The sequence below is a fragment of the Wolffia australiana genome, chromosome 5, assembly GCF_029677425.1.
Source record: "Wolffia australiana isolate 7733 chromosome 5, ASM2967742v1".
Taxonomy (NCBI): Eukaryota; Viridiplantae; Streptophyta; class Magnoliopsida; order Alismatales; family Araceae; genus Wolffia; species Wolffia australiana.
In genome coordinates this window covers 12,587,682-12,659,770 of record NC_135839.1, presented here as the reverse complement: position 1 = coordinate 12,659,770, position 72,089 = coordinate 12,587,682, and the positions used below count along the sequence as shown (strand labels likewise).

Genomic DNA, 72,089 nt, shown 5'->3' with positions numbered 1-72,089 from the left:
TAAAATAAAGCTGGGCGACGTGTGAAGCATCAAAAGTTTTACAACACGGAATGAAATGAGCCATTTTTGAAAAGCGATCTACGACGACCATGACATAATCAGGACGAATGAGAGTTCTCAGAAGTCCTAAAACAAAGTCGATGCTCACATCATCCCAAGGCTTATTAGGGACCGGTAAAGGAGTGTAGAGGCTTGTGTTTTGTTTAACCTGTTTAACGAGAGCAGATACGCGACATTGGAAAACAATATTAGCTACATCTCGCTTCAGGGATGGCCAAAAGAACTTATGCTCTACTGTGGTGATGGTCTTATCTCTCCCAAAATGACCACTAAGGCCTCCCAGATGCATTTCCCATACTAGGAAATCCCTGATGGAAGACTGTGGAATGCATAGGGGGCGGTCATAAAATAAAAATCCATTTTCTAGGATATAGTCCTAGGTTTTAGGATTTGGGTAATTGCCTATGGTCTGGATAATGGGTGCAAAGTCCGGGCAGTCGGGATAAAGGTCCTTCATCTTATCAAAACCAATAACTTCTATCTTCATTACGTTCAAGAGGTGGACACATCTACTAAGGGCATCGGCCACTCGGTTCTCTACCCCTCTCTTATGTTTAAGGTTGAAAGTATAAGACTGGATGAATTCAAACCATTTAACATACCTATGGTTCAACTTCTGCTGAGAGTGGAGATACTTCAATGCTACGTGATCGGAGTAGAGGATGAATTCTTTAGCTAGTAAGTAATGACGCCAATGACATCAGGACTGGACGATAGAATAGAACTCTTTGTCATAGGTGGAATATTTGAGTTTGGGGTCGTTCAACTTTTCACTAAAGAATGCTATGGGATGATTCTCTTGACTCAGTACTCCGCCAGTTCCTAATCCCAATGCATCATAGGAGACCTCAAATACTTTATCGAAATCAGGTAAATGCAGGATGGGGGCTTTTGTCTTCTTATGTTTAATATCATCAAAAGATTTCTGCGCTATGCATTCCATTTGAAGTGGTTCCCCTTTCAACACTCAGTCATGGGTGCCATTATAGTACTAAAATTAGAGATGAATCGCCTATAAAAAGTGGCTAGACCGTGGAAGCTACATACATGGACGTTCCTAAGGGTCGGCCATTGGGTTATGGCATCTATTTTGGCCGGATCGACAGAAACTCATTGTGCTGACAAGATAAAACCTAGGAAATTGACATAATCAACAATAAACGAACATTTTTTGGGATGTGCATATAATTGTTCAGTCTTCACGACCTCACACACTAGACGTGGATGTTGGACATGGTCGTGCTTGGAGTTGCTATATAATGTAATACGAGGGAAGTGTCGGGATCGGATGGCTCGTATTACGTCACAGGGGCAATGATGAGTGAATTCGTAGCTAATTATATGAAATGAATGTCCGTTTAGAAACCATTGATGAGCAATAGGAGACGACTACGATGAGGAGTGATGATCGATTTTGTCCACCAAGAAAGATATTGATTGGGTTAGACTCCCAATGACCCTTTCTAAGACCAACTGAGACGTCTACGAGTGAGGGCGTTCGACGGCCCTGGGTTGTTCTACGTCTAAGGATTAACGAGTAATCGTCTCCACGAGAAATCCTATCTCTCGACACAGTGGTTATTGATAACTTGCAAATTAACATGATTAATTAATGAATTTTACATTATATTTATGTGTTTTAATGACTATATTTCCATGTTGTCATATTAAAATAAAGATAAATCACTTACACTTTCATTTTATTATTATTTCTGATTTTTTATCATTTATCACATGGAATTTAACCTCATTTTAGTGAAGAAATATTTTTTGTGGGACCTTAAATATTTGGCTAAAGGTTGGTAAGGGTTTTTCTAATTTTTCTGGAATTGTCCCATATTTTTATATAATTTTTTGGCCATTATATAGCCAATAAATGATTTTTATATATTTAAATAATACATATTTTTATTTGGCATTTTATAATATATTTATATATATATTAAGGGCATCCAAGTCATTCGCCCAAAATTCGGGCGAATGAATGGATAATTATTATTAAATAATAAGAGAGAGAGAGTGATTCTATTAAAAATAATAATAAAACAAGTTGTTAGCGTGTGCATTTAATGCACGCGCTAACCAACATTTCTTTTAGGAATCGACATTTTACGGTGTCGATTTTCCGCGTACACGCGGAAATCGACGCCGTAAAACAATTAAAAATATTAAAACGGTAAGCTCACCGCTTTTTTTTAATGTAAGACAGGTCAAACATTGCGGCTCAATGAGAAATATATATATATATATATATATATGTATTCCTTTACTTTTTTTTAGACAGGGCAACGTGGCATTCTCTCAACCATCCAAAAAGGGGCATTATGCACCAATGATTGTGCGCTGATGACGCGGACAATCACATGTCAGGACGCGATCCGAGTCAGCGAAAAACGAGAAAGAATAATGCCGGCCAATCAGAAAATGCTGATTTTTTAGATATTTTGAAGAGAGATAAAAGATCTAACGGTCCAAATTTATCCTCACTAAAACCTTGATATCTTGAGATCTAGACGTCCGATTGGGCTGAAATTTTGAGGGTAGGTTCGTTTTTTCCGCCTCTACAACACAGACGGTTGGATCTTTAAATAGAGGTCTGGAAATGGGCAAAAATTACTTTTGGAGGCTCTCTCCAAGCATTTGGCTAGGAAGGACATAGGAGGGATTCTTGAAGTCAACAGATCTTGCTTCTACACTCAAATTTGTAAGTTTCTGATTTGTATTTAAATCATCTTCTTGAACGATTCTAAAACGCCAAGGCATGTGCGAAATGTACATGCCCTAGAAGTTTGTTTTGAATGAAATTAGCACTTCATTTTTCTTCTGATTCAAGATCTGATTTTTTATCCTTAATTCTACATCAATTTAGAACATTTCTGCGTCATTAGATTTTAATTTAGGTTTGGATTTCATCTTTTCCCCAAATTCTTTACTTTCTCTCGCCAGGTTAATTTGTCTAGTTTCTCTGTCTAGATTTTGATTTTTATTGTTTAGGAATTTAATTGAATATATAAAAAACAAAAATAAAATTTGATTTGAAAATTCATCTATCTTGAAGTCCAATTTAAAAATCCCTTTCTTGATTATTTAAATTCCCAATATTAATTCATAAAAAATATTTTAAAATTTTATAATAATTTGGAAATTAATAATATTAATTAATCTGATCTTAAAATTAAAATTATCCTATCTTGAGCGTGTTAACCGAAAATATTTAAAATCCAAATTAAGTTTTTACTTAATTTTGATTGATTAAAACACAATTAAATATAATTAAGGTTTATAATTTGCAAAATTAATTCATCTTTAAATTAATTCATGAAAATTGGATAAAAATTCTTATTTGTTGCCTCCCTATGGTTTGGCCCTTTGCTTGCTCTATATTCTCTATATTTAGAGATTAAGGGAAATTATATATTTTATTGTATAAGTAGAAACGTCAAACCAACGACAAAATTACGTCCGTTTTTAGGCTTATCAATTGGCGCCCTTGTCAGGGAGGCACGGTTTGAATTTTAAAAATTCTAGTTTGTAGTGATCATCAATTTTTACAAATTTTTGAATTGAATTGAATTTTGCAATTGTTTTACACGCATATTTGAAATTACACAAATTATCATTTCTCTCTATCTTTTATTTGATTTTTCTTGTTCGTTTAAGCTGATTGTCTTGCTAATCGTGTGTTTGACATTGCATGAACGGTAGGAGGTCCTTAAAACCCTATCTAGTGAACCTTGAGACAATCAGTAGAAGTCATAGTCTTGATTATATTTTTGAGAGCTCTGAAGGGGAAAATTAACAATTTGTGAGAGAATGGAGGATAACCAAAATTGTATAGCTGAACAAGGAATTAGAAGAATGAGATTGAGAGAGTTTTCTGATCGTGTAGAGAGTGAAACCTACACTAAAATTTTTGCTCCTTTACCTGAAAATGTTAACTTTAGAATCGACCCGAATATGATCAATCAATTACCTACGTTTTATGGACGATTTAATGAGGAGCCTTATGAGTTTTTAGAAGAGTATAAACAGATATGTTCTGCTTATAGTTTTTGTACAATAACCGAAATGCAGGTCCAAAGCGTGGAGGAATCATTGATGTTAAAACAGTTGAGCCGGAGATCAGAATGGATAAGCTGGAAAGAAACATGAGCAAGATTGGTAAAAAAATAGAAGATACGAGCAATAATTTTAAATTTTTTTTGCAGGAAACTAAAGGAAAGGTGAATACATATGAGGGCAACAATTCCACTAACACCCCTTGTTTTTGTTCTAGTGAAGAACATTCTGATGAGTCTTGTCCTATGGTTGAACAGGTTAACGCATTTGGAAGACAAGATGCACAACATACCCAATGGAATGAAAGACCTAATCAGGGGTGGAGCAAAGGAGGAAACAACAACTTTGCATCAAAGAAATTTACTCCGCAGCCATATCCGCAAAATTTTCAAATTTTTTCTAAGCCTTTTTACTCTCATCCTAACAACAATAACGATAGCACTAATTCAACTTTAATGGATTTTATCGGGGAAATGCAGGAAGAGAGAACGAGCATGCATTAAGAAAGGAAGATGTTGATGCAGACCTTAGAAGAAGACAAAAAAGAAATTGAAATGCTCAAGCGAGGTCAAGGCGTTCAAGCATAACAACCTACTCTCAGAATCAAAGGTAAATCAGAAGAAATCCTTCTAAGAAGGACATCCAGGTCAACTCCCTACCCAACTTAATATTAATCCCAAGAATATCATGTTGTGTGTAGATAGGAATTTAGAATCATCATGTTTTGTATCTTTTGAAAATACGAATGAATCTTGCATTATAGAAAATAATAATGTTGCATCATGCACTGGTTTTTCAAATAATTTTTTACTTAGTTGTCAAGAAGATACGAATGATGAGCAAGTGCATGCAATTTCAAAACTTAGGAGTGGAAATATTTTGTTGGATCCTCATGAAAAGGGTGTAGGATTGCATAAAGCTAAAGATAAAGAAAATGGAGAGATTGAAAATGATCAACGAGATAAGGGTTGCCAAGATGAGGAAAGGAATCCAAGAATGGCAGACCCAAATCCAGTTGATTATAGACCACCTATTCCATTTCGTAGTGCATTAAATATAACCAAGCAAAAACCAGAAAATTCTCATTTGCTTGAAATATTTTAAAAAATGTAACCATAACGACTCCCCTTACTAAAGCAATACAAAATATTCCTTCCTGTGCAAAATATGTGAAGGAATTGTGCACCCCTTCTAGGAAGCAGAAAAGGGTACAACCAACTTTCTGAAAATATTAGTTCAACTTTATTGAATGATATTCCTAGAAAAAGAAGAGATCCAGGGGCTCCTCTCATTAAATGTGAAATAGGAGGAATGGTTTTTAGCAAATCACTTCTTGATTCAGGTGCCAGTGGTAACATAATGCCTAGAGCTTTGTATGATAAATTTAAATTTGGTGAACTTTAACCTAGTTTTCTTGAATTACAATTAGCCGATGGATCAATTAGGCAACCTTATGGAAAATTAGAAGATGTTATTGTGAAAGTAGAGAACTGTAAATTTTCTGTTGATTTCATAAATGCAGATATGAAAATAACAGGAAATTTGAGCCATGCTCCTTGATAACACCCTGATTTTGGTCTTTATTTGATGTTATTAGCATGATTTCATGCATTTAAAGAGCTTAAAATTGGGCTGTTATCATATATTTGCATGAAAATAATGTTTGCAATTAATTTCTGATTTTTCCCTAATTTTCTGTTAATTATATGAATTTTTAAGGATTTATTGAAGCTCGAAATAATTATTTTTGAATTAAAATGACATATTTAATATTTTTTTTCGATATTTATCAGCATGGGAATGAATCAGGGAATTTTCTAGAATTTTCTAGAATTATTTACGAATTTTTAGGAATTTTCTGGGATTTATTTCAAGACGAAATGCATTTATTCTATTAAAAAGGGGCATATTTATAAGAGAAAAAAAATGTATTTATGCAATTTCTAGACTTTTCGGGGCCTTTTTGCAACGTTTCGTTGCAAAAAGACCCTGAAAACAGCTCTCGGTCGCCACGGCAGGCGTAAAGATCCTATTTAAAATCATTCAGGGTTTTATTACAATTCCATTTTTAATTGTTTTAATATTTTAGAGAAAATTGGAGGAGAGAGAAGGCGAAAATGATATATGTATAAATACATTTAAGCGGCGTTTATTTGCAAAAGAATGATTTGTAAGGGGTTTCGCGCAAAAAAAGTCGGAAAGAAGCTTGGCAAGGGCGACGTGGCGCATCGGTGGCTGTCGGATGCGGATCGAATGGATTTTGAAGAAAGAGAGGGTGCGGACGGTAAGATCACCATCCGTGCAGCGCATGCGAAGCGTTCGCATGGGGGGTGACATGGCGACTTCTCAGTGGGTCTTCCTGCAACCAGACGCACGCAAAGGCGCACAGCAATACGTATGCATTTTTCGCACTTTCGATTTTTCTTATGTTTTCTTTTTTTTCGTAGGGGGTACGTGGCGCCACGAGAGAGCATCCGCCAAAAAAAGATTTAAAATGTCGCAGCCAATGGGCTGTCGACACGTCATGGCGTGTATTATTAAATAAATCATTCAGATCTAGCCTACATTGATAGATAAAAATTAATTACTAAATGGGGGTAAAATGGTGATTTTCACCATGTGACCTAGGTATAAAAGCTGAATTCCGAGAGGAGGGGCTCATTCTGGAGGGTGCTTCATCACACCTGCAAGACAGAGAGGAGTCCCAGCCTGGATCAAGAGTTTTGGTATTTTTTTTCTTTCATTGTATTCAAACTTTTGTGCATTTTGAATGAAATAGGTTAAGTTGTTTGTTTCTTAATCTCCATTCTAGTCTGAACTTCTAAATCGCTTGGCTTGAGCGGCATGTACAAGCCCGGTTTAGGATTGAGAGGAGAAATTGAGAAATTTTACCTGGGCATTCAATTGCATTACAAATTAAAATTATAAAAAAATTTAGTTTTAATTCGTAGAATTCTCAATTTCCCCATTTTAGTTCTGAATTATCAATCTGCAAAAATCAACCCAACTCATTTTAAGAACCCTCTTTCAACCTCTCTAAATGATTTCTTGGATTCTTTAATTAGGATCAAAGAAGGAAATTTAGAGCCCTTAATTCTTCTAGTCTTCTCATCTCTTCTATCCCCCTCTCTAAATTCTCACCTAATTAGGGTCACTTGATCCTCATTGAAGATCAAATTCACTCTACTTAGGATCTAAAACACCAAAAATAGAATCAAATTGAAATTCCTACTTGCCTCCCTTGGACGACACTCATACTTATCACTATACATATTAAGTAGAGTTTTATAAATTTTATTGCATAAGCCAAAAAGTCACAACGACAAGGGCTAAAAATTTTGCGTAATTTTCATCCCTATTTTCGGCTTATCACTCCTATTGTTTTAGGTAGAACATTCCTAGCTATGGCAAAAGCCACTATGGATTGGGATAAGGGTACTGTGGAACTCAAGATAGGAGATGAATAAATTGAACTATCTATCTCAAAATTAATGAAATACCCAAAAGACACAAGCGAGGATGTTTGTTTTCTAGGGTTGGTAGAAGAAGATGATTTTGATTTTGATCCATGCTCTTATGATTTATTTTCTTGTGAGTCTAATGAATGTTTAAATGAAAAATCTTCTATGCCAGCAAATATTTCATTATATTCTGAGATTGAACTTAAACCTTTACCTTCGCCATTGAAGTATGCTTATTTAGGACCATGCAATTCGTTTCCCCTAATTATATCATCATTGTTATCATCTGAACAAGAATTAGAGCTTTTAGATGTTTTATCTACTTACAAATCTGCTATAGGATGGACAATTGATGACATTAAGGGCATTAGTCCAAGCATTTGTGAGCATAGAATTTTCTTAGAAGAAAATTCTAAAGCAACAAGACAACCTCAAAGGCGACTCAATCCGCACATGTTGGAGGTTGTTAAGAAAGAAATAATGAAATGGCTAAAAGCTGATTTCATATATGCCATTTCAGATAGCCCATTGGTAAGTCCTATACATGTAGTGCCTAAGAAAACAGGAATAATAGTGACAAAGGATGAGAATTGAAATGAAGTTCAAACTAGAGTGGCTTCTAGTTGGAGAGTATGCATAGATTATAGGAAGCTTAACTCCGTGACAAAGAAAGATCATTATCCATTACCATTCATTGATCAGATTCTTGAAAGACTTTCAGGTCAAAACTTTTATTGTTTTCTAGATGGATATTCATGATATAACCAAATTGAAATTAACAAAAGTGATCAAGAGAAAACAACATTTACATGTCCAGTAGGTACTTTTGCATTTAAAAGGATGCCTTTTGGGTTATGCAATGCACCAGCTACTTTTCAAAGATGTATGACTGCTATGTTTTCTGATTTAGTAGGGGATTGTTTATAAATTTTTATGGATGATTTTTCAGTGTTTTGTTCATCATTTGATAGTTTTCTATCTAATTTAACCAAGGTGTTGTAGATATGTGTACAGAACAATGTGGTGCTATGTTGGGAGAAGTCCCACTTCATGGTGGAGGGAATTGTCTTAGGGCACCATATCAGCAAGGATGGGCTAAGGGTGGACAATGCCAAGGTCGAGGTTATCCAGAACCTCCCCCTGCCCACACCCCTAAAGCAACTTAGGAGATTTCTAGGGCATGCTAGCTTCTACAGAAGATTTATTAAAGATTTTACTAAAATTTCTAAACCCTTAGCTAATTTACTTTTAAAAGATACATTGTTTGTTTTTGATGAAAATGCTAAAGCATCCTTCTTGCAGATTAAAGAGGCTTTAATTCAAGCACCAATATTACAAGCTCCATATTGGAGTAAGCCTTTTGAGATTATGTGTGATGCCTCTAACAGTGCAGTGGGAGCTATTTTAGGACAAAGAATTGACAAGAAGCCAGTTGCCATATACTATGCAAGCAAAACTTCAGGAGGAGCACAGGTAAATTACTCCACAACTAAAAAAGAATTGCTTGTTATTATTTTTGCCTTAGAAAATTTTCGTTCTTATTTGTTAGGTAGTAAAATAATTGTGTTTTCAGATCATGCAGCTTTAAAGTTTTTATTAAACAAAAAAGAAACCAAACCTAGATTAATACGGTGGATTTTACTTTTACAAGAATTTGATCTAGAAATCAAGAATAAACGTGGAATAGATAATACAGTTGCAGATCATCTTTCTAGATTATCCACTGAATTATCTATGCCTATCCATGATGATTTTCTCGATGAATATATTTTTGAAATTCAAAGTAAAAAGCTTCCATGGTATGCTCATATTGTAAGTTTTCTTGTCACAGGGTTAGTACCTAATAATTGGGATGTTAATGATAGAAAGAAGTTTTATAAATATATTAATTACTACTATTATGATGAACCTGAACTTTTAAAATTAGGTGTTGATCATGTGTTTAGAAGGTGTGTACACGAGTAAGAACAATGGAGCATATTACATGTTAGCCATTCTTCTTTATGTGGTGGACATTATGCTCCAAAATTAACTGCATTTAAAGTTTTAAATAGTGGATTATTTTGGCCAGGCTTATTTTCGGATGCTTTTAAGTTCTGCTCTAGTTTTTTAAAATGTCAAGCTGTGGTAAATATCAAAAAGAATGATAGAATGCCACTACAGCCCATAATTGAAGTAGAAATATTTGACCTATGGGGGATTGATTTTATGGGGTGATAAGCCAAAAATAGGGGTAAAAATTATGCAGTTTTTAGCCCTTGTCATTGTAAATTTTAGCTTATACAATAAAACTTATAAAACCTCACTTAAGATACACATGATGAGTGAAGGTATCTTCCAAGGGAGGCTAGTAAGGTGTTCAATTCGATGATTTTCTATAATTAGGACCACTTACTCTTCAATGAGGAGCAATTTAACCTGATTGGAAAGAATATTGAGAGAGGAAGATAGAGGAGATGAGAAGAGTGGAAGAATTTAGGGGACTCTAAGCTGAATTAATTGATCCAAAGAAGAGTATCAAGGAATTCACTTTAGAGGGACTTAAGAAGAAGGTTTTTTACTTGTTTTGTTTATTTTGTGGATTAGATAATTCAGAACTGACTAGAACACTATGTGATAAAGATAAAAGAAACTAAAGTTTTAATACCCTAGAATTCAAATTTAATTTTTTAGAGTTTTTCTTTGGGAATGCAGTTGAATGCCTAGTTAAAAATTCCTCAATTTCTCCTCTCAATCCTAATCAGGGCTTGTACATGCCGCTCAAGCCAAGCGATTTAGAAGTTCAGATCAGAATCAAGAAGAACAAACAAGAAATTGAACTAATTTCATTTAAAATGCACCAAAATTCAAATACAAAGAAGGGAAATGTACCAAACAGGTTGATCCAGGCTGGGGCTCCTCTCTATCTTGAAGCTGTCATAGGGAACATCAAGAATGAGCCCCCTCCTCTCAAAATTCGGCTTTTACACCTAGGTAAAATAGAATAAATTACCATTTTACCCCTAATTGGTTATTAATTTATATCTATCAATGCATGATTGATTTCCATGATCCAACCATACAGATAGAAAGAGGGGATCAATACGAGCAAATCCATAAAAAAGTCATCTCAATCGGACTTCTGGATCAAAAGTTATGAATAAACGAATTTAAACCAATATTAGCCATTTGATTTAAATCCATTTATATATATATATATATATATACATTACTATGCGCTGATGTGTCGCCCTCCTAAGGGCTAGTGACTTTTCAACTTCTCCAAGCGGGCTTCTTCCCGTTGCGCCACGTACCCCATGGCGAAAACAAAACCAAAACAAAACATTCAAAAGTCGGAAATTGCATACGTTTCGATGTGCACCTTTGTGTGCGTCTGGGTTGAATTCTTCAAATGATAATCTGCCATGTCACCGCCCGTGCGTGCGCTTCGCATGCGTCGCAGGGGCGGTAATCTTACCACAAGTGGCCTCTATCACTGGCCGCCGTCAGATTTTCATTCGACGGTCGTGATGAGGCCACGTCGTCGCTTCCAGATATCGCCCTGAAATTTACATACAAGTCCTTTGCGAAATAAACATTTGTTGTCCGATGCCGCCCAAAAATAATTATAGATATACCCCTTGCATATTCTCTCTCCTCCGTTTTTTTCTAAAACATTAAAACAATTAACAAACCATTTGCAATCAAACCCTAGAATATTTTAAATTACATCTTTACGCCTGTAGTCATGACCGAGAGCTTGATGGAGGACCATCCAGCAAATGGCGGCTCAGCGACGACGACGCCACCCGAGGATGCCACGATGACGCGCCACCAGCCACGCCGAGGCGCTCGAGTCGACGTCCGTCATCCGGGGTTTAAGTACTCCTGGTAAGCAAGGCTTTACCATTTTATTATTTTCATCATCATGTTGTATTTCTTTCCGAATTATGGATTGGGCCATTATCGTAGGGCCCGTCCTCGTCTTTGATTTTATATTTTAGAATTGTATTTGAATTTTTAAGGAGAGACCGAACCACGTTTCACGACGGTTCGATCTCTCCCCACGTTCTCTCGGCACCCCTCCTCCCTATATAAGGGGAGGGCATGCCCAAGGAACATTTGGAAGTTTTTGAATTGAAATTGTTTCAAGAATCTTCCCCCTGTCGTAGTCGTAGCGTAGGGACTTTGGCTAGCCCCACCTCTTCGTCGAGACCACTCTGAGGAGTAGAGCCCACGTCCTGTCCGTCGAGATCACTCCGGGCGTGACGTGTTCAACCGTACCGTCGAGATCACTCCAGTACGTTAAAGATTTTCAAGAAGCTGTGGAAATCAAGAATCGAGAGAGCACCCATCGAGATCACTCTGGGCGTCCTCGAAGGTTCGCGACGACTACGGCGCCGAGCTGCATTCGGGAAATCATCTCCAACAAGGAGAACCACCCGCGACCCACCAAGAACTCACCACGCCAGGTTCTTGGCTCTACCCGTCCATCTCCCCATCCTTCATCCCTCCATCGTTTCTTGAATCTTCCTCTTCACCCTCATCGTTCTTGACCATCCCCCACCACTTTCCATCGTTTCTTGAATCTTCCTCTTCACCCTCATCGTTCTTGACCATTCCCCACCATCTTCCATCGTTCTTGACCATAACCACCCATTCTTGCATCACCCTTTGGCTTCCCCCCCCCCCTTCTTGATTCGACCGCCACTTCCCCCATTGCCGCCCCGCCCCGAACCTCGATTCCCGACCACCCCGCATCACCGCCTGCGTCGGGGACCCGCTCCATGCCGCGACCCCACGCCGCGCCGCGGACCCATTCCGCGCAGCGACTCCCGCGCCACGCCGCAGCTCCGCCAGCGCCGCGGACTCGCGCCCAGCCGTGATTCGACCGCGCGCCGCGAGTTCGCGCCCCGCCGCGGTTCCGCCAATCGCCACGGTTCTGCCGCACGCTGTGGCTCCATGCCGCGCTGAGGCTTCGCCCCGCGTCATCAACCCGCCCTGCGCCGCCGTTCTGCCCTGTACCGTGGCTCTGTGCCACCACCACTGCCAGTCGCGACCGGTGCCGCCCCGTCACTTGCGCCAAGCCACGTTGATCCCTCCTGGCATTCCGGCCTACGACAAGATGAATCCGTCCCCGGAATGCTGTCTCTACGCCCATCTTCGATACGCCGTGGACTACATACTCTAAGGTCAGCTCGTCTCCTCTCCATCCTTAACCAGTATTATTACTTGTTCCAGTGCCGTCCTCCGCTATCGCGTCCTCTGCCGCAACTCATCACTCGACGACGGATTAGGAACAGCCACTGTTGTGAGAGCAGGACTTTCTTGAGGTAGACGGTCTGTCACTTGATCTTTAAATTTCGAACTTATCAGGGCCGTTAGACTCCCCTCTCGTCTAGACGTCTAGTGGTCTTGAGTGTCATTGGGAGTCTGACTTTCGGATCAATCTATTTGGTGATCGTCACCGTCCATCGCGTTATCTCCTTGTGTCTTAACTGCTCGATCATAAAATCTCATTGTGTTTGCATCATATCATCATTATTCCTGTGACGTGAAACGCGCCGCTCGATCCCGGCCGTCGGCGTTTTGCATCAGAGCTGTTTTGAGGGTTTTTTTTTTATAAAAAAACGTTTCAAAAAGGCCCTTCAAAGTTCGAAAATGATGTCAATACGTTTTTTTCTCTTATAGATATATCTTTTTTTCTTATAATAAATGCATTTCCTCTTCAAATAAATCTCAGAAAAATCCTAAAAATTCTAGAAAATTCTAGAAAATTCTAGAAAATTCTAGAAAATTCTAGAAAATTCACTTATTCATCCAAATACTGATAAATCACGAAAGTAAATACTAAACTTGCCATTTTCATTCAAAAATTGTTATTTCGAACTCCAATAAATCCTTTAAAATTCATAGAATTAACAGAAAATTAGGAAAAATCAGAAATCACTTGAAAATAATATTTTCATGTAAATATATGATAAGAACCCCATTTTAGGCTCTTTAAATGCATAAAATTGTGCTAATAACATGAAATAAAGACCGAATTTAGGGTGTTATCATGGGGCCATTCCCAAATTCAGATGGACATGAGTACATCTTGATGGGAGTATATTTTCTTTCCAGATGGGTTGAAGCAATCCCCACTAAGTCAAATGATCATAAGTAGTAGTGCTTAAATTCATTCAACAACATATATTTTGCAGGTTTGCTTGTCCTAGAGCAATTATTAGCGATGGAGGAAGTCATTTAATAATTCTCAATTCAAGACCATGCTTATAAAAATATGGGGTTCAACATTGAATCACTACCCCATATCATCCATAAGCCAATGGTCAAATTGAGAAGTCGAATAGAGAGATTAAGAAGATTATTAAAAAGATTATTAGGCCTGATGGGAAAGATTGGTCAAGTAGATTATATGATGCTCTTTGGGCATATGGAACTGCTTACAAAACACCCTTAGGGATGTCTCCTTATAGCATTGTTTATTGTCAAGCATGTCATCTTCCAATGGAAATAGAACATAGAGCTTATTGGGCTATTAAGAAACTTAATTTCTCTTTAGATGCAGCAGGAAAACAGCATTTATTGCAGATGCACGAACTCTAGGAGCTGAGGAATGAAGATTATGAATATTCAAGAATCTATAAAGCCAAGATGAAGCATTTGCATGACAAGAACATTAATCGTAAGCACTTTCAGAAACATCAAAAGGTATGGCTTTATAATTCAAGGTTAAAACTTTTTCCAGGGAAGTTAAAATCAAGATGGGATGGACCATTTATAATTACTGACATATATGATAATGGAGCAGTTTTGATTTTGGATCCTAAGACAGGGAAGGAGTTCATAGTAAATGGTATGTGATTAAAACTGTATGTGGAAGCAGAAGATTTATTGCAACCCACACCAACAATATTGCTAAATCCGATTGAGCCCACCGAACAGGAAGCACCAACCTAGGATTTGGATTCTAGAACTTTTGTCTTTTTATTGCATTTTTATTTCGCAAATAATGGGAATTAACCTAATTCCCTAGCTCTTAATTTTTCTTGCTTATTTTGTTTTCAGTTTATAGCTTTTTCAAGAATTAAGAAGAAGAAGAAGAAGTACAATTCACACACAAAATGATATGTCGGCTGATCATTAGTAAGTTCTTTAAAGATCACGTCTAAATAGGTTTGCAATTCTGAACTTCTCAATTACAATTATGATCGATTCCCATGCATTGAGGACATTGCATAATTTAGTAGGGGGGAGAACATTTCATGTGTTTAGGAGTGCAAGTGATGGCGCAGCACCACCGGACGTCATCGAGCCAGCACACGAGGAGCCACCGTCGTGATCGAGCCCACCACCGACACGTGTCCAGCCGACACGACGAGCCGCCACAGTGACACGCGACGCTGAATTCAGATACTCGGTGTGACGTACGCATCGTCTCACCATCGGAGCATTCCACCTATCTTCCCTTTGTTTTGATTTCGCTTCTTATTTCCTTATCTTACTGTTTCTTATGTTGTCGTGTAGTGAGGAGAAGAGCCCATATGAAGACATCTTCCCCTCACATGGGCCTGACAAGCCCATTTCATTTTCCTACCTCTTATTTTCCTTTGTTGCTTGAAAGGGGGCCCATCTTCACCCATTACATAAGGGGGGGGGGGGGGGGCGTCCTAAGACTCACTCTTAAATTTTAAGTTATACAAGTTAAAGAATTTGAAGAGTCAAGATCGCGCGAGCAGGGAGAAGGAAGGAAGAAGAAGAAGAAGAAGAGGAAGGAGAAGAAGAAGGAGAAGAAGAAGGAGAAGAAAGGAGAGAAGAAATAAGGGGAAAGAGAGCCGCTGTCCGCCGCCCAGCCACCGCCGTTTGCCGCCACCGTTTGCCACCCGACTGCCGCTCGCGGTCGGTGCCACCGTCTACGCCGTCGCCGTCGTTTACTGCCACCGCTCGCACCGTCCCCGCACCTCCCGTCGTCACCCACACCCTCTGCCCGCTCCTCTCTCGCTGCCCCCGCTCATCCCGTAGCCCCTGCCACCCTCCGTCGCCCCATAATTCCCGCGCGGCCGTTGCACATCGCCCGGTCACGCCTGCCCATTTTTCCACCTCCGCCCTCGCTGCTTCCCTCTCCTCCCGTCGCCCACACCACTTTTCTACCTTCCTGTCCCCACCTGCGATCTCCCGCGCCTCCTACCGCCCCCCATTTTCCCTCCCGCAAAATCGCCATCGCTGTTCCCCGCCGTGCCCTCTCTCTCACCCGTCTCCGCCCGCGCTCGCCGTTCTCTCTTTGTTCGGCCGCACACCCATCACCGTTAGACCTCCCCAGCGCCCACGCTCCCCTACCCTTGCACTCGCCAATTGCCCACCTCCCTCTACCTCTCCCTAACCACGCCCAACGACCCTGTTCATCCGCCAGCGACGACCCATTCCGCTACCGTTCCCTCACCGCCCGCGGGCGATTCTATCACGCTGGTAGACGTTCTGCGTGCACGGCTCTGTGAACGCGTTCAGGCCTTGGCAATCTGCACTGCTACAACCTCACGCCTCCTGTCCAAGGGCGACCTGCCGCCGACAGTGATCACTCCTGCGCCCTCGTTCTCAGCGGCATCGCCCCATCGTTCAGGACTCCCGCATTCTTACGGATCTCCGGACACGCATATCTGTCGCCAGTGCGACATCGATACCCTCACTCGCTCTCCTTTTGTTTACGTCCTTTACTTTCTTCAGTACACTTTTGGTTTGCCTCCTCCGCGCTCGGGTTAGATAGGTGAGCGTGAGACAGGTTGAGAAAATGACGAACATTTCACGAGAGTCTTTACCCGTCCGCTACGAGTCGGGAAATCCCGACGAGTGTGAGCACTTCAGCGGGAATTCCCCGTTCGGCGACGTACTCGCCCTCGACCCTCTCGGGCGAGGTTCAGGAGGCCCGGTAGGCTTCACTCAGGCGACCCGTCACTTCTCTGGAATGGCATTCATTGCTAGTCAGCGCACGCACGTACGATATTAGGACTTTCATTAGTTTCAGGAAAAATTCCTATAGGCTGGACGTCTCACGAGAGGAAGAAGCTGTTGAAAGATGCACGGTTCTACTTTTGGGAAGACCCGGAGTTGTTTCACCAAGGGCAGGATCAAATCTTAAGGCGGTGTGTCCCCGAGAACGAGCAACAGAGCATCTTGGAATTCTGCCATGCAAAACCCGGAGGAGGGCACTACTCGGCTAAGGTAACCGCTCATAAAATCGTCGAATCTGGTTTCTTTTGGCCTACTCTATTTCATGATGCCCAGAAATTTTATAATACGTGTTTAGCATGCCAAGCATCCGTCAACATAAACAAGAAAGATAGAATGCCTCTACAACCCATCCTAGAAGTGGAAATCTTTGATTTGTGGGGGATTGATTTTATGGGTCCCTTTCCTAATTCTAACGGGTATGAATACATATTGATGGCAGTTGACTACGTGTCCAAATGGGTAGAAGCCATTCCCACAAAAACCAATGATACCAAAGTAGTGACCAATTTCATAGAGAAAAATATTTTTTATCGTTATGGATGCCCACGGGCCATTATTAGTGATGGAGGTTCCCATTTTACCAATTATAACTTTAGAACTCTCCTTAAGAAATTTGGTGTGCATCATAGAGTCACTACCCCATATCACCCTCAAGCCAATGGTCAAGTCGAATTGAGCAATAGGGAGGTAAAGAAGATTTTGAGGAAAATAGTGCGTCCGGATGGGAAGGATTGGTCTAGGAAACTCGACGAAGCATTATGGGCTTATCGGACAGCGTACAAAACACCCCTAGGAATGTCTCCATTTAGACTAACTTTTTGAAAGACCTGTCACTTACCTCTTGAATTAGAACACAGCTCTTTGGGCCATTAGGAGACTAAATCTAGCCTTAGATCAAGCATGCAAGCAAAGACTTCTTCAACTACATGAATTTGAAGAACTCCGCAATGAAGCCTATGAGAATTCAAAGATTTATAAGGCCAAAATGAAAAACTTCCATGATAAAAGCTTGAGGAGAAGAGCATTTGTAGAGAATCAGAAGGTGTGGCTCTACAACTCTAGGTTGAAATTATTCCCGGGGAAACTGAAAACTAGGTGGGATGGACCCTTCATTGTGCAACAGGTTTTTGAGAATGGAGCAGTTATAATTTTAGATCCTGCTTCTCAAAAAAAATTCACTGTTAATGGGCAACGGCTCAAACCCTACCTAGAAGAAGAAGATCTACATAGCCCCGTGAGTATCACCTTGGAGAAGCCACCACACGATAGCAGCATGATTGGATAATATTTTTATTCTATTTCTTATTTTCTCTATTTTGTTATTTGGTTCTGTTTTTGTTTTCTTCGTTTCTATTTTTGTCTTCATGTGCAGCCAGACCTATCCAAGCCCACCTACACCATAAATGGACAACTCTCATGCCGGTCGCACTCTCAATACCATGGTTTGATCTCCTTTCTCCTTCCTCTTAATTACGTCCTGTCATGTAGGAACATGCCTTTTGTTGAGGGGGAGAGGGGAGTATAGTTGCATGCATCATCCATGAATTTTTTTTTCATTTTTGCATTACCCAAACCATGGATATTCAATGATCCTAGGAGATGTTTGCACAATGATACGCATGATACTTAGATTCCTTTTCAAAGGTGTTGCCAGTGAAAGACTGGCCAGCTAGGGAATCCTAGGTGAAATAAGCCTAGCTAGGTGCACTATGATCCGTACTTTTACAGCCACATCTCTTACCATTATACTTCTCTCGCCTCGCCATCCACCTCGGGTTGAGTTAGCACTTACATGCACGAAATTTTTAGCTTTAGTGGAGAGTAGGGTTAGTGTTAGCTCAGTGGCAGTATTATTATGACGTGAGTGAAGCTCCCTGAACCAAGAAGGATACAAAACTTCGTCGGGGGAATAAGCTGCCGGTCTACTAAGGACGGCACATGGGTAGTGGATAAGCGCCACCAAACTACAAAGTGAAAGCTGCACTGCGCAAAAACAAGCACAAGCTTGCATCATAAGTACCAAAGTTGATTGTCATAAAAAATGACCAACAAGCAGCAAATGCCAATGAAAATAAAGGTGGAAAAGCTGTCTCCCATGTGTTTGAGCCGATGCTACTATAGCCATAGTATTGAGCTAGCATTAGCACCGCTCTCTACGCCTCGTTCAGTAGTGCGCTTGGGGTGTTAACTCAACCTTACTCCATATACTATGTACTTACTATATGTACTCCGTAGATCAAGTGCACTTAGTTGAGGTAGAAGGCTGAGATAGATCCTAAGTTTCTCCTACGCTGGTCACGTTCAATTGGTGAAAATACTCCTTGAAAGGAGCATGAATCAAAGTTATCGGAAGTCAAAAGTCAACTTGAGATAATCTTTTATTCTCATCTGCATTTCATTACTATGGGACTAGTAATGATCTTAGTTGGGGGGTGTTTGATGACTCTCAAACATGTCATCAAATATGTAATCTTTTGAGTGTTAATTCCTTAAAATTATCGTGTTAATTCATGTGAGTATCATGCATATGCATCATTTTATGAAAGTACTAACCCCACTTGATTCTTTGAATCAAGTGGATTATATTTAACATTTTATGGTTAGTAAACATTCAGAGACAGGTTAAGACGATCAAGGAAGAAGACGAGGATCAAGTGGAGTGGGCAAAAATTCAAAGAAGGAAAATTAAGAAAATGCCCCTGGGCAGGAGTTAAGAGAAACCTATAACTACTCTCTTGAGAGTTCATTTTAGGGGGTCAGAATTTTCTCTAAGGGAACTAGGGCTTGGAGAAGAAGGATTTCTGCACCCTCCAGGAGCTGATGAGCTTTTGGAGTTGAAGAGGAAGATCAGACTGAAGATAGCTTGGATTGAAGACCTCCGCCTCGCCGCAAGGACGTGACACCCGACGTAGGGAAATCTCAAGCTTCAGCCCTGTAATCCCTCTCCTTTTCAGACAGTTTTGGTTGGGTTGGAAGAATCACCAGATCTTCCAATGTTTTCCAACTGAAGATTGTTTTGTTTTGATTTGATTTGCAAAGTTTAGGTTTGTCGAATCTGTCTTCCTCTAGTTTATCCTAAAAATCTACAGTTATCTCTTGATTCTTTGAATATGCATCCTTGAGCAACATCTAGTGGAGCAGCCAGCGACCCAGGCTCTCGCCGAGGTCACCAGAAACCCACAGGCAAAGCCACCTAGCTGGTGGCCAGGCTGCACACCATCTGCCGCCCACCGAGACCTGCACGCGGGCAACCCGCGCGCAGACGGCCGCCTGAGCAGCGTCCGCGCGCTGGCAGATCGCGCATAGGCAGGTCGCCTGCACGCGGACTCCCGCGCACGGTAGCTGCTGCAGAGGCACCGCGCGCAGCACCCGTGCGGAGGTCCCTTCCGCGTGCGGCGATATCTGCGCGCAGCCTCAACCTGTGCGTAGACAACTGCCTTGGCAGCGTCCGCGCGCGGGCAGGTCGCCCGTAGGCAGCCTCCCGCGCACGATAGCTGCTGTAGAGGTGCAGTGCACAGCTCCCACACGCAAGTTGCTTCAGCGTGCGGCGATAGCTGTGCGCAGGCTCATCCCACGGCAGTCCCTCTCTTCGGCAGAACGACCTTGTGTGCACGCACACAAGGTGTTCGTTGTTTTGTTTTCTTCACAGGTGTGAACTCACAGTGAAATAAACAACCTAAGAGACTATCTTACCTGAGCAATATTAAGAGGGGAATCCTTATTTGCTGAAGAGCAATTACACACTTTGGAGGGAACCCATTGACAACTCTGAAGATAAATTCATTGCTGGATTAAAGTGAACATAGAGACCTGAACATACCAATTGAACACCAAATTCTTCTCTGCTGTATTCCTTGCTCCTCGTGGATCGACCCTTACTTGCCCTAGGGCTGTGAGGTAAAAATTATTGTTGAATAAGCTCAATCCTCACACTACATTTCTGCTAAATAACCAGTAAAAAATCACCCCAAAATTGAGTTTATCAATCTACCTTGCCTTGCCATTCCCCTATGTCATTCCATTTGTTATACCATGTATCATTCATTTGTTCAACCATGAGCCATATACCTATCCACTTTCTTGAACTTTTCTAACCAAACAGCCTTTCATGGATGGTAGCCATCTCCCAAGCCATTCTATCTCCCTTTCGATGGGATCACCTTTATCCCATCTCTATCACCATTTCTGTCTAATTTCGCTCTTCAAATTCTTATTACCTCTTCTTCTCTTCAATGAATTTTAATAATGCCCTTATTAGAGTCAATGATAATCATTTCTGTTTTCTCTTTCACAATGTTTAGTATTTTCTTTACCCAAAAAAAAACGAGAAGGTCCTCAAGTTCAAGCAAAACATGAGGAAAACTAAAAAAAAAAAATTTTAAAAGTTGGGGATTTTTGTGATAGCAATTGTTAGTACATTAAATTTGTTTCAAGTTATTGAATCCAGTAAGGGCATTACACATGATTTCTTTCTATTTCTATCTCATTCATCTAAGTCTTGGGAGAAGGCAACCTCAAATGATATATCCTCGATAAAACTTTCATTCAAAACCCATCACTTCCCCTTTGACATGCTATCTTTTGTTCATTCTTATTCTCTTACCCATGCCATCACACTATTTGATATTCTGTGCTAATTGGGAGGCGGAGAATGTCTAGATTTCATCTTATAGTTGGAGGAAACTTCGTGGAGAATTTTAACACAAGTAGCCGCTACCCGGAAGAGAGTGATCTTGATATGAGAGGCGAGAGGTCCACCACTTGAAGAGTGCAGTGAGGAGCATTCTAGATCATAGTGTAATATCCGGAGAGAAGTACATCTTTCTATTCATTTCATTAGCTCTATCCAAAACCAAGAGGATGGCACCCATATTCCTAACAAGGTGGAATCCAAATTATCGAGGAGAGTTTTGTTTGAGCATGTTATTGATAATTCTAACACTTCATGCAGATGAATGAGGATTGATGGATGAAGAAGTCATCTAAAGAAATAATGGTACATTGCTAAGGGACTACCAATGATTTAAGTTGGGGGGTATGATAACTTGCAAATAAACATGATTAAGTAATGAATTTTACATTATATTTATGTGTTTTAATGACTATATTTGGATGTTATCATATTAAAACAAAGATAAATCACTTACACTTTCATTTTATTATTATTTCTGGTTTTTTATCATTTATCACATGGAATTTAACCTCATTTTAGTGAAGAAATATTTTTTGCAAGACCTTAAATATTTGGCTAAAGGTTGGTAAGGGCTTTTCTAATTTTTCCGGAATTTTCCCATTTTTTTTATATAATGTTTTGACCATTATATAGCCAATAAATAATTTTTATATATTTAAATAATACATACTTAATTTATTTGGCATTTTATAATGTATTTTTATATATATAAAGGGTATCCACGTCATTCGCCCAAAATTTGGGCGAATGAGTGGATAATTATTATTAAATAATAAGAGAGGGAGTGATTTTATTAAAAAAAATAATAATAAAACAAGTCGTTAGCGCGTGCATTTAATGAACGCGCTAACCGACATTTCTGTCAGGAATCGACATTTTCTGGCGCCGATTTTCCGTACACGCAGAAATCGACGCCAGAAACAATGAAAAAAATTAAAACGGTAAGCTCACCGCTTTTTTTTAATGTAAGACAGATCAAACATTGCGGCTCGACGAAATATATATATATATATACATATTCCTTTACTTTTTTTTTTAGACAGGGCGACGTGGCATTCTCTCGACCATCCAAAAAGGGGCACTACGCACCAATGATTGTGCGCTGATAACGCGGACAATCACATGTCAAGACGCAATCCGAGACAGTGAAAAACGAGAAAGAATAATGTCGGCCAATCAGAAATTGCTGATTTATCCTCACTAAAACCTTGATATCTTGAGATCTAGACGTCCGATTGGGCTGAAATTTTGAGGGTAGGTTCGTCCTTTCCGCCTCTACAATATACCGTTTGGATCTTTTTCTGGAAATGGGCGGAAATTACTTTTGGAGGCTCTCCCCAAGCATTTGGCCAGGAAGGACACAGGAGGGGTTCTTGAAGTCAACAGATCTTGCTTCTGCACTCAAATTTGTAAGTTTCTGATTTGTATTCCGATCATCTTCTTGAACGATTCTATAACGCCAAGGCATGGGCGAAACGTACATGCCATAGAAGTTTATTTTGAATGAAATTAGCACTTCATTTTTATTCTGATTCAAGATCTGATTTTTTATCCTTAATTCTACATCAATTTAGAACCTTTCTGCATCATTAGATTTGTAATTTAGGGTCGGATTTCATATTTTCCCTGTCAGCGGAAGGAGTCTACTCGAACTTCTCACTCTTTAATATATCGGTGATAGGTGTCGTGACTGCGCTAAACTCCAGGATAAACCTGCAATAGAATGTTGCTAGTCCAATAAAACTACGGATGTCGTGGATGCTCTTTAGTTTCAGCCATGCAGTAATGGCGTCGACTTTAGCCAGATCGGCGGCTACTCCACGCAAGGATACAATGAATCCAAGAAAAGAGACCTCGGTGGTGAAGAAGCTGAACTTCTTGGGGTGTGCATACGACTTTTCTTGGCGTAGTGCAGCACACACGTATCATAGGTGCTAGATGTGGTCATCTCGAGTTTTGCTGTATACTAAGATATCATCGAAGTATACAATACGAATTTGCCAATGAATGACCGTAGCACTTCGTTCATGAGTCGTTGGAAGGTGCTAAGAGCGTTGGATAGCCCGAAGGGCATGACATTCCACTCGAAGAGGCCGTCTTTGATCTTAAAGGCCGTCTTCCACTCGTCCTCTGGTCGGATTCGTAACTAGTGGTATCCACTTTGCAAGTCTATCTTAGAAAAAATAGACGCGCCAATTATCTCATCGAAAAGGTCTTGGACTCTTTGTATTGGAAAATGGTACTTAACCGTAATTTTGTTGATGGCTCGAGAGTCACAACATATTCTCCAAGTTCCATCTTTCTTGGGAGCAAGCAAGGCCGGCACGGCACAGGGGCTGAGGCTTTCACGGATTAAGCCCTTAGCCAGTAATTCCTTTACTTTACCATATATCTCCTCATACTTAACTGAATCCATCCGGTAGTGTGGGAGGTTTGGGAGTGTTGCTCTTGGGACCAAGTCGATGGCGTGCTGAATATTCCGAAGGGGTGGGAGCTCATCTGGGACTTCCATAGGGAACACGTCAGCGTACGCGCTGATGAGTTGAGTAACCTCCAGGGTTTGGTTCCCGTCACCCAAATTGGTGACTCCGTCAGATAGAATTATCGCATAGCACACGCAGGTGTGCTCACGGTCCTGTTCTAGCTCTCGCCGGAAGATGCAGCCATTGGTGATAATGGCGGTGTGCGTAGCGTGCGATAGGATCCTCATGGACTGAGTTGGTAACGGCGGCAATCGCACAACGGGTACCAAATCAGGCGTCGTCTGCCGTAGATGAAAGAGCAAGTGTTTGCTTGACCTGCCAACTGAACGTCATGGTCATATAACCATGGCCGACCAAGAACAATTGATGTAAAATGACGACGGCCGGGATCGATCAGCGCGTTTCACGTCACAGGGTTATGATGCGAATGTAAGGGATGTAAGCCGAATGATGAGAAAGTATGAATGAGCAGATAAGGATTTGACGGATAGCGACGTCGGCCGTACCGATCAACGAGAGAGGAGTGATCCTAAGATCAAACTCCTAATGACCCGCTGGACCTACTAGATGTCTACTAAGTGAGGAGCGTCTAACAGCCATGGAGCGTTCGGTGTCCAAGTCGGATGACAATTCGTCTACCACAAGAATCCCTACGCTCGACAAAGTGGCTAGTCCTATCCGATGATGTTCGAGAATATCACGGTAGCAGACGCGATAGGGGAAGACGAGACTGTCGAAGATAATAATACTGGAGTTTATGGAGGGGAGATGAGACTGACCTTTGTATCGCTTAGTGCAAGGCATCCAAGTCGTCGAGCGTATGCGTAGTGTCAGGTCGTGCGGACGAGTGTCATTGACGAGGACGAAATCGGGTGCGGACGGTGCGGTCATAACTACCAGCGGAGAGCTGAGTCCACGGGTGGCGTGCAGCAAGAGTCGGAGCAGAGGGCGCACAAGGCGCGCGCTTGGCTGGCGCACGGCGTAGTCGTGTGGGCGGGCAAGACAGCGAACCAAGTGTCGTGGGAATAGTCGTGTGGGTGGGGCAGAAAACCAAGTAAGCGGTTATGGCGTAGAGGGTGGGAGTCAAAAATTCAAGAAAGATGAGGGCGAGGGGAGGGCGAAGGGGAGGACAAAGGGGAATCAAGGAGACATGGTGAGATCAAGAAATCAAGAAATCATGAAATCAAGAAATCAAGAATTCATGAAATCAAGAAATCAAGAAATCAAGGGGAAAGAAAGGTGGGCGATCAAGAAAGACAAGAGGAGGTGGTTGGGAATCAAGAAACGATGGGGAAAGGAGGGTGGGCGATCAAGAAAGGCAAGACGAGGCGGTTGGGAATCAAGAAACGATGGGGGAAAGGAGGGTAGGCGATCAAGAAAGGCAAGACGAGGCGGTTGGGAATCAAGAAGTGATGGGGAAAGGGGGGTGGGCATTCAAGAAAGGCAAGACGAGGCGGTTGGGAATCAAGAAACGATGGGGGAGGGGAAAGAGGGGAAATTCAAGAAATGTGGGAGGATGTTCAAGAACGGTGGTGGGGTGGATCAAGAACGAAGAGAAGGGAGGGGTATGGATCAGGAATGGTGGAAGGGTGGAAAAAGGTACCGAGAAATGGCTTTCTTGAACTGTAACAACCAAGAACCCTCCAAGAAAGAGTAATTCTTGATGGATCTGGGGTGTGCTCCCTCGGCGGAGCAGATTTCCCCGGTTGATGACGTGTCGATGATGCTTCTTGAATCTCCCAAGACCCCCGGAGTAATCTCGACGAAGGCCTCTTTCAATTCTTGATGGCGGCGGCTTCTTGAAACACTTTCCTCGCAACGGAGTGATCTCGACGATGCGCTTTAACACGTCTCCCTCGGAGTGATCTCGACGGGAGAGACGTGGGCTCTACCCACGGAGTGATCTCGACGTGGGGTGGGGCTAGCCAAATCCCCTACACTACTCTCTACAATAGGGGGGAGACGAATTGTGAATAAACTTTTCAACAATGACTCCAAGGTGTTCCTTGGGCATGCCATCCCCTTATATAGTGAGGATGGGTGCCAAGTGAACGCGGGAGAGGATGAACCTTCGCGAGACGTGTTTAGGCCTCTCCTTACAAATTCAAAATACAAACATAAAAAGTAAAAACGACGAGGACGGGGCCCAACAACATTGGCCCAGTCCACAAATCCGAAAATACAAACACACATGAAAATGAGCATAAGTAAAAAGATAAAAGTTCTTACACGGGGTACTTAGACCCCGGGTGGTGAGCGTCGGCGCGAGCTGCTCGGCGTGGCTGACAACGCCCCGTCGCGTTATCCTCGAGATGGTTCTTCGTCATCGTGGCATCATCCTCGAGATGGTCCTCCATCAATAATACTACCAATCTTTATCGGTAGCACGTCACACAACACCTTCTCATCGTACGTACTCATCTTCAAAGGTACGTATATCTAGGACACATTGTACACATTGTACGGAGTAGTAGATGTACGTGTAAAAGATGGACGTACGCTGGGCTACATCAATGGGTCCGGGCGATGTGGAGGCCGTGGGCGTTAGTGATGTCTGTCCGGTCACGTTGGTGCTCCATTGATCTGTAGTCTCTTGCTGGATTCCCAACGTGATGATAGGGTGCATCGAGGGTGGAATGATCGATGTGATCTGGATATATCCAAGAGGATCATCAATATCCTCGCCATCGGGACATTCAGCCAGATATTCATCCACCTCAAGGTCATCCTCTGGTTGCTCTTCCATCGGATTCCCACGTATATCCATGTGGAGGAGGGTGTGACGGTCGGTACGGCAATGCCCAAAACCTTTGCACTTGAAACACTAGAAGGGCTCTCGAGGGGCATTCAGAGCCCTAGCGGTGGATATAGCCGAAGAGGTGAAAGGTGCAGGCGTAGTGACTGGTGTCGTCGTAGGGGCAACTGTGCGTGGAGCTGTTGTGCTTCCTCGGTTCCAAGTCGATGTAACTCGCGTAGTTGAGGAAGCGGACACTATGGTTGGAGCCGCTCGTGGAGCGGCGGGAGCGGATGGCATGATGTCATCGGGGCTAAGCTCATTCCTTTTCACGAGACTGTAAGCGAGGTCTACGGTCATTGGGTTCTGCTCTAAGACTCGTACTCCCAAATCAGGGCGAAACCCGTGGATAAAGAATGCGATTTGAATTTGTGGACTCTCCATAAATTTGCATCTCATTCTATACTCCTCGAAATCCTCGATGTAATCGCTGACCCTACGCTTCCCTTGCTTAAGATCCATCCATTTTAGCAAGAGGCAGGTCATGTAGAGCTTTGGGATATACTTATCCTTGAGCTTCTGTGACATCGCGTCCCATGTGATGGGAGGATCGCCTCGTCCTCGTGCTGCCTCCTTCTTGTTCTTCCAAAAAAATTTTGGCTCGGCTTTCTAGGCGAGCCTCAACAAAGGACACACACAGATCATCATCCATGTCATACCATTGGAAATAACTTTCCAAATCTGACTCCCAATCAGCGTAGTCCTTCGAGTTTCGTGACCCTTCAAAGATAGGCACCTCTATTCGTACGCTCTTCTGGATCATGGCATGGTGCGCCTCTCTCTGTCGCTCGTGTTCATCCCCGTGGTGACGAGCACGTGGCCGACGGGGTGCATCTCGCCAGTAAGCATGATCCTGGTACTCCAGATAATATGCAACTTGGGGAGCTGCCTGGGGATAGTATGGACACTCATCCGGATGTCCATAGTGATGGTAGTGCCTCGGAGGTGCTGGGGGTGGCACCGGTTGTGCATACCCCTGATGCAGCAGGTAAGGGTTCAACCTCCTCGGTCGATTAATCTCTTCAAGTGGGTATACTGGAGGTGGTGCGGGCTGGTAATCCGTGGTGTATCTTGGTACCGTCGTAGGTGGCGCCGGGGGCTCCTCGTATCAGACGGGTGCGGGTGCGGGGGCCGACCCATAGTAGGGTGGGTGATCGGAGTTACCGCAATATGCGGTTGCCTCCGGCCTGCAGGTAGTGGGAGGGTACCGTGGACCGCCCGGTACGGATGGGTAGTGTGGGGCATACGGCACCGGAATCCAGTTTCGGTTATGGGTCATCTCGGGAGGATGCCCATGAGGCTCATAATACGGAGAACTCCTGTTCTCAGGTTTGATAGTAGTTCTTATCCGGTGGATAGGAACGATCATCGTGATATCTCGGTGCGTGATACTCTTTCGGTTGCGGCGGAGTCCTTTGACGTTCTCCATAGTCATTCTCCCAATTTGGTGGCCTGTTGTAGCGGGGCAGGTGCATCGCTGGATCCTGCGGTCGGTGCGTCAGAGTGGGAAGGTCCGGCATTAGGGCCTTGCCGGGACGTTGGGGAACCTTGCTGGTCAGGGGGACACTATAGTGCTCGTTCACCGAGGGCCTACGGGTAGGTGCTGCGGTGATGGAATGTCGGTCTTCGGATGTCCGAGATGCAGGTGGCCCCGCTTCGGAGGCACGAAACCCGTGGAGCGGGTTCCTAGGCGCGGAGGAGGTGAAGCTACTTCCTCGCTTTCCAAATGGTCTGTCTGAAATTTTTGCCTAATAGATCATCGGTTAGAAGATCCCCTATGATGAGATCATTATCATAATCTTCGCCGCGTTCAGCTATGTTGGCATTCGGACACTAGGTTCGGCGGTGAACCATGCTATGGTCAACGATCTACTAATACAGTTTATGCGGGTTTAACTAATGATGAATGCAATGAAATGACGTGGTATAGATGCAAATGAATTTTGAGATATGGCGTGCGTAAATTGAATAAAAATCTCGAGTGATATGCTACCGACCGTGTTAAGCAAAAGCTAACACGACCGACTCTAATACCAATATGATGTAATACGAGGGAAGTGCCAGGATCGGACGGCTTGTATTACGTCACAGGGGCAATGATGAGTGAATTCATAGCTAATTATATGAAATGAATGTCCGTTTAGAAACCCTTGATGAGCAATAGGAGACTACTACGATGAGGAGTGATGTTCGATTTCGTAAACCAAGAAACATATTGATCGGGTTAGACTACTGATAGACTCAATTTTTGAGGTGTTTTTTACTGGTTGTTTAGCAGTTAATACGTGTGAGGATTGAGCTTATACAATGAAATTTATAACCTCACAGCTTAGGGTGAGTGAGGGCCGATCCACAGGGAGACGGCAAAAAACAACAGAAGAATTATTTCTATCAAATCAGTTCTTTTGGATCTCAATACTCAAGTATAAACTCTGGTAGACGATCTTCGGTACAAACGACACAGCTTTCTTTAAAAGTCTCGGTGCAGCAAATCTTCAGTAAGGCTTTCCTTACTGAGGATTTGCCTTTGCCCTTTGGGCCAATTTCACAAACACCCAGCGGGTGTTTGTGCACGCGCGAGCGCTTGTGCAGGCGAGCCTGCTCGCGGCGCTGCTGCACGCGGGCGACCCTGCTCGCGGCGCTGCTACGCGCGGGCGACCGTGCTCGCGGCGCTGCTGCGCGCGGGCGACATGATGCATTTCTCAATTTTGAGATTGCTAGAACTTCAGGATTGTCTCCATTCGTCTCATCGTGAATGGAGTGCTGCACATGATGCAAGTTGCATGGATTTACTAATGGTTTCGTGGGAAGTTTATACGATGTGCACGGGAATTCTGGAGTTATACCTTGGTGTTCAGGTGGTGCAGGTCTGAAGCTCTCTAATAGCTTCCTCATCTGCTCTTGAGATTCCAGCACTTGCTTTGTTTGAAATTCCATCATCATTTGCATCTTCATCTCCATCTCCGCCCGCAACTTTTGGTTTTGCTTCTCAATCAAATCTGAAATGACGGGGGTAAGTGAAGAAAAATCAGGTTGGTTCTGAGATGGAACCTGGTACTGTTGTGGAGGCCTGTGCTGGAATGGTTGTCTCTGCTGGAATGGAGATTGAGCTGCCGGCTTGTTCCCTTGGTGGAAGGTCTCTCCGTTTTGGAAATTTGGCCTCTTTTGACCTGCCCACGATTGTTGCGGCTGGTTGAAGGCCTTCACCTCTTCTTCCATGGCTTGGCAGGCTCCATCTTCATGTTCCCTGCTGAAGCAGAGAGAGCAGATCTTAGCTTTAATGATAGGACAGTTACCTAAAAAGACATTCTTCAAGGTGGAGGTGAGCTCCTCCAATTTCTGGTTAGTCTCCCTTAGGCCCGCTTGTAGCTCTCCCTCCTTGGCGTTAACCTGTAGAACTCCTGCTCTTTTTGGCTGTAGGTTTCTCCCATTCTGATTGGCCCCAATCTCCTGCAAGTCAGTTTCTGCAACTCTCTCCAAAATATCAAAAACTTCATCCTCATATGCGGTATAAAACGTTCCACCCGTAGCGAGATTTACTTTGTTTTTCATAAAATCAGAGAGAGATTCATAAAATATTTGCGCTAGTTGACATTGCTCAATGCCATGGTGAGGACATTTCCTCAACAAATCATTGAATCTCTCCCATGACTCACTAACGGCTTCTCTGTCATGAGGATGGAAATTGTGAATTTCTCTTCGATAAAAATTCATTTTGGATAGAGGGTAAAATTTCTGCAGAAATTTTCCTTGCATCTCTTCCCAAGAATTAAAAGTGATTCCTAGATTACGATACCATGCAAACGCTTTATCTTTAAGAGTTAGAGGAAAATATTTCATTTTTAACATCTCTGTAGATATTCCAGGAACATTTTGAGAAGAGCATCAAATATGAAAATCATCAAGGAATTCTAAAGGATTCTGTAATCCGTTAAATTCAAATAATCCGGGCTGTTGCTGTTGCGGCTGCGCGTGCGCGTGCGCAAGACGCGTGCCTGGCGCGCGGCGTGCCTGCGCGCGTGCGTTTACGCTGGCGATGCTGCTGCAAGCGGCAGCTGCTGCACGCAGGCTTGCTCGCGCTGCGGGCGAGCCTGCGTGCGCCGCAGCTGCAAGTGGCGGCTGCGCGCGGGCGAGCCTGCGTGCGCCGCAGCTGCAAGTGGCGACTGTGCGCGGACGAGCCTGCGTGCGCCACTACAGCAACTGGCGCCTGCGCGCGGGCGAGCCTGCGTGCGCCGCTGCTGCAAGTGGCGGCTGCGCGCGGGCTTGCTACGTAGTATGCAACTGCAGGCAGCGTTTGCGCGCGGGCAACTGTTGCGCACGCAGTGCTGCTAGCAGTTTGAGCCGCTGCCGACCTAGGCTAAGGCCTGGGTCGCTAGCGGTTTGATTGCTGGCTGCGTGTGAGAAATTCTAGTGCAAATTCAGTAGAGGGCTATAGATTTTTTTGAGGGAAAACAAGCAGTAGGATGAATTGAACACAAAAAACTTTGGATTAACTAAAACATAAACAACTCTGGTTGGAGATTGCTGAAGAACCTTGCATGTTGCTTCAAGCCCAACCGAGGTTGTCCAAGAGGGAGAAGAATACGAAGCTAAACCAGCTCAATCACTCCGTGATGCCGGACGTCGTCTCAACGGCGTCCGACCGTCACCGAAGGAAGGAACTCGGTGTCGTATCGCTAACTAATCGGGTTACGTCCACGACGTCAACCGATGGATATGCGGAGAACAGAAACATATGTATGACGATGACGAGGACGATGATTCTACAACGGTACGTGCAATGCGCCGACAAGCTACGAGAGCCAACCCGGAGCGGGGACGGGGTCGCCAAGCTGGGTCGGTCCAGCCCTCCAAGTCGTCCGAGGTGGATCGAGGGCGCGCACGCCGTCGAATGGGGTAACTCCCACTGGAATGCTCACACGCTGCCGAGGCGCCCCGACTGCATCGACAGGTAAGACGCCGTCTTTGTTTCGCTTCTCTCAATCTGTCCCACTCACCTATCTAACCCGAGCGCGGTGGAGGCAATACGAAAGAATACTGACGGAAATAAATGACGAAAGAGGCTAGGGAAAGCAGAGTACCTTCGCCGCGCTGGCGACGGGATTTTCGCACCAACTGGTTCCGGAGGAGGAGTTGTCGGGTGCGCCGGAGGTTGACTGGTGCGGGGCGGTTGTGCGCAGTCAGCGCGAGCGTGCGCGGAGATGTGGTCGACGGTGGTGGGCGCGCGATCGTCGGCGCGGCATCGCGGGCGGCGGGGCGGCGGGGCAGCGGGGCAGCGCGACGGCGCGGTGGCGCGCGGCGATGGCGGCGCAGCGGCGGCGCATGGCGGCGGCGCTGGCGGTGGCGGCGGGCGGCGGCGGCGCGCGGCGGTGGGCGCGCGGCGACGGCGCTGGCGAGCGGCGCGGCGGCGGCGGCACGCGAGGCCGCACGCGACCGGGCGCGTCGGCGCGGGCGGCGCTGGCGGGCGCGCGGCGTGGCGGGCGGCGCGGCGGCGCGCGACGGCGCGGCGCGCGTCGGCGGCAGCGGCCGCAGCGGCGCTGGCGGCGCGGCGGCGGGCGCTGGCGGCGCGCGCTGGCGGCGGCGGCTGGCGGCGGGCGCCGGCGGCGCGCGCGGGCGTGGCGCATGGCGGCGCGGCGGCGGCGTGGCGGCGGGCGCGCGGCGGCGCAGTGGGCGGCGGGCGGCGGCGTGGCGGCGGCGCGGCGCGGCGGCTGCCCTTCCTCTTTCCTCTCCCCTTCTCCTCTTCCTCCCTCTTCTTCTTCCTTCTCCTCTTCTTCTTCTTTCTTCTATTCTTCTCCACGACCTGACCCTTCTTCTCAAAATACCATTCTTCAAAATTTAGGTCAAAGTAAGGGAAGAGCCCACCTCTTCCCCTTATATATGGTTGAAGATGGCCCTTCCTTAAGTCCCATAACACAAAATAAAAGGGAGAGAAAATAAGCAAGAAAATAGGAAACGGGCTTGTCAGGCCCAACATAAAAAAAAAGGGGGGAAAGGGTTCCTCCCATGGGCCCTTCCCCCGCTACACGACAATACGAATAAAGGGAAAACTATAAGATAAAGTAACTGACTGTAACGGTGTGCTCCGGTGGTCGGCGTCCGCGTCATGCCGAGTAACGGAATGCGGGATCGTGTGTTGTTGCAGCGGCTCGTCGTGGTGGCTGGACTCGTCTCGGTGGCGAGCTGGGTAGTGCCGCCTCGGTGCTGGGTCGGGAAGTCCTGCTGCTCCTCTGCTGCTGGCTCGATGACGCCCGGTGGTGACGCGCCATCAACCTCCCGGTGGGAAGGACTCGACTCCGGCGAGTCAGGGTGGAGGATCGGCGACGGTGGAAGGAGGTCGGGACGGAGGCGTCGGAGCTCCTGTTCTGTAATCCACGTGTCATCCGCGCAGGTGTGGCCCGCCCAACGTACTAGGAATCTCCTCGATGCTTCCCCACCGGCATGGTCAATTACCTCCTGCAGTACACAATCGATTGCCTCGTGCCTATCGGGTGAAACAATTGGGGAGTGGTGTCGCAAACTCACTCACGCTGAAGGGGTCTAGAGAGGCTGGGAGTGGGGAGGAATAAGGCCCGGTACTGAGCTAGGTCCGCCACATTGAATGTAGAGCCTATTCCCACGTAGGAGGAATTTCGACGACATACGCGTTGTCGCCCACTCTACGGAGGATCCGAACGGGCCGGCGCTGCGAGCATGCAGCCGTTGCCGTCCCGAGAGTATCTCTCGCCTGAGTCTGACCATCACTAGGTCTCCACGCCAAATGCTCGGGTCGGCGATGCAAGTCGGCGGCTTGCTTGTACAATGCATTTTGCTGCGTGATCCTATCATGAATGCGATGATGTAATGCAGAGACATGCTGGGCAAATGCAAGTGCGCCCTCGGAAACCCTAACATGAGGATCTATGGGAGCTAGGTCTAGGGTCGACGGGTGCCTGGCCGTAGGCGATCTCAAAGGGGCTCAACCCGGTGGTTCTGTTCACCGAGGAGTTGTATGCGAACTCAGCGCGTGGTATGACAAGATCCCAAGACGCGAGGTGTTCGCCACGAGGAACGTGAGCACGTTGCCCAAGCTACGATTGACCACCTCCGTCTGACCGTCGGTCTGCGGATGGTAGGCAGTCGAGAACTTGAGCTTCGTGCCCAAGAGGCTCCACAGGGTCCTCCAGAAGTAACTCGTGAAGCGCACGTCACGATCGGACACGATCGAGGATGGCAGGCCATGGAGGCGCACGATCTCTCGGAAGAAGATCTGGGCGACCTTCACGGCGTCAGACGTCTTCGCGCAGGGCACGAAGTGGGCCATCTTCGAAAACCTATCCACGACTACCATGATGGAGTCGAGTGCCCGCGTGCGGGCAGTCCCAAGACGAAGTCCATGCTCACGTCGTCCTGGGGACGCCGGCCGTCGGCAATGGGGTATAAAGTCCGGCGCTCTTCTTGACCTGCTTGGCCAAGGCACATACACGGCACTGGGCAACTATGTTGCCAACATCGCGCTTTAGGGAAGGCCAGTAGAATTGGCCTTCCATGGCGGCGATCGTCTTGTCGCGGCCAAAATGACCGCTAAGGCCTCCGGCGTGACATTCCCAAGTGAGGAAGTCACGTAGTGATGTGCGGGGTACGCACAATCTGTTCTTAGAGAACAGGTATCCGTCAGTAAGGACATAGTCCTTGTAATCCTGGGATGGTCCTCGTCGGACTTCCGCGATGATGGGGCCGAAATCAGGGCAGTTATCGTACCCATCTCGGATGGTCTCGAACCCCAAGACTGTCACCTTCATGACGTTGAGCACGTGAATCCTCCGCCGAGGGCGCCGGCTACAACGTTGTCCTTGCCCTTCTTGTGCTTGATGACGAAGGTGTAGTCCTGTAGGTACCGACCCACCTGGCGTGCCGATCGCCAGTTTCTGCTGCGAGTGCAGGTACTTGAGCGCCTCGTGATCCGAGAAGAGCACGAACTCCGATGATAGGAGGTAGTGTCTCCAATGCCGTAAGGCTTGGATGACCGCGTAGAACTCCTTGTCGTACGTGGAGTATCGAAGCTTTGCATCATTCAGCTTCTCGCTGAAGAACTCGACGGGGTGGCCCTCCTGGCTGAGGACGCCTCCGATGCCGATACCTGAGGCATCGCGTGTAACCTCGAACACTTTCGAAGTCGGAAGCCGTAGTACCGGCGCTGTGTCATCATGAGCTTTATCTGCTGGAAAGCTCTCTCTGCCGGTGTCCAGGCGAACGACTCCTCCTTGAGGCAATCGGTGATGGGGGCCGTAACGGAACTGAAATTCCGTATGAATCGTCTATAGAAAGTCGCCAGTCCTATGAAACTCCTAACGTCGTGCATGTTTGCCGGGGTCAGCCACGACGTGATGGCCCGGACCTTCTCCGGGTCGGCGGCAACGCCCTGGGCGGACACGATGAACCCTAAGAAGGCAACCTCGGACGCAAGGAAGCTACACTTCTTGGGGTGGGCGAGAGCTGCTCTGCCAGAGGATGGTGCAGACCTGCCGAAGGTGGTCTGCATGCTCGCCTCTGGATCTGCTGTAGACGAGGATGTCGCCGGCGAGACGACCATGAACTTCCTATGAAGGCGCCAGAGTACCTCGTTCATGAGACGTTGGAAGGTACCGGGCGCGTTGGAGAGGCCGAAGGCATAACCCTCCACTCATATAAACCGCCCTTTATCTTAAAGGCGGTCTTCCATTCGCCGGACGGATCCGCATTTGATGGTACCCACTCCTCAAGTCTATCTTGGAGAAGATAGTGGATCCCGCCATCATGTCGAATAGATCCTGCACACGCGAATGGGAAAACGGTACTTTGACCGTTATCTTGTTGATGGCACGCTATCGCAACACATGCGCCACGTGCCATCCTTCTTCGCTAGGAGAGCGGGTACTGCGCAGGGCTCATGCTCTCTTGAATGAGGCCCTTCCCCAAAGCTCCTCACTTGCCGTAGCAACTCCTCGCATACTTCGCGGCTCCATGCGGTAATGCGGTAGGTTCGAGCGACGCCGGGCACCAAGTCGATGGCATGTTGTATGTTCCTCATCGGGGTAATCCGCAGTAGCTCTTCCGAAGACATCTCCGAACTCCGATAGGAGAGCCTCAACCTCTGGGTGCGAGGGGTCACTGCACTGTCAGCAGGACGTCAAGGGTGACGCCAGACACATAGGTGTATCGTCACCCTCGCGCCAAGGTCGCGAGTGAATAAGGGTCCTGACTATCACTAACCCTACTGGTCGGGTCGCGCCGCTTGCTGGCGGCCGCGGTGTACGGGTGCCACGTAACTCGCCGCCTGGTGCATAAAGGAGCAGGTGTTCACGCTACCTGCTAAGGTGACGTCGTGATCATATAACCATGGCCGTCCGAGGATGATGCTACCCACCTTCGCGGGTAGTACATCACGAGTACGCCCTCGGCGTATGTGTTCACCTTCGGGGACGCGGCACTGACGCTTCACAGATAGTGATGAAGCGTCGATCCACGAAACGTCGTACGGCGTGGGGTGCTCTATCGAAGTCAACCCTAAGCCGCTGACCATAGTATCTGAGATCGCGTTGATGCAACTACCGCTATCCACGATCACCTTGCACGCCTTGCCGTTGATCTTGATGTACGTGTAGAAGATCGATGTACGGGTGGCCGCATCAACGAACGGTGTCGGCTGTTGAGCAGCCCGTGGAAGTCTAGCGGAGTTGTCAACCCGCGGTGATATCCTATCTCTACTGCTGCCGGGTGTGTCGACAGCGATGTTGGCTAACGGCCGGACGGACGCACGGCCTGTCACGGGTGGGGCTCCTCGCGCCTCGATGATCTGGATGAATCCTATCTGTCCATCGGGCTCCTCGTACTCAAGGGCGCATTCCTCGTTCCCGTGATAGTGGTCCTCCTGGGGTACGTCGGCTCCATCGTAATAATCCTGTTCGGTTTCCGACATCAATCAAAAGTGTAGATGGGCATTGGTGTGCCCGGTGCCCTCGTCCTTGGCATTTGTAGCACGTGATGTGTGCTTGACTTGGTGCAGCGCTACGGGCCGGGGCATCGCCGGTCGAGGCCCGGGCTTGCGGGGTAGACCCCACTGAGGTGGTTGGGGTCGTTCCTTGGCCCCCGGTGACCGGTGCGACCCGAGTGGTCGCGGTAGGGTGGAACGAGCGGTGCAAGCCGAACCGTAGGAACTCGCGGCGTGGTGTGCGCGTTGGGTGCCGGGGTGTCTTCGACAGGCGGATCCATGTGTTCCACTAGGTGGTATGCCTCGTCGACCTCTGCCGGTTGGCAGTCAAGGACCTTGCTGCGCAAGGTGGGCCGAAGGCCGTGGGCGAAGAGGCCGATGATGACGCGGGGATCCTCCACGAAACGGCAACGCATCCGGCATTCCTCGAAAGCCTCGATGTACTCCGACACCGGGAGTCGACCTTGCTTAAGGTCGAGCCACGAGAGGAAGAGTGTCATCTGGTACCGACGAGGACGATTTGTTCCTTAGCTTCCGCGCCATTTCTGCCCACGACATGATGGGCTGTCTCGCTGCTCGCCGAGAATTGCTCATTCTCCCAGAAGATCTTGGCTTGTCCGCTGCCGCGTTCTCCGCGTACTCGACGCAAAGGTCGTCATCCATCCTGTACCACCAGAAATACGAGTTCATTTTTGATTCGCCGTCCATGGACTCCTTGGGCTTCCTCGCGCCCTCGTAGACGGGTACGTCGGCGCGCACGCTCCTCTGGATGCGTGCACGATGCTCCTCACGCCGACGCCGCTGCCATCATAGTGCCGCCGGGCACGGGTAGTCCTCGCCGCGGGTCCATGGGGCGACGGGCGGAATGGGTCGTGGTCCGCGGTCGCCCCCGTGGTAGGGACGACCATCCCGCGTGCTCGGTCCCCAGGCACCGGGCGATGTGGTGGTGGGCATGCACCGCCAGCCCCGTAATATGGCGGGGTGGCGGCCGTGGGTAGTCTCTCGCGCGCCGGTGGCTCGTCGAACCACGGACCACGGGAGGAACGGGTCGAACCCCACGAGCCGGATAGTCACGGCTCGGTCGCGCTGCACCGACGATAGGGAGATCAGGTCGAGCATAAGGGACCCCGTCAGAGCCACGGGTGTAGTCGCCCCGCTGGCGATGCATGTCCTAAGCGTGGACATCCTGTGGGTCGCGACGGGCTCCTAGCTAGGCGCATCGGGTGGCGTGTACAGAAACGGGCGATCAGGGACCTCGTAATCATCAGCAAGGTCCGGGTCGGGTGACCACGGTATTCGGTCTACCAGCCCCGTAAGGGGGCGAGGGGGCCTCGTGCAACCGGTCCCGCCAACTCCGTGCTCGACACTCGGGTGTCGGCGAGCATCCGCTCCAAGCGCCCGCCCTAGCTGCCGGCGCGCGACGTGGAGCTCCTTGGTCTTCCGGAAGTTCTTCTCTTGGCGGGTACTGGCGAGTGGCGCCGTCGCCCGCCCTCTACCCCGCAGGGTCGCTCTAGGAGTACTCGACGACGGAGATTTCCGCGGGGTCGCCGCCTCGTGGTATCCCGGTCTCGTAGTCACTCGATCGGGAGTCGCCGAGGACGCGCGTGTGCCGCGTGGGGAGTGCTGGGATCGGCGTGAACCACCGGCGATGCCGGTGATTTCGATGCGCGCCTGAGCACCCGTGACGCCGTGTGGGACCGGCGTGTCCTCGATATGGGGTAAGGTAGGTTCGCGAACCGCGAGGCCGGTTGAGGTCCCGAGAGGGCAATCTCGTTGTTTCTCGCCTCGCGACGGTTCGACTCGCCGGGGAGGTAGAACCTCCGCGTTGCGCCATCCGCGCGGATCGCGTCTCACGGCCATTCCTGGGTCCCGATATGCATGCACGTAACATCGATGGATGCGCTGCCCTAGCTGCGATGCGACGCGATGCGCTGCGAAGTCGGAGATGTGCTGTGGGCGACCACAACCTGGCTCTAATACCAATTTGATGCCGGACGCCGTCTCAACGGCGTCCCGACCGCCACCGAAGGAAGGAACTTCGGTGTCGTATCGCTAACTAATCGGGTTACGCCCACGACGCCAACCGATGGATATGCGGAGAACAGAAATATATGTATGACGGCGACGAGGACGATGATTCTACAACGTACGCGTGCAATGCGCCGACAAGCTACGAGAGCCAACCCGAGCGGGACGGGTCGCCAAGCTGGGTCGGTCCAGCCTCCAAGTCGCCCGAGGTGGGTCGAGGGCGCGCACGCCGTCGAATGGGGTAGCTCCCACTGGAATGCTCACACGCTCGGGCGCCCCGACTGCACCGACAGGTAAGACGCCGTCTTTGTTTCGTCGTTCTCTCAATCTGTCCCACTCACCTATCTAACCCGAGCGCGGTGGAGGCAATACGAAAGAATACTGACGGAAATAAATGACGAAAGAGGCTAGGGAAAGCAGAGTACCTTCGTCGCGCTGGCGACGGGATGCTCGCACCAACTGGTTCCGGAGGAGGGAGTTGTCGGGTGCGCCGGAGGTTGATTGGTGCGGAGGGGCGGTCGTGCGCAGTCAGCGCGGAGCGATGCGGGGAGATGTGGTCGACGCGGTGGGCGCGCGGGCGGCGGGGCGGCGGCGCGGCGGCGCGCGCGGCAGGCGCGCGTGGCTGGCGGCGCGCGGGCAGCGCGGCGGCGTGGCGGTGGGCGCGCGGCAGCGGCGCGGCGGCGGCGCGGGCGGCGGCGCGCAGCAGTGGCGCGCGGCGTGGCGGCGCGCGGCGGTGGCGCGCGTGGCGGCGGGCGCGTGGCGGCAGCGCGGCGAAGCGCGCGCGGGCGTGGCGCTTGGCGACGGGCGCGGCGGCGATGGCGGCGCGCGCGGCACGCGAGGCCGCACGTGACGGCGCGTCGGCGCGCGCGGCGCGGCGGCGGTGGCGCGGCGGCGGGCGCGCGGGACGGCGCGCAGCAGCGGGCGGCGGCTGCGGTCGCGCAGCGGCAGCGGTCGGCGCTGGGCGGGCGGAGCGCTGGCGGCGTGCGGCGGCGGGCGCGCGGCGGCGGGCGCGCGGCGGCGGGCGTGCGGCGGCGGGTGCGCGGCGGCGGCGGTGGCGGCGGCTGCCCTTCCTCTTTCCTCTCCCCCTTCTCCTCTTCCTCCCCTCTTCTTCTTCCTTCTCCTCTTCTTCTTCTTTCTTCTATTCTTCTCCACGACCTGACCCTTCTTCTCAAAATACCATTCTTCAAAATTTAGGTCAAAGTAAGGGAAGAGCCCACCTCTTCCCCTTATATATGGTTGAAGATGGCCCTTCCTTAAGTCCCATAACACAAAATAAAAGGGAGAGAAAATAAGCAAGAAAATAGGAAACGGGCTTGTCAGGCCCAACATAAAAAAAAAGGGGGGAAAGGGTTCCTCCCATGGGCCCTTCCCCCGCTACACGACAATACGAATAAAGGGAAAACTATAAGATAAAGTAACTGACTGTAACGGTGTGCTCCGGTGGTCGGCGTCCGCGTCATGCCGAGTAACGGAATGCGGGATCGTGTGTTGTTGCAGCGGCTCGTCGTGGTGGCTGGACTCGTCTCGGTGGCGAGCTGAGTAGTGCCGGCTCCTCGGGTGCTGGGTCGGGGAAGTCCTGCTGCTCCTCTGCTGCTGGCTCGATGACGTCCGGTGGTGACGCGCCATCACTCCGGCTTCGTGTCACGTCCTGTCCGGCGAGTCGGCGATCTTCTTGAGCGGGTACTCTTCAGCTTGCCTCTCCTCCCAGCTCCAATGGCTCATCAGCTACTGGAGGGTTTGCAGAACACCTTCCTCTCCAAGCCCTAGCTTCCTTAGAGAAAATTCTGGACAACCTAAAATCAACTCTCAAGAGAGTATTTATAGGTTTCTCTTAAGTCATGCCTAGGGGCATTTTCGTAATTTCTGCTTCTTTGAATATTTGCCCGCTCCTCTTGATCCTCGTCTCTTTCCTTGATCTTCTTAACCTGTCTCTGAATGTTTACTAACCATAAAATGTTAAATATATTCCACTTGATTCAAAGGATCAAGTGGGGTTATTGATTTCATAAAATGATGCATATGCATGATATTAGCATGAATTAACATTATAATTTTGATGAGTGAAAACTAAAAAGTTTAATTATTTGATGACATATTTGAGAGTCATCAGCCCACTATGAGAGTCATGTTAGGCCAAAGAAAGGAGGGCAAGGGGAAGGTCAAGTCACGATTATTTATGAATATTTCAGGGGCTTAAATGATGATTGGAGGACAACCTTGGACGTGGATCCAAGCCAGAGAAGAAGATCCAGGCATTCAATCCACAAAACATCCAAGGGTGGAGACTTAAAGATAGCACCTTTAATGCTAATTAAGGAAAGAAGCCTTGAACGTCCAGGGGGTATTTCAAAGGTCTCAATGCTGATTGGAGGACCATAATGGACGTGGATCATGACCTGAAAAGAAGATCTGGCCATCCATTGTATTAAAAATCCAATGGCTCTCCTTTGCTCTCTCTCCCTATATAAACCCCTTCACCGTATTGTAAAATTCATCTTGTGATTCAATCCAAAGTAATGTTTGGTCGCCTAAGTGCAATTGAGTCATAGATCCATTCACCTCAGTGAGTGCCAGGCTGAGCAGGAAGCATCCAGGGCTGAAGAAGCTGGTGGAAAGGAGAAGAAGAAGTCCCTTGGACCTTAGCGGGTGTGTCAAAGAGGTTACCTTATTATTTCTCCTTTTTCATTATTTTCTATTCGTCTTTTGTCTTTTGGTTAGTCTTGGATCATCTAGCCAATATCCAGAAGGTTCCAGTGCATCCAATCATGCTCTAAAATTCGTTCTAGAACTCATTCTAGAGTGATTTTAGTACAGTCCATTGTTTCTCTCTCCTCCACCAAGGCACCTTCCCCATTTGGCATCCGGACTTAGCCAAATTTTGACTAAGTCCAAAGCGCCAAACTGTTTCATTTCCTATTTTGTTTTAGTTTTCAAATACTCCTAAAAAATACCAAAAAATTATTTTCTGCCTATTAATATTATTATAATATTATAATAATATTTTATTTTTCTTTGTTATATATTTTTATTTAATTAGTTATTTATCTTCATATGTAGTAAACCTACCTCTAAAATTATTAAAAAATACATAACTAAAGCACAAATTCCTAAGAAAAAAACCCTTGCTCCCTGTGGATCGACCCTTACTCTCCCTACGCTAGTAAGGTTATTATAAACTTTTGTTGTTTTAATTCGGACAAACCAACGACACTAATTAGTGAAGTTAGCTCATCACTAATTACCCCAAAATCTGAAATATCAGCAGCCTATTGGTTGCCGCATATCAAATTTCTTTGGCGGGCTCTCTCTCAGTGCGCCACGTACCCCACCTGCGAAAAAAGAAAAAACAAAAGAAAATCGAAAAGCAGGATTTGCATATGCATCGCTACGCACGTAACGGTGCGTTTCTTTATACCATATCCATTAAACTGTCACCACATCACCACCCATGCACGCGCGTTGTATGCGCTGCACGGGCGGTGTACTTACCTCCTGCGTGTAGTGCACATCTCATATCCTTTGGATTTTAATCCAACGGCTATGATTTCACCACGTCGACGCGGCGGAAGGCACCGGCGCGCTTTTTCAACAAAGCCCTTCATAAAACAGATTATTGATATCTGACGCCGCCCAGAGGTATTTGTATATATGTCCTTTCGGCACTCTCTCTCCTCCAATTTTCTCTAAAATTAATAATGCAATTGCAAATAAACCCTGAATGATTTTAAATTGGATCCTTACGCTTGCCATGGCGACCGAGAGCAGTTTTCAGGGTCTTTTTGCAACGAAACGTTGCAAAAAGGCCCCGAAAAGTCTAGAAATTGCATAAATACATTTTTTTCTCTTATAAATATGCCCTTTTTAATAGAATAATTGCATTTCTTCTTGAAATAAATCCCAGAAAATTCCTAAAAATTCGTAACAAATTCTAGAAAATTCTAGAAAATTCCCTGATTCATTCCCATGTTGATAAATGTCGAAATAAAATTTTTAATGTGCCATTTTCATCCAAAAATAATTATTTCAAGCTTCAATAAATCCTTACAAATTCATATAATTAACAGAAAATTAGGGAAAAATCATAAATTACTTGAAAGCATTATTTTCGTGTAAATATATGATAACAACTCAATTTTGAAGCCTTTTAAATGCATAAATCATGCTAATAACATGAAATAAAGACCGAAATTAGGGTGTTATCATATACCCCCCTACTTAGACATTGCTAGTCCCTTAGCAACATCTAAGTACTTTGCTGAATTATCATCTCTTTCATCCTGTAGGTCAGACAACAAGTGTGGGAAGTGTTAAGTGTATCAATCACAAGCCGAACTAAAACACTAAATGACATTTTGAGCTCCAACCTTTTCAGGAATGCGGGGTTTCTTTCTCCTTGGCTTGGATGCCTAAGTGGATGAGAAGGGAGTGTACTTGTTTCTAGGTATGATGCTATACTCCTCAGGTAAACTCTTTCCACTCATGTGCAGCTGACCTCACATCTCTAGCGAGCAAGATCACTCTCTCCCGGGGTGGCGGCCACCTAGTACTTGCTTCTCCATTAGCCTTTTCTCTTTCCTAAGAATAGAAGAAGCCATTTCCTCCTCCTGTTGAGCACAGAATATGGAACACAACGAGAAGAATCTATGATAGAGTTGTGATGGGGGAGAATAAGACTTTGTGAAAGAATAAGGGTGAGCATGAACAATGAGAGATTTATGGTCCAACGGGTGCGGTGCTACCTTGGATAACCTACTCCCAAGATTTTTAGAAGAAGTGAGGGAGATAGAAGAGATGAGACCAATGTGATGATATAGAGAAGAAAGACAATCTTGCCCTGAATTGAAAGTCAAAACCAGAAATGGTGCAAGTCAAACCCCTCCTTTCTCTTTGTCTCCTTCTCATTCCTTTTGTCTTTTTTTTTTTTTTTCAAGCTCTTTTTTTTTTCGCTTCTTCTTTGTTTTTTTTTTGTTTTTGTTTTTTTTTTTGGTATATCAAACAAGGAGGATAACATCAAATGAAACACTTTCCATGACTTGAATGGTTTTTCAAATATTTTATCGCAACTAGCATGAGTGTCATAACAATCACATTGGTCTAGGGAGAAGAGATAGGAGAACGAGATTTAGATGATGCAAAGCGAATTATTGATAGAAAAGATACAAAGAGGCAATATCGTAGTGATACCGTGGAAAGGGAGATAGACGTACTTGGGAGATAAGCATATCCTCGGTAGTGGAAGCAAGGTGGTGGAGTCAAGTTGTGATGGATATGGCGTGAAGCGTGTGGAACAATAAGGTGAATGAGGTGGTGGATTCCATGCATAGGACTCAGAGAATGGCTGCTCACTATTTTGGAATGAAAGTAGGCTAATGGGGAGACGAAATGCGTAAGTGGGATCGGCTATTAGAGTTGATGGAATGGGGGCTCTCAGTTCGCTCATCACTCCCCTTTGAAGCATAGAGCTTCTACCCTTGACTTTCCATCGTCTAATCACCTACTAGACACCCTCCTCAATTTGAAATTGAATCCACATCGCCCAAAATCACTTGTGTTGCACCTCAACATGTTCTTGATCCGCTCTAGGAGCCTAACTTCTCCACACTTGTTCCCAAACCATTGGATTAAAGAAAATTAATTCATGACTATGCATGCTAAAGATTGTTAAAAAAAAACAGGTTCACTTCATGTAGAATTCTGTAAAATTAAATGCATGAACCATAGTTTGTCACCTAAAAATGAACTATCTCCCCCCCACCAAAACCTGCATTGTCCTCAATGCAAAGCTACTAAAATCATGAAGAATAAAATTGAGGTTAGAGGGGCAAATAGTGATATGGAGGATATGGGGCCCTTTAGCATTATGAACAAGAGATCCTGGCGATAACTCAGATTTGCTGAATTATATACTCCCGCAACCTGGTCAAAGTTACCACAAGAGATGCAACAAAAGTAAGGAGCTATAATAGTAAAAGAAAATAATGCAAACAAAAAATGAATCCTAAAATGTAATGAAAAGAAAACAAATCTTATTGATGCTCTTAAGTAGAGGGTGATGTCGCCGCTTCTAAAGAAATGTCTTCATTAGGGGGGTGTGGCTCATGTTCAAGGAAGGGTTTCAAACGCTGCCCATTGACCTTGAATTCAGCTCCATGTGTTGGATCTCGAAGGAGAACAGACCCATTGTCGAAATGTTGACATACTACATAAGGTCCATCCCATCTTGATTTCAGCTTTCCTGGAAACAGTTTAAGTCGAGAATTATATAACCATACTTTTTGGCCATGGGCAAAAACCTTCCTGTGTATGTGTTGATCATGGAATGCTTTCATCTTGGCTTTGTAGATGAGTGAACTTTTGTGTGCTTCGTTACGCAACTCCTCCAATTCATGTAGCTGCAATAAGCGATGGTCACCTGCATCATCTAACGATAAGTTAAGTTTCTTGATAGCCCATAAAGCGCGATGTTCAATCTCTAAAGGGAGATGACAAGCTTTTCCAAACATCAACCTGAATGGCGACATTCCTAACAGGGTTTTATATGCCGTCCGATATGCCATAACGCATCCGGCAACTTGCTCGACCAATCCTTTCCATTAGGGTTAATAATATTCATCAAGATTTTTTTAATTTCTCTATTGGAGACTTCCACTTGGCCATTGGCTTGAGGATGATACGGAGTGGTAAGCCGATGATGAACTCCATATCGTTTTAACAATTCTTTAAAGACTTTGTTATTGAAATGAGTTCCACCATCGCTAATAATGGCTCGTGGGCATCCAAACCGAGAAAAAATATTATCCTTGACAAATTTAACAACTTCTTTATGATCATTTTTTCGTGTTGGTATGGCTTCTACCCACTTAGAGACATAATCAACACGTACCAAAATATATTCATAGCCCAAAGAAGGAGGAAAGGGTCCCATGAAATCAATGCCCCAAAGATCAAACAACTCAACTTCAAGGATAGGGTTTAAAGGCATAGAGGCATTGTGACTTACATTGACCACCGCTTGACATCGAATGCATCTCTTGCAGAATTCATATGCATCCCGATGAAGATGAGGCCAATAAAATCCACATGGTAGGACCTTATGTGCCGTTATCTTGGAGGCGTAGTGTCCTCCGCACAAGGATGAGTGACACGATTCCAATACTCTCCATTGTTCATCCTCGGGTATACATCTCCTAAAAATTTGATCGACGCCCAATCTAAATAATTCAGGCTCATCCCAATAGTAATACTTGATATCCTTAAAAAACTTTTTTCTATCATCATAATCCCAACCTTGTGGCAATTGCCCGGTTACTAAGTAGTTTACTATATGAGCATACCAAGGAAATTTCCGTGTCGAAATTTCTAAAATATGCTCGTCAGGAAAAGAATCTGTGATGGGAGTTAGGTCTGGCAATGATAGGCGGGAGAGGTGATCAGCCGCACCATTATCCACTCCTTGCATGTCTTTAATTTCAATGTCGAATTCTTGCATAAGTAGGATCCATCTCATTAATCTAGGTTTTGTCTCTTTCTTACTTAACAAATGTTTAAGTGCAGCATGATCTGAAAAGATTATAATCTTACTCCCTATTAGGTAAGATCAAAATTTATCCAAAGCAAAGACAATTGCAAGTAATTCCTTCTCTATGGTAGAGTAATTTACCTGAGCGGCGTCGAGAGTCTTACTTGCATAATAAATAGCTGTCGGTTTCTTGTCTTTGCATTGTCCCAAAACAGCTCCCACTACATAATCTGAAGCATCACAAAAAATCTCAAAGGGTTCACTCCAATTTGGAGCTTGTAAGATGGGAGCCGTAACTAATGCTTCTTTAATCAAATTAAAAGCCAAATTGCATTCATCATTCAAAATAAGTTCTTTGTCTTTAGATAGAAGGAAAGTGAGAGGTTTAGCCACTTTGGCAAAATCTTTAATAAAGCGACGATAAAAGCCGGCATGGCCCAAAAAACCCCTAAGTTGCTTTAGGGTCGATGGAAGTGGAAGCTCCTTGATGTCTCGATCTTTGCCTTGTCCACAGCCAGCCCCTCCTTGCTGATATGATAACCTAGGACGATCCCCCTGTCCGCCATAAAATGGGATTTCTCCCAACTGAGCACTAACTTGTTTTCTTCGCAAATCTGTAACACTTTATCGAAGTTAGACAAACAAGACTCAAAAGATTCACCAAACACGGAAAAGTCATCCATGAAAACTTCAAGGCATGTACCAATTAGATAAAAAAACATTGCACTCATACACCTTTGAAAGGTTACTGGTGCATTACAAAGTCCAAATGGCATTTTTCTAAAAGCAAATGTTCCTAAAGGACACGTGAATGTAGTTTTATCTTGGTGACTTTCATAAAGGCTAATTTGATTATATCCTGAGTACCCATCCAAGAAACAATAAAAACTCAGTCCAGCTAATTTTTCAAGTATTTGATCAATAAAAGGTAGAGGATAATGGTCTTTTTTTGTTGCTAGATTTAACTTTCAGTAATCTATGCATACTCGCCAACTCGATGCTACACTCATCTGGATCTCTTCTCCATCCTGATTATTTTGGACAGTAATCCCTGTTTTTTTAGGTACTACATGAATTGGACTCACCCACTTACTATCTGAAATTGGGTAAATGAATCTTGCTTTCAGCCATTTGGTAATCTCCTTTGACACCACATCGTAAAGATAAGGATTTAATCTACGTTGATGCTGAACTGATGGTTTGGATCCTTCCTCGATAAAAATTCTATGCTGATAGATATCAGGACTAATTCCCTTGATGTCGTCTATGGTCCATCCAATAGCGCTCTTATGCTGTCGTAATACATCTAATAGGTTAACTTCCTGCTCTAAAGTGAGGGTTGAAGAGATGACTAATGGATATGTCTTTCTTGGACCTAAAAAACATATTTAAGGTGAGAAGGAAGAGGTTTCAATTCTATTTCGTCAGTGGGCGTAGATTTGTAGTTATTCATGTTTTCACCCTTCATTTCACCATGGTCATCCTTCTCCCCCTCATAAGCACTCTCATTCACCGCCATCACCTCATATATTACTTTCCCTATAGCATGGCATTCATCATTTTCATCATCTAGGGAACATGTATAAATGTCTTCCTGGCTAATATTGGGATACTTCATCAATTGAGAGATTAGTAACTCAACCTCTTCTTTTCCCATGTGCAATTTAATTTTTCCTACATTCCAATCTGTGTTCACTCTTGCGGTAGCTAGGAATGGCCGTCCTAAAATAATCGGTGCATGACTAATTTTTTCTGAAATTTTTACATCCACTACTATAAAATTGACAGGAAATGAACACTTTTCTACTTTCATCACCACATCCACCAACTGTCCACACGGTCTTCTAATTGATCCGTCCGCTAACTGCAATTCTAAATTTACAGGTTGTAATTCACCAAATTTAAAAGTCTCAAATAAGGCCTTAGGCATGATATTCACACTTGCTCCTGAATCAAGTAAGGCTTTGGTGAATACTTCCCCCCTAATTTCGCATTTGATCACTGGTGCTCCCGGATCCTTGCGCTTTTGAGGTAATTCATGCAGAAAAATTGAACTAATATTCTCAGAAAGTTGAATCCTCTTTTGCTTCCTAGGAGGTGTACACAAGTTTTTCACAAATTTAGAATAATCAGGGATGTACTGGATCACATCTAAAACAGGAATTTTGACCGTAGCCTCTTTCAAATACTCAAGAAGTGGGCTGTCTTTCGATTTTTCTTTCTTCACTTGTAAGGCACTAGGGAAAGGGATAGGTGGGCAATATGTTTTGGGGTTGGGTTCCTTTTCCAGATTTTCCTCTACCCCTTCATCCTCATCCTTTTCTACTTCCTCCAACTTATCCTCCACTTCATTTCGTTTCCCTATAGCTGCAAATGGATTAGCCAACTCTTTCCCACTCCTAAGTTTTGATATAGCACTCAGCTCTCCTATTTCTTGTTGTTCAGTCAATGCATGCATGTCATGAATATGCTCATTAACTACACTACACATGTCATCAACAAAAAGTAAATTGCTAGGATTAATACAGGCCTGAGTAGGGAGTTTACCTGATTTGGCGCCCATCTTCATAGGGTCTTCACACGTACCTTGCGGTGCTCCCCCGTGCACAAATTGCTGACCACTATGAAGGCAGATCTCCGCATTGAGCTTATCCATCTCCCTCCGATGCCTCTCCTCCATTTCTTCAAAAAGCTTGAGCATCCTCTTCTTGTCTTCTTGCAGCTCCTCGATGACCTTGGTGAGTGTCGCATTAGTGGGATCTGAAAAATTTCGGTAAGGTTGATAATGTTGTTGGTGGTGGGGATTGTTCGCCTTGGATTGGAACTGCTGTTGGGGTGGTCGGTTGTTGTTGTTCCATCCCTGTCCTCCTAAGTTTCCTCTAGTTCCCCATTGGACATTGCTCCCTTCTTGCCTGCCTATAGCATTCACTTCTGATATCATAGGGCATTCTTCTCGGTGTGGCTATCACTTGAGCACATTTCACATCGATTTATTTGTTTGGGTGCTCCTCCGCTATTCTGACCTTGCCATAGTGAGATCATTTTTTCATTCATCTTTTCCATGGCTTTTCCCATCATTACACCTATCTGTTTTTCAGTTCTATCCATAGTAATCTAGGGTTCAACCCCTCTAACATCCAACAGTCCACCTTTCCGAGGGGTAACCCTAACATGATCGGAGGCATCTTGGTGATAGGCTAAATTATCGGACATTTTTTGTAGTAGTGCCATAGCTTCATCTTCATACATGTCAGCTATTGCTCCTCCACTTGAGATATCAACTCTGCCTTTCTCCACATCATTCAAGCCTTCATAAAAAATTTGCACTAACTCCCATTTTTGAATGCCATGGTGGGGGCACTTCCTAATGAGCCCCATCAATCTCTCCCATGCTTCGCTAAATGTATCATTTCCCTGCTGAAAATTTCTAATCTCTCTTCTGAAAGAATTTGTCCTAGCCACTGTATAATATCTTTTTAAGAAGCTCTTCTCCATATCATTCCATGATTCAAAATTTGTTCCCAATGTTCTAAACCAATCCTTGGCTCTATCCTTAAGGGCATGAGGGAATAGTTTCATTCTCACAACTTCCTTGGAAATTCTGGGGTAAGTGCAACTATCACATGCTTCATAAAATTTTTCTAAGAAGTCATAGGGCTCTTCGTTTGCCTTCCCCAAAAAGGACGGTAATAGCTGAAATTGGTGTGGATCGATTCTAAACATCACATCTTCTCCAATCAGGGCAGATATCCTGGTTAAGATGGGGGTTTCTACTGGTGTGGAATACTCTCTAATCCTCCTCCTTCCATCGTTAACTACCTCAGGGTTTCCTGTTCCATTACCTATTGGGTCCATTGGTACGGGTCTAATCAATATCTCCTCTATGAATGTGGGTTCGGTGAAAGATGACTCGGGTGTGGTGGAATCTACTACAGGGGGATTTCTATCACTACTCCCTGATTCAAATCCAGACCTAAGCTTCATACAAAACCACTAATTCAAACACAACACTCGTTAGTCGTTGAAAACCAAATACCGTCTTAAATCAAAATCAATAATAAGGAGACTTAACAAACTCTTGAGCAACAATTGACCAATGTGTTTACCAATAAAAATATGTTGAATTCCTAAGTGTTGCCTCCCCGGCAACGGCGCCAATTGATAAGCCGAAAATAGGGGTGAAAATTATGCAAATTTTTTTAGCCCTTGTCGTTGTGAATTTTTGGCTTATGCAATAAAATTTATAAAACTCTACTTAATATGTATAGTGATAAGTATGAGTGTCGTCCAAGGGAGGCAAGTAGGAATTTCAATTTGATTTTATTTTTTGTGTTTTAGATCCTAATTAGAGTGAACTTGATCTTCAATGAGGATCAAGTGACCCTAATTAGGTGAGAATTTAGAGAGGGGGATAGAAGAGATGAGAAGACTAGAAGAATTAAGGGCTCTAAATTCTCTTCTTTGATCCTAATTAAAGGATCCAAGAAGTCATTTAGAGAGGATGAAAGAGGGTTCTTAAAATGAGTTGGGTTGATTTTTGCAGATTGATAATTCAGAACTAAAATGGGGAAATTGAGAATTCTAAGAATTAAAACTAAATTTTTTAGAATTTTCTTTTGTAATGCAATTGAATGCCCAGGTAAAATTCCTCAATTTCTCCTCTCAATCCTAATCAGGGCTTGTACTTGCCGCTCAAGCCAAGCGATTTAGAAGTTCAGACTAGAATGGAGATGAAGAAACAAACAACTTAACCTATTTCATTCAAAATGCACAAAAGTTTGAATACAATGAAAGAAAAAAATACCAAAACTGTTGATCCAGGCTGGGACTCCTCTCTGTCTTGCAGCTGTGATGAAGCACCCTCCAGAATGAACCCCTCCTCTCGAAATTCAGCTTTTATACCTAGGTTACAGGGTGAAAATCACCATTTTACCCCAGTTTAGTAATTAATTTTTATCTATCAATGTAAGCTAGATCTGAAGGATCCAACAAAACAGATAGAAAGAGGGGATCAAGAAGAGCACATCCATAAAAAAATAATCTCAATCGGACTTCAGGATCAAAAGTTATTAATAAATCAATTTTAACCAATTTTAACCATTGGATTAAAATTGATTTATTTCTTAATTCACGCAATGACGTGTCGGCAGCTGATAAATCCAAAATGATAGTAATATATATGTACAATTTCAGCTAATTTATCTACTTCTTTATCTTTTTTTGTATATATTATCAACATTTATGTTAAGTTGTGAAACATCATGGAACAAAATCACCTATCGCATTCCCTGGCCGCTTAGCCTCGTCAAAGTCTCCTATAGGCCGCCACTTTCACTGAGTGATATAGGATCTTTTGTGACGATTGATGACCCATCATCATCGTTGTGGGGGAACTCCTGCGGGCGATAAAACGCCTCTCACGCCTAGCTCGATCGTGAGATCTCGAGGGTCACCCGGAGTCGAGCCGGACTTAGTCGTTGTTGAAGAGTTACTGGATTATCGTCCCACCTTCGGACCGTCCTTTCTAGTTCCCAAGGGTTATTTTAAACGAGCATTCTGCTTCTTAATTGTCATGCATCGTACATCGTTGTGACGTAACACGCCTCGTCGATCCCGGCCGTACCGTGTTACATCATGTCTGTTCCTAACCAGGATTCTTCTCCACCTGCTGCCCCGTCCTCCTTATACGAGATGTGGACCGCATGTTAGACGCTGTCCAGAATGGTTTTCGTGATGTTAATGCACGATTAACCAACATGGACAACCCTTTAACCAATTCTATCGATGTGGTTAGCAAGCGAATCTCTCAATTAGAAAATTGAGGTCGTGATAGGCATCGCCGTGATCACGACGATCCATACCCGCTTGAGCCCAGATATCGGGAACAACCTGATATTAGATCCAGGGGATGCGACCCAAATGGTCTTGAATGGGACAATCTCGTTCCTCTCGAGAATTCTACGCCAGCCCCCAATAGGAATCGTCGAGACAATTACTATCCGCCTGAGCCTGGAAACCTAGGCAAAGATAGGAATTGTCCCCCGCGGAACGATCCCTATCCACCTCTGGATAGAACCCGATATATGATGGAAGTTGTCCACCGCGTGATGATTACTATCTACTGGAAGAGAGGATCCCAGATCATGATAGGAATCATCCCCCCCGGAATGATCCCTATCCGCCTGACGATAGACACCGAGGGTGGAATGGGAATCGTTTGGACAGGAAATTTCCTTATCCACCCGAGGATGAGTAATGGCACAACCCCGGCGACAACCCCGGACACGCCTTCGGAGTCATCATCGTCACCCCCGATAGCACCAGCTCCAGCCCCGGATATGTCTCCGGAGACGTCACCACCGCCCTCGACAGTGCCGACCGTCCACGTTCAGCCAGCTCGGCAAGCCAAGGCATCGGTACGCACTCCCGGATTCAAGTATTCCGGGTAATGGACACCGTATCGCTATCTTTACGTCTTTTCTTTACTCGTCTTTTGCTTTTAATCATTGTCGTTCGGCATTTACCGACTCGTCATGATCGTATGTAAGGAGGGAGGTTCGTCCTATAAGGATCGCCCCTCCCGCATCTTCGTTCTTAGTCGTGTTTTCTTTTCGTCAAGGTCATAGGTTAGTAGCCTGTTATCTTTTGGGTTTTTCGGTCTAATGGGCCAACCTTCTCTTCCCCTATATAAGGGAAGAGAGTTGCCCTAAACTGGGCACGATGTTGTTTTGATGAAATTTGAAACTTGTTGTTTGGAAAAAGCTGTTTCTCCCGGATGAGTTAGGGTTATGACTAGAAAGAAGAAGGAAGGGAGAAGACAAGGAAGCCTCACTAGGGAAGAGAAGGAGCCGAGTCTCCCTGCTTCCCCGCCGTCAGGCCGCCAGGCCTTTCCTCACCGCCACCTGAGCTCTCTTTGAGATTCACCTGTCGGCCCGTCGTGAGGCTGAACACCCATGAGTTACCGCAGGTGAACCGCAGTTGCACCGGCGGTCGCTGTACACCCTCGCGCGGGCCTACGCGGCGACTCCCCTGCATCAGACCCGACATAACCCTCGCCCGGGGGTCTTCCCCCTTTTCTTGAGGCCGGCCTCCCATTCCCCTCTCGGACAGGGCTCTCGATACCGACATCAGAGTTGCACCCCGCGCTCCCTGCTGACGGCGGACTCAACCGCTCAGCCGGTGCCAGCAGTCCGTGGGTGTGGTGTAACCGCGCCATAGTCCCCCCTTCGGGCCCCAACCGCCACAGCCGCTTGGTTGCCCATCCCCGGCTCCTCCGACCAAACCGTATTGCGGACCGTGGACTCGCTCCCGCACTTTGGCCAGTGAGTTAACTCAGGGCTCCCGTGGACATTCCCGGTAGGTCCGAGGTCCGCCCATCTAAGCCTAGTGCAAATGCCGAATTGTGCCGTAGGCGTCTACCATGTCGCACGTCACGGGGTCTCCAATCGCCTGCCTGTCTGGAGCTAGATACCCTTGCCGCAACGCCCCACTTCCGGGCGTTCCCGTGTGCGCGCTCTTGCGGCACGCGCCATCCCTGCGTGCGCGCCGCGCCCTCCGTCAGACGCTGTTGCGCTCGCCCCTATCGCCCCGCTCACCCAGCCTCCTACGACCCCGCTGCACGCGACCTCTTCCACGCCCAGTCCACACGTCTTTGTCGTGCCCCCTGCACCGACTCTAGCCTGTTGCTACTCGCATCGAGACGAATTGCCTCGGACAAACACGAGATACCCCATCTCTAACCCATCTCTTATTTTCTATAGTATCCTTTCGGTTGCCCCCACCGCGCTCAGGTTAGACATAGGTGAGTGGGACAGGACGAGTGAAGAATACGTATATCTGAGCGTCTTACCCAGTTTGGGTATGAGTCGACTCGCCCGTCATGTGCGAGCAACCTCTGGCGGAAGAAATTACGTTCGGCATTGTAGCAACCCCGTCCATCCGGACGAGGGTCAGGAGGTTTACCTCCCGTCTCCAGGCGACCCCATCCACCCCCGGACATCGGCTTCCCTCTGTTCGTCGGAAGCTGCACATACTACACCCCCTCCCGAGTCATCTTCATCGGAGCTCACCTTCGCAGGATTTCTGTGCCCGACGAACCCTCGAGCATTCGTCGTGCACCGACATGATCTCGCCACCGAGTATCTTCTCTTGGTGACGGCCGGACGTCGTCTCGGACGTGGTCCTGCATCAATGAGGTACCCCCTCGCGATCACTGTTGTGGGGAAAACAACAATCAGTGGCAATAAATTCAAAGAAGTGTCAAAGTCGATGTTCTGTACTATGAGGGATCTGGGGACCCTAAAGAGTATATTGATTGGGAGTCTAAGTTAAACAGTTATTTCAAATGTTACAACATGCTTGAGTGGTAGAAAGTTCAGTACGCCGAGATGATACTAGGAGGTCAAGCCAAAATCTTTTGGGAAAAGCTTAAATTTTCAATCATAAACAACGAGAGGCACCCATAGATACTTGGCCCCAAATGAAGGACAAATTGTGTGAGAAATACGTCCCTCTTGCATATTTAGCTAATCTCTTAGATCAATGGCATAAATTACCGCAGGGTAGATGTCCCTTCTCCAAACACATTACTCAATTTGAAGAATTCTACATGAGATGCCAAGTTGAGGAGAACCTCCGAGTTGTTATCTCCCGATTTAGAACTGGCCTTAATCCATATTTAGAGACCGAATTACTTTTCTGCAAGGGCACTACATTTGAGCAAGCTTATAAATTGTAGAAGACCCTGAGCTCTGTCAAAGCCTATACAAAACACCCGTCATCAGTCGATCTGCTCTCACTGATCGAGCTCACTCCTCCAATCCCTCTTACTTCAACCATTTAGCTTCGCGTAACCCATCGTTAGCTCTCCCGGCACCGACACCAATTCCCACTTGCGCCCCCACCGAGCACCATCCTCCAGCTCTTACACTATCCTCCGCTACTCCAAACACCCGTACGTCGTCTTCCCTCGATTCCACTATGAGAGCTCCCCCACAATCGAATCCAGTGTAGATCAGTCCTTTGGGCATAACCTGCTTCAAATGCCAAAAATGTGGTCACCGAGCCTCCCAATGCCACACACGAACCTTACACATAGGACATGAGCCATTCAACAGTGAGCCCACCATAGATGAGCAGCCTATTGATGAGGAAGAGTATAGACTAGAGATTTACATCGTGGATGAATTAGTAAGTTTAACTGGCATCACTGACTACCCACCATCCCTTCCTCGCCATGATCCATCTAGGTCAGTTAGGGGAATCTTTCGTTGCAACCTTACCCAGCCTTCCACTGATATTCTGCTTTGAGGACTTCCATATTTTACACATATTTTAAGATTGGTAATAAGATGTGTAAGACGATCAAAGACAGTGGTAGTTGTGTCAACGTCGTATCCGATGTCATGGTGTCACATTTTGGATTACCTTTGATTGATCATCTTCAACCATATTGTGTATCTTGAATCGATGCTACCTCGATCCGTGTGAAAAAATAGAGTCTCCTTCCTCTAAAGGTTCAATTATACTAGGAAGATGTACTATGTGATGTGTTACCCATGAACGTAGGAAGCATCGTCCTAGATCGCTCATGGTTATATGATAATGACGTACATATCTTCGGCAAGAGTAACACTTGCTCATTCATCTATCAGGGCAAGAAAATTACATGGTGCCCATATATGCACAACCCATAGAAACCTGCACAAAAGTTTCCTTTTTTAGTTCTATGCATTCTCAACGGGCGTCAATTTCAGAAGGAAATAGATAGTGAAATGTCTATTTGTTTAGCCATGATTCCTGATCATTCCTCTGAGAGTTCCACACCCCCATCACCGAAGGCCTCCCAATTATTAGTTGAATTCAAGGGTGTCTTCCCCAAGGATCTTTACAATGATTTATCACCTCTAGGCCAGATTCAGCGTGCCATTGATTTCATTCCCGGATCCTCCTTTCCAAACCTTCCCCATTATTGTATGGATCCCATGCAGTACAAGGAACTTAAGTGCCAGGTCCAAGAACTCTTGGACAAGGGATTTATTAAGGAGAGCCGTAGCAAATGTGCCATACCCGCATTACTAGCTCCAAAAAAGGATGGGAGTTGGCACGTGTGCGTTGATAGCAGAGCCATCAATAAAATCACCATCAAATATATGTTTCCCATTCCTTGCATCAATGATATATTTGAGATGATGGCTGGTTCAAGATAATAGATCTCAAGAGTGGCTATCATCAAGTCCGAAACCGTCCCGGTGATGAGTGGAAAACCATATTTAAAATTGAGGATGGATTATATGAATGGAAAGTGATGCCATTTTGTTTGTCAAATGCACCTAGTACCTTCTAGCGTTTGATGAATCATATTCTTAGACCCTTCATAGGATGCGTTGTCGTAGTTTATTTTGATGATATCCTCATTTATAGCAAGTCCAAATACGACGATGTCCAACACCTATGTCTAGTGTGTGAGGTCCTGAAGACCGAACAATTATATTCACATCCAAAAAAAATATTTGTTTCTTGTGGATCATATCTCATTCCTAGGTTTTATCTTTTCAGCACAAGGAGTTCTTGTTGATCCACCCAAAATAGATGCCATAACCCAATGGCTGACTCCTAGAAATGTCCATGATGTTTATAGCTTCCAAGGTCTAACCACTTTCTATAGACGATTCATTTTAAATTTCAGTACTATAATGGCACCCATGACCAAGTTCCTGAAGGGAAATCACTTCAAATGTACTGCATTAGCCCAGAAATCATTTGATGATATTAAACTTAAGATGACACAAGCCCCCATCCTGCGATTACCCGATTTTGATAAAGTATTTGAGGTCGCATGTAATGCATCATGATTAGAAATTGGAAGAGTACTGAGTCAAGAGAATCATCCCATAGCATTCTTTAGTGAAAAGTTGAACGACGCCAAACTCAAATATTCCACCTATGACAAAGATTTCTATGCTATCATCCAATCCTTACATCATTGGAGTCATTACTTGCTCTCTAAAGAATTTGTCCTCTACTCCGATCACGAAGCATTGAAATATCTCAATTCCCAGAAGAAGTTGAACCATAGACATGTTAAATGGGTTAAATTTATAAACTCTTGTAAATTCGTCCTTAAACATAAGAGGGGAGTCAAAAACCGAGTGGCCGATGCCCTTAGTAGATGTGTCCACCTCTTGAACGTAATGAAGATTGAACAGATGATGGACCTTTATCCCAACTGCTTGGACTTTGCACACATTGTCCAGACCATAGGCAATTACCCGAATCCGAGAACCCAAGATTATATCTTAGAAAAAGGACTTTTATTTTATGACCGTCCCTTATGCATTCCAAAATCTTCCCTCAAGGATTTCCTTGGTTGGGGACACATGCCGGAGGCCTAAGTGGTCATTTTGGTAGAGATAAAACCCTCGCCACCGTAGAGAATAGATTCTTCTGGCCGTCCCTAAAGTGGGATGTAGCTAATATCATTTCCCAATGTTGTGTATTTGCTCTCGCCAAACAGGTTAAGCAAAACACAAGCCTCTACACTCCTTTACCGGTCCCTCATAAACCTTGGAATGATGTGAGCATCGACTTTGTTCTAGGACTTCTGAGAACTCTCAGGCGTCATGATTTCATCATGGTGGTCATAGATTGCTTTTTAAAAATGGCTCATTTCATTCCATGTTTGAAAACTTCTGATGCTTCCCACATCACCCACCTTTATTTTAGTGAAGTTGTCCATCTACATGGGCTTCCCAAGATAATAATGTCGGACAGAGATGTCAAATTCAATATTTATTTTGGGAAGGCCCTTTGGCGTCTTTTGGGGATGAAGCTTAAGTTTTGAACGGCTTTTCATTCCCAAACTAACGGCCAAACTGAAGTCGTTAATAGAAGCCTTGGCAATCTATTACAATCTTTGGTTGGGGACAACCTCAAATCTTGGGACACCATCATTCCACGTGCCGAGTTTGCCTATACCACTGACGTGAGCCCTTTCGAAGTCGTCCATGGCCATTCCCCTCATAACCTACCAATCTCATACCTATGTTGCCGCATGCTAGAGTCTCAACCTATGGTCATGAATTTGTGAATCATATTAGAAGTTTGCATGAGGATATTAATAAATGCATCATTAGTAGCAACACCCCATATAAAGAGACCGCAGATTTACGCTGTCATTTCACAAATTAAAAGAAGGTGACTTGGTGATGATGAGGGTCAGGCCGGAGAGATTCTCTTCCAAGCGGGCTACCAAGCTTCATACTTGTAGTGTCGGGCCGTTCCCAATCCTCAAATGAGTAGGGGAAAATGCTTATGCCGTCAACATACTCTCCACATGGGGGATCAGCACTACTCTCAATATTTTGGATTAGGTCACCTTTAAAACCCCACCTCCTCCATCTATTGACTCTTTTCTACCCATGAACTTTCCGGTGAGTGAGTTTGACTTGTCCACCCCTCTCTCACTACCTTCCGATTGGCAAGAGAACATCGAGGCTATACTGGACGAAGTAATCACCCTCGCCAAAGGTGGGATGATGCGGAAGTTTCTTGTTCGTTGGCAGTGAAACCGTCGACGGACGACATGTGGATCACAGGAGAGGACCTGGCTCACCTACGGCCCGACTTGGTGACCCCGCTGGAGTCTTATGACACTAACTCGATGGAGTTGAGTTCTTCTCACTCCGGGGGAATTGGTGGCAATGATGTCAATGCATCGACACAAGACACACCACCACCGTCATCCGATGTTGACGCTACTACTGAGAACACGCCATCAGCGTCAGTCGATCGAGTCAATGCGCAAGCATTAAGCACATCTGCACCTAAGCATGCCCCGTCACGCATCATGACACTTCACCAATGACAGATTCTGAACTGCTCATTGACGTGACACGAAACCATGTCACCCATCTTTATTTTTATTAACTGTATTTTTATCTTTCCTCCAAGGCCTATATAGGCCAATGTTCCAAGAAACAGTTAGGCAAGTCATAATTCAAGAATTGAGTTTCTTCAACTCTTCTTGGAAGACTGCCCTAGCCTCTGTTTCTCCTTTAGATCGCCACCGTTGTCGCCACCATCGTCTTTGCCGCCAGCTACCACCTATCTCTCTCCCCTCTTGCCCATCCTCTCCCTCTCCTGTCCTTCTCTCTTTCTTTCCGTCACTCTCTTCCGCCAACACTAGGATACCTAGCGCCAGCCGCTCGCTCAAGGCCAACCACGCCAGACGCCTAGGGCCGCCCACGCCACATGCCCAGCGCAGGCCACCCTGGCTAAGGCTGCCCGCACCAAACGCCAGCGCCAGCCGCCCTGCTAAGGGTTGCCCGTGCCACACGCCAGCGCCGGCCACCCTGCTAAGGGCCACCACGCCAAACGCGACTGCCACCCGCCTTGCTTAGGGCAGCCAGCGCCAAACGATAGTGCCAGTGGCCCCACTAAGGGCCGCCCGCGCTGGACGCTAGCATTGGCCACCCCCACTAAGGGCCGCCTGCGCCAGGCGCTCAGCGGTGGCCACCCCGCTCAAGGCCACCCGCTCCAAACACCAACGCCGGCCACCCCGCTAAGGGCCACCCGCGCCAGACGCCCAGCACCAGCCACCTAGCGCGGCGCACGCGGCGCTGCGCTGTCAGCGTTGCTGGCACCTTCACCGCGCTGCATTCACCTGCTTCGTCTCTTCCTCCAAGTGCCTCGACACATCGAGCAACCCGTCCAGCTCGATCGACTTACTAGCAGGGCCGCTCAAGGCACAGAATGCCCATATATTTATCTTGTGGGCCATACTCTGCCCGGATCGCCCAGCCACGTCACGACCTGAATTTCCTGCAGCCTCATTATACACTTTTGTGCTGAGGTATGCCTAAACTTTTTGGTGTCGTGTGTTGTTCATCCAATGTTCCACGAGGATTCTTCCACCGCCGTTAGATTTGATTTGAATTTCTTGGAATTTCAACGATTAGTGGATTAGGTCTTTTCGTTATATTTCTCGCAGACGTGAATTCAAAGTATTAGATTTGGTGCTTTGGCATCGTTGCGATGGTTGAAGACAGTACTCCCCCCCTCGACGAGGAATGGGGCTGCACCACCATTGTTTCATTGGCTTTATGTTTTTTAATTCGATCATGTGGATTTGTGGCCCATTACATCCCTCTACCCAAAACCCATTCTGCATCCACCACCAGTCATTGTCATACCCGTGTCCCTAGTTGCCTGCTACTGACTCGTAGTGGTGGGTGATTTTGTTGAGTCCGGGGGTACGTCACTCACCGCGAGTCGGCATTTTCACCTAGGGAGGGGTAGTCCATGCTTCCCGAACCTCATCCGACGGTTCGAGAAAGACTACACGGCCGAATGGAGGATCCCCATAGGACGTGCTCACACGGGACGGGCAAACCCGACTCGCACTGAACAGGTAAGACTCTCATCTATTCCTTTGACATTTTCTCAACCTGTCCCTCTCACCGACGTCTATCCTGAGTGCGGTGGAGGAAAAAGAAAGTGCATTGGACTGGAAGTGGACAAGGCAAAAATAGAAGTCATCTAGTGCCTTCAACTTCCCACAAATCTAAATACCCTTAGAGGGTTCCTCGGCCATGCAGGTTTCTATCGGAGGTTCATTCTAAACTTTGTTCAAAGTTTGAAACCTCTTATTAATTTCCTATCTAGTAAAACTAATGAAATCATTTTGGATAAAAGTGTTATTTCTGCTTTTGAAGAGCTGAAGGCCCTCACACATGCACCTATTTATAAGCTCCAGATTGGAGCTTGCCATTTGAAATCATGTGTGATGCCTGGGATCTTGCTGTAGGGACAGTCTTAGAACAGAGGAAATAGAAGAAACCTGTGGTCATATCTTATGCTAGCACGACTTTAATTGATGCACAACTCAATTACTCTACCACAGAAAAATAACTGCTAGCTGTTATTTTTGCTTTAGAAAAATTTTGACCTTATTTTCTTTGTAGTAAAATAATAGTTTATACTGATCATGCGGCATTAAAATATCTTTTTTCTAAAAAGGAAGCTAAATCTAGGCTCATCAGATGGATTTTATTATTACAAGAATTTGACATAGAAATTAAAGATAAAAAGGGCTGTGAAAATTATGTTGCTGATCATCTTTCTAGGATCAAAGTAAATGACTCCTCACTTATCCATGAAGCATTTCCGGATGAACAAATTCTGGCCATCCAGACCGGAAAGGTTCCATGGTTTGCAAACATTGTCAATTTTTTGGTGACAGGAAGGGTCCCTTCAGGATGGAGCTACAATGAGAGAAAGAAGTTCTTCAAGGACATGCGAGATTAATTTTGGGAAGAACCAGAGCTATTCCATCAAGGAGCTGATCTAATTCTTAGAAGATGCGTACCTGCAGAAGAACAGAACAACATCCTTGAATTCTGCCATTCCAACCCAAGAGAAGGTTGCTATTTGGCTAAGGTAACAGCCCATTGGGTAATGGAAAGTGGGTTTAATTGGCCAACTTTATTTAAAGATGCACATGAATTTTATTTGAAATGTTTAGCATGTGAACCATCCATAAATATTGATAGAAAGATACACATGCCTCTAAAACCCATTTTAGAAGTAGAAATCTTTGATTTATGGGGAATTGATTTCATGGGATCATTTCCTAATTCTAATGGATATGAGTACATTTTAATGGCTGTAGACTACGTCTCAAAGTGGGTAGAAACCATAACCACTAGGACCAATACTAGTAAAGTCGTCACTTGTTTTGTAGAGACTTACATCTTTTGTAGATATGGATATCCTATGGCTATAATTAGTGGTGGGGGGTCACATTTTGTAAATTTTAATTTTAGACATCTTTTGTAAATATGGTGTACAACATAGAGTAACCACCCCATATCACCCGCAACCTAATGGGCAGGTTGAAATATGTAACAGAGGAATTAAGAAAATTCTTCAAAAAATTGTGAAGCCCAATAGGAAAGATTGGCCATACAAACTAAATGAAGCATTATGGGCCTATAGAACAGCCTACAAAACACCCTTAGGAATGTACCCCTTGGGATTGATATTTGGAAAACCATGCCATCTACCGTTGGAGTTGGAATATAAAGCTTCATGGGCCATTAAAAAGCTAAATCTTTCTTTAGATGAAGCAGGAAAATGCAGGTTGCTCCAGCTCCAAGAATTTGAAGAAATCAGGAATGAGGCTTATGAAAACTCTACGATTTACAAAGCCAAGATGAAGGCCCTCCACAACAAAAATATCATAACAAGGACCTTTGTCAAAGATCAAAAGGTAAGGCTTTACAATTCAAGATTAAAACTCTTTCCTGGTAAGTTAAAAAGTAGATGTAATAAACCTTATTTAGTAGCATAATCATACGAAAATGGGGCCATTTTAATTTCGGATCATAGAACCCAGAAAAAATTTGCAGTAAATGGGCAAAGGCTGAAGCCTTACCTACATGATGATCCTCCTCATCAACCCTTAAGCATGATCTTGGAAAAACCTGTAGGTTAGTAACATCTATAGAGCCGCATGAAAGCTTTTATTTCTATTTGTTACCTTTCTTCTTTTCTTTCATTTCTTTTATTTCTTTTCTTTTCTTTTCTTTGGTTTCAGAAAATATCAACCACCAATACATGACATGGATGTGAAGGAACCTGCATGAAAGAGCTCAACCCACTGTTTGCGCCCTCTAAACTCCTTTTTTATATTTTCTGATGTATTGAGGACTATGCAATTACTATGTGGGGGGGAGATTCAATCCTCCTTAAATTTTTTTTATTTTTTCTGATTTCTCAGTGTTTTTGTAAATAAGTTGGGGGGTATAAAAAATTCTCGAATTCAACATCATGCCATAACCAAACTTTGGACAACCCCTCTTATCTTTTTGCCCTAGAAGAAAATGTTGAGAAGCTAGGCTCACTGATGGCGAGGACGCCAACATCTAATCGACAAACGCATCACCATGGTCAGCTGGAGTCAACACGCATGCTTTGGACCACGGTCAATCAGAGTCAACCGAAGTCAACCCACCACGGTCAACCGACGTCAACCCTAAAGCCGACGCGCCACAACTGCCAACTTGCACGTCTCCACCTGCGCGCCTCACGCCTCGCGTCATGACGACGCCAAAGGTAGATTCACAACTGCCCTTTGGCGTGACACGGGGCACGTATTTATTTTCTCGTCTTTAGTTTCTCGTCAATTTCTCTTTCCTCCAAGGCCTATATAAAGGCCATCGTTTTCAAGAAACTTTTAGGCAGTCATAATTTCAAGAATTGAGTTTCAGTTTAACTCTTCTTGGAGGACTGCCCAGCCTCCCCTACCGCTCCTAACCCTAGCCGTCGCCGCCACCGCCACCACTGTCGCTGCCACCGTCGGCACCACCGTCGCTGCCACCGTCGCCGCCGTTGCTGCCGCCAACAACGTCAGTCTTCCACCCTCTCTCCTTTCTCTCTCTCTTTCTCCCTCTCCCTCTCACCCTCTCTCTCGCCCAAGGCCGCCCAGCCCAGGTAGCCCCGCTAGGGCCACCCAAGCCGCCCTAGCCAACTCCGCCCAAGGACGCCCAAGGCCGCCCAAGCAGCCCCGCCAGGGCCGCCCAGGCCACCCCAGCCAAGGCCGCCCAAGCAGCCCTGCTAGGGCCCCCCAGGCCGCCCCAGCCAAGGTCGCCCAAGCAGCCCCGCTAGGGCCGCCCAGGCCACCCCAGCCAACGCCAGCCAAGCAGCCCCGTTAGGGCCGCCCAAGCTGCCCCAGCCAAGGCCGCCAAGCAGCCCCGCTAGGGCCGCCCAGGCCAACCCCAGCCAAGACCGCCATAGGGCCGCCCAGGCAGCCCCACCAGGGCCGCTCCGGCCGTCCATCCTGGGGTCGCCCCGGGCTGCCCTAGTCGCCTGCGCACGCCGCGCTTCGACCGCTTGTCCGCGTCGCGCACGTGGCTGCCCGCCACATCACACGCCGGCCACCAACGTCGTCGAGGCTGTCTAATAGTTCATCGTCGACACCCTAGACGCTTCGCGCACGCGGGTATTCGCCCACGCCTGACTCTACGACAACATCATCTAGTCTCAACCAGGGCCATTCAACGCCCGGAGCGCCCAGGATCATCCCGTCCAGTGGGCCGCTCAACGCCCGGATTCGCCCAACCTCATCGCGATCAAAATTTCCCACATCCTCTTCACGCACTACGATGCCGAGGTACGCCTGTACTCTTTGGTGTCGAAGTGTTCTCCGTTCAGTGTTTTCTCGAGAAGTTTCCACCGCCGTCAGAATTAGATTTGGATTGGGATTTTCTACTTCTTTTCCCTCTTTCTCAAGTGTTTCCTCGTGACGTGAATTCGGGTGTTGATTTCGGTGCTTCGGCATCGTCACGGTGGGGGAAGACAGTACTCCCGCCCTCGATAAAGCTGCATCACCAGATTTTCATCGGTTTTAAAGTCTGAAATCAATCGTGTGAATTTCTGTGGATTGTTTTATCCCCCCCTAAAAACCCGTCTATCACCGTTTACCCGTCGTCAACCCATCCGTCTCCTCAGTCTCCCTATTCCGCAGTCGTCCTACGTCACTCACTGAGCGCATCATGGTCATATTATAGGGGCATCAATGTTGATTTTTAGGTAGTACATGATCTTATCATCAAATGGCGAGAGCACATGGTAGGGTGAAGGACAGATCTGAAAATCAAAATGTGTATACCCCATAGATAGGGATTTGAGTGTTGAGTGAAAGTGTGACACCCCCACTACACCCCTAGTTTGATTTAACCGAACCTATCTATGCGAATGACTACCTATCAGCCTAATCATATGCTGGATAGTGAGATGCATTTCTTCAAGTCTTGAGCACATGACACATCCATCTGATACCCTCTATAAAAAATCTTCATCCCACAATTCTTCATTTGCCATCTTCATCCATCTATGTTTACTTACCTTTTACCACCTTTACCTCGTCGTACCTATATAGGACACCTCCTCCACCTCATTGTTTATGAAATGCCTTACTCCCAAGTCGTTCTACCTCTCTTAACTTTAAAAACAATATCACATTGATAATTGTCATCCAATTTTAAATCTTTTCCATTAATATCCACTCTACATCTTCTCAATCTATTTATTCTTTTTGATCCTCAAAGTTCATAAAAGTTTCTTAATTCAGACTTTGCCCATTCTCCTTAAACCATCCTTCTCGTCACTCTTGAACCTTAGAGTAGATAGGAAGCCAGATCTGAAACACCTTGTGATGGCGCGTCACCACCGGACGTCATCGAGCCAGCAGCAGAGGAGCAGCAGGACTTCCCCGACCCAGCACCCGAGGAGCCGGCACTACCCAGCTCGCCACCGAGACGAGTCCAGCCACCACGGCGAGCCGCCGCAGCAACACGGGATTCCGCATTCCGTTACTCGGCATGACGCGGACGCCGACCACCGGAGCACACCGACACCTTCGGTTACCTTATTCTATAGCTTTTCGGTTTTATCGTGTTGTCTTGTAGCGGGGAAGGATCCATATGAGGAACTCTTTCACCCCCCCCCCTTTTTATGTTGGGCCTGACAAGCCCGTTTTCATTATTTCCTTTCCTTTCCTTGTTTGTTTTGTTGTTTTTGGACTTAAGGAAGGGCCTATCTTCACCCATATATAAGGGGAAGAGGTGGGCGCTTCCTTATGACCTAAATTTTGAAGAATAGTATCTTGAGAAGCACGGTCAGGCCGTGGAGAAGAATAGAAGAAAGAAGAAGAAGAGAAGGAAGAAGAAGAGGGGACGAAGAGGAGAAGGGGAGAGGAAAGAGGAAGGGCAGCCGCCGCCACACCGCCGCCGCGCCACCGCCGTACGCCGCTGGCGCCCGCCGCGCGCCGCCATGCCACACAAGCGCTGCCGCGGCCCCGCTGCCGCCGCCAGCGCGCCACGCGCCGCCGCGCTGCGCCCGCCGCGCTGCCGCGCCGCCGCGCTGCCGCGCCGCCGCGCCACCGCGCCGCGCGCTGCGGCCGCTGATCGCGCCCGGCCTCGCGTGCCGCGCGCGTGCGCCGCCACGCGCCACCGCCGCCGCCACGCGCCACGCCGCTTACCGCCGCCACCGCGACGCCACCGCTGCGCGCCGCTGCCGCTGGCCGCCTGGCCGCCGCCTTACCGCCGCGCCGCGCTGCGCGCAGCGCCGCCACAAGGCTTGCCGCGCCCGCCGCCGCGCTGCCGCGCAGCGCGCTTATCGCCGCGCGCCGCCGCCAAGGCGCCCGCCAGCGCCCGCGCGCTGGCCGCCAGCGCCGCGCGCGCTCGCCGCAGCGCGCCGCTGCAGCGCGCCGCTGCCGCGCCGCTGCCGCTACGCGCCGCGCCGCGCCGCCGCTGCGGCCGCTGGCGCCGCCGCGCCGCCGCGCGCCATCGCCGCTGGCGCCATCGCCAAGGCTGCATCACCGCTGCGCCGCCGCCTGCCGCCACCGCTGCAAGGCGCCACCGCGCTGTCGCGCTGCCTCGCGCCCGCCGCAAGCGCCTGCCACCAGCGCGCCGCCGCACGCCCGCCTCCGCACTGACTGCGCACAACCGCCTCCGCACCAGTCAACCTCCGCGCACCCGACAACCCTCCTCCGAACCAGTTGGTGCGAAAATCCCGTCGCCAGCGCGCGAAGGTACTCTGCTTTCCCTAGCCTCTTTCGTCATTTATTTCCGCAGTATTCTTTCGTATTGCCTCCACCGCGCTCGGGTTAGATAGGTGAGTGGGACAGATTGAGAGAACGAAAACAAAGACGGCGTCTTACCTGTCCGTGCGAGTGACGCCGACGCAGCGTGTGAGCATTCCAGTGGGAGTTACCCCATTCGACGGCGTGCGCGCCCTCGACCCACCTCGGACGACTTGGAGGGCTGGACCGACCCAGCTTGGCGACCCCGTCCCCGCTCCGGGTTGGCTCTCATAGCTTGTCGGCGCATTGCACGTACCGTTGTAGAACCATCGTCCTCGTCATCGTCATACATATATTACTGTTCTCCGCATATCCATCGGTTGACGTCGTGGACGTAACCCGATTAGTTAGCGAAAAGACACCGAGTTCCTTCCTTCGGTGACGGTCGGACGCCGTTGAGACGACGTTCGGCATCACCTTGTTACCTTGTGCTCATACTGAGAGGAGAATATTTGCATAATCTCTATTTCAGGTCTGATAAAGCTTGTAGGGACATCACCACTTACGTAGCCCTTTCTCCTGTGAGAAAGTGAACCAAGAGAGGTGAGGCCCAGTTCAATGAGTGAAGTGAGAAAATCTCTTTTTTATGGTGTTGAACCTGGACCCTGAGCAAAAAAGTTCATGTATCCCTGCAAAGGTTTTGACATAGATGGTCGAAGGAAAATGCTCATCTAGATATGTGATTGATAAACTTAATGCTTCATGCAGATACCTTCTTGGTGTAAAGCCGAAAGGGAAAGTCCAAAGAGAGTCTAAGGGCATTGCTAAGGGACTAGCAACGATCTAAGTTGGGGAGTATTTGATAAATCCAAAATGATAGTAATATACATATCCAATGCTAGCTAATTTATCTTCTTTATCTTTATCTGGATATATTATCAATATTTATGATGAGTTGTGCACCAACATGGAATAAAATCACCTTTTTCTAACTTGGGGTTAATTATTGTCATTTGTGGGCCTAACCCCACTTACTCAATGAGTTAAGTGGAATAAATCTCACTCTCTTCTTAGTTTATGTGAAAGATGCACGAATTAAGTGAGACTTTCATGAATAATAGGGATAATTAAATGAGGGAGAAGCTATTTGGCCCAAAGGAGGAGGCCCAGCCACAACCCTGGGCCAAGAAAAGAGGCCCAAATCAAGAGAGCTGGTTCTAGTCTAAAGGCCCACTAAGGAAGCTCCACTAAGCCCACTATGAGAGGCATCTTGGGCCAACGAAAGGAGGGCAAGGGGAAGATCCAGTGGTGATTATGTATGAACATTTTAGGTGATTAGATGCTGATTGGAGGACACCTTTGGACGTGGATCCAAGGCAGAGAAGAATATACAACCATTCAATCCATAAAACATCCAAGGGTGGAGACTTAAAGATAGTACCTTTAATGCTAATTAAGGAAAGAAGTCTTGAACATCCCTGGGGTATTTAAAAGGTTTCAATGCTGATTGGAGGACCATAATGGACATGGATCATGACCCATAAAAGAAGATGTGGCCATCCATTGTATTACAAATCCAATGGCTTTTATTTTCTCTCTCCCTACATAAACCCCTTCACCCTAGTGTAATATTCATCTTGTGATTCAATCCAAAGTAATGTTTGGTGGCCTAAGTGCAATTCAGGCATAGATCCATTCACCGTAGTGAGTGTCAGGCTGAGCAGGAAGCATCCAGGGCTGAAGAAGCTGGTGGAAAGTAGAAGAAGATGCCCCTTGGGCCTTGGAGGGTGTGACAAAGAGGTTACCTTCTTATTTCTCCTTTTTCAGTCTTTCCTGTTCGTCTTTTGTCTTTTGACTTTAAATTACTCCTAAAAATTCCTAAAAGTATTTTCTACGTACTAATGTTATTATACATGATATAATTATATTTTTATCTTTCTTTGTTTTGTATTTTTATTTAATTAGTTATATATCTTCATATGTAGTAAACTTACATCTAAAATTAATAATAAATATATAAGTAAAACAGAAATTCATTAGGAAAAACCCTTGCTCCCTATGAGTCAACCCTTCCTCTCCCTACCCTAGTAAGGTTATTGTAAATTTTTGATTTTTTTATTCGGATAAACCAACGACGAATTAGTGAAGTTAGCTTATCACTAATTACGTAACAAAATTGAATTATTAGTTCGTCATCATGATTGAGGGTACGAGACTAACATACCTGCCCGCCGAGGTGACTACATTAGGTGTGACAATTGTATGTACCCGACCAACCTACCAGCTGCCGTAATGAATTTTTCTGATCCCATGATCATGAACATGAGGCTGACTTCTCCACCCGTCGAGATGACTATGTCCGAGAAGATGACCATGGTTATGGGGCCGACCCACCGGCCTGCCAAGGTGAACATGTCCTGCGCCATGATCGAAGATACGAGGACAACTGACCGGCTCATCAGGATTAATACGCCTGGGGTCATGATAGTGAGTACGACGCTGACCTACTGATGCACAGTGATGACTACATCCTGCCCCACAATCATCGACACAATGCAAACCCACCATTCTAACATTACAATCACGTTTGGCTCCACCTTTGGCGGTACAATGAACCTGATGAGGTTCCATGATATTTGCCATGCACGCTGCCTGACATCCGTGCACCGTGCAAAGGTCATCCCTAGCACTCGGATGACCACCACTGTGACCCGATACTACCTCTATGGCGTATCGACCCGTGTTACTAGGATCACTCGATGGCTGAAGAGCACCCAGACGATGTCGAATGCCCACGAGAGAAACATTGCGCTTAGATACAGAAGATCATGTGTGCCGACGTTGCCATCTTTGAGGGTAGAGAAAACCCAAGGAATACATAGATTTGTAGTCGGGCAAAACTCTTACTTCTGGTGATAGCACATGGACGACGACTTTTGCATGGAATATATGGAGACAAAACTAGCAGACATGCCAAGCTCTTTTGGGAGAATGAGCATGTCATCACTAAGCAATGAGGATGACCCATCACATCTTGGGCCAAAATGACGCTGAAACTGAGGAGTAAGTACGTGCTGTGACAATACAAGACGTCACTGTTTCTCGCATTCCTCAACCTTAGGTATGGTCAACAATTCACGACGGAATATATTGAGGCATTTGAGGAGTACCATCTGCGGTGTCGATTTGTGGAGGATCCAGGAATCATCGCTGGTCTATTTGGCCACGGTCTTTGGCCGACCCTGTATTAAGCACAAGCCCTGGAGAGGTCGATGAAGCCTACCACTTAGTGGAGCACTTGGAGCATCTGAGCGACCATGTTTTCGTGCACACCCCTCACACTGTGCCCTGAGCTACCCCTGCTCACATAGCACCCTCTCTGTTATCAGGCTTCCCAAAACACTAGGGGGCAAGGAATCACCCCCCTCACCTCTGTGGGTTCTACCCCACCTGCTCGGGCCGACATGTGTGATACTACGGCCCACAGCACTACGGTCGGCCAAGCACCACTTACGTGCTTCAAGTGCCATGGGAAAGGGCACAGAGCTAGCCAATGTCTGTCTTTGGCTCTCCCGATCGATACAAAAGGGACCGAACAGCGCTCAAATGGAGAACATGATCCTTTACCTAGTGATGACTATTGTGCAGACGAGGAGATCATGAATGCATACGAGTCACCCGACCCCCAGGTTGGGTACATCCAAATAGTGGATGTCGGAATGACTCCGGCAACCACTCCACGCCCTAGCGCTTGGCGACCCGCTAGCATCGTCACCGACCACCCAAGTACTAGTGGGACGTCTGCCCCACCTTACAATATCTCACAGGCAAATCCTACGCCTGTTCTACGGAGGGCAGTGATAACATGCATTTTTAGTGCCTTATATTATTACATTTATGTGTCTTTATGCATTAAATTACTCATATTTGCATGTTATCAAGCTTAAAATGATTAAATCCATTTTTAGAAAAAATTTCTGAAATTTCTGCATTTTTTAGCATTTTTCTAACAATATTTATAAAAGAATATAACTTTTGGAACACAATATGATTTTTCTGGAATTGTTTGATAATAATTTTCGAAAGATATGATTTTTTGAGTCAAAATATATATTTATACGTATTTTTTTGGGCTTTTATTTTATTTAATATGAGATTTCAAATATTATGGTTTTTAATGGCATACAGTAACGTGGCTCCCCGATGCGCCGCCACGTCAGCATCGAGAAAGATATTTTTTCTTTGTTTTTTGTCACTTTTGTCATGTACATGTGGCATGGAATGCGAAAAGCCATGGAATACGGAAAGCCACGGAATGCGAAAAGCCACAGAATATGAAAAGCCATGGAATATGAAAAGCCATGGAATACAAAAAGCCATGGAATACGAAAAGCCATAGAATAAAAAAAGCCACGGAATATGAAAAGCCGTAGAATGTCAAGTGCTTTGACTTCTTAACTTCCAACAGCCATAACTATTGATCCTCCCCTCCTCTTTCTCTCCATACCCTCTCATCTATAAATAGAGGCGTGGATCATTGTAAAAATCATCTTGAACTTGCTTCCCACTTTTGTGGGCTGATTGAAAGAGAGTGAGATTTGAGGTCCATCAAGAGTGTTCTTGGTGTCTTGGGTGTGTGGGAAGAGACAAAAGAGTAGAGGGGGAGCTTACCGGCACTCGCAAATCGCCGTGATCCTGGCGGAATGTAAGGATCTAAGGTAAGTGTCTTCGCCTTACGTTGTTTCTCTCCCAACATCATCGTTATCATAGTTCTAGTTTTCATTATCACCGTTACATTTATCACTTCATACGTTCCCATTCTCTCATCTCTCCATCCGTGCCATCATATCACTCCATATCCCACCACTATCCTCGTCTATCCCATCGTTCATCCTCATATCCATCACAATCACTTACTGTTTACTTTAAGTTAAATTAGCTTATAATTACATTTCTTTTATCTACATCACTAGCTCACGTCCTCAAATCTTGCTTTCGTCGATCCTCTCGTCCATCATCACTAGTATAAGAAAGTAAATCCTTAATCATCGTTCCCTGTGGAGACGGTCCGTACTCGTCACTAACTAAGTATTTTTAAGTACGGTTAAATATATTTTTATTGAATAATCTCAATCACCAACGAAAAATTTAACCCTAAAATTGAGATTATCAATTGGCGCCGTTGCCGGGAACAGTGGCCATTAGGGATTTATTTTCTTTCTAGTAACTTTTTTACACTAATATCTTCTAAGGGTTATTAAGTATGGAAAGGACGAGGAAATTATCATTCTCAGGTATGAAATTTTTTCTAAATGCTGAAGATAACTCTTAGATGTCTTTTTGGAATTTTGTGTTTGATAGCATATTATGATTTCAAATCTTCCTAATCAATATTATAAATTTCAGAAGAGGATATATGAAAGAAATTTGGATCTACGTTTACGTGAACCATTTCATGTTGATTTTCATTC

General features: G+C 46.0%; 1 non-coding gene and 1 pseudogene across 1 annotated transcript; both read left to right on the top strand.

Moving 5' to 3' along the window:
• Positions 1 to 30,142: 30,142 nt before the first annotated feature.
• On the top strand, positions 30,143 to 30,221 carry LOC144703974 (small nucleolar RNA R71; annotated as a pseudogene).
• Positions 30,222 to 49,377: 19,156 nt separating this feature from the next.
• On the top strand, positions 49,378 to 49,483 carry LOC144704020 (small nucleolar RNA R71). Its single transcript, XR_013581712.1, has one exon. It is a non-coding gene; the product is annotated as a small nucleolar RNA R71 (small nucleolar RNA).
• The last annotated feature ends 22,606 nt before the right edge of the window (positions 49,484 to 72,089 follow it).